Genomic DNA, 72,089 nt, shown 5'->3' on the forward strand with positions numbered 1-72,089 from the left:
TTGCCTAGGCAAGATTTATTTGGCTTAACTGATGCTGCTGAGGAGGAAGGTTCTTTGTTGGCCATGTTGATGCAGGAAATAACTAGGAAGAATTCATTTGCCGATACAAAACAATTTCCTAAGGCTAGAGGAACATAAGAAGAGGACAATGAGGAACATATTTTCTTGCCAAGGCAAGATTTATCTTGCAGATCCGACATGGCTCAACAACTGCTGACATCATTTACCCAAATTTATCCTCACGTGTAATCATAGCCTTTACAAGGAAATTGACCACTTCCATCTGCTATATCATTCATAAAATGGGTAAGTCAACGAGGGTATTTAGGGAATTTCTAAGGACATAAAACCCTAGAAATTCTCACTATAAATACCTCATTATAACTATCCAAAAAGAGAGAGAAATAAAGGAGAGGTCTACCCTAGGCTTGGAGTAAGTGGTTACATCACCTTATTTTCCATCGTTCCCCCACTCGACCATCCTTGGTGCCCTCCATAACTAGGCTTCATCAAAGCAGCGGTCAGGCCCACGAGAGAGGCTGGCCGTTGGAGCAGGCATGGTGGTGGTTAGAATGTCACGGCAGAGCTCTGTTTGGGAGTGATTCTTCCTTTATTATTAATTTCCATTTCACTTAAAGGGCTTGTACTGAATATTTAACTTTGGATGATATTTTTCGCACTGTGAAATGTTTTACTTGGTGATGGTTATTATTTTGGTGAAACGTTATTTGAATGTTAATTAATGATGAAGTTTACTTATGCTTAATGTTGTTTTGTTCATTTTTTTAATATTTTGCCTTGTCACTGTAAGAGCTTTTGAGAGATTGGTTGGTGCCTCGGAAAAACATTCCTAGACTTTGTAAGAGCTTCCAAGAGACTACCATTTTTCTAGGAATAGATGTCTAATATCGAGAGAGTTAGGGTAGTTCTACGTGAACAACATAACTAATCCGGGATAGTGAGGTTCTAATCTATCTTATAGATAAATAGAGGGTTTTATTTGACTAAAAGGGGTAACTACTTAAGTAGGATAGGCAAAGACTGCAATTTGCACTAAGGGGTATTGCCACAACAATAGTTTGACAAACCAAGGGTTGTAGTTCATACAGAGTAGTATTGTCGTAGCAACCATCCTTGAATACTCCAGTAATCCTATCGGGCAACCTAAGCATACCACAGTAAGTCATTCTAGACATAGAATAACTTCTCGCCATAGCAAAAACAACCTAAGTGCTCTATAAAAAGTTTGATTGTGTGAGGGTTTTCCTAACTATATTAAACTCGACGTTTCTATTTGCCTTGACAATTTTTATTTGTTTATTCTTGCAAATTTTCCTTGCCTCGACCAAACTTTTCTACACACCATACTTCACAATATTTCTTGCCTCGACAATATTTTTCCATCTATTTATATCCTCTGATACTAATTGTCTTCTATTTCAACAAGAATTTTAGGACTAGCTCGTGACATCTAGTTCTCGTTGTAGCAAAACATCAAAAATTTGCTTGCCTTATAATATACATTCACAAGCGATCAGGTAGCTTTAGTGGGCATATGTATTCATAGGACCTTACTCATGTATTCAGTTTATTAAATTCAGAGTTTGTATTATTTTATTTTAAATTATGTGTCACGGAGCTATGGTTTTGTAAAATATTTTATATTGGTTATTTGTGTTTTATTTATTATATCATTCAGTGTGTTTTTAAAAAAATGAATAGTTTTGAAAATTAGAGGTTGCCTCAGTAGCCTAGTATGACACTTTATGCCCAAATCAGGTTTAGGGTGTTACAGCTACGAACTCATAATCACCATATCAGGTTCTGAAAGTTGTCTTTAAAACATTTTCCTCTTTAATATTTAATTGATAATACCCGGATCAGAGATCGATATTTAAAAATACTAAAGCGTCTTTAAGCTGGTTAAACAAATTATCAATCCTCAGAAGAGGATATTTATTCTTTATCGTCACATTATTCAATTGACGGTAATCTATGCATAGTCGCATAGATCCATCTTCCTTTTTAAAAAAAATTATCGGTTCACCCTACAGAGACACACTCGATCTGATAAAACCCCAATCAAGCTCCTGTAATTGTGCCTTTAACTTTCTGGGTTCAGTTAGAACCATTTGGTACTGGGCCATTGAGATAGGTGTAGTTCCCAGCAAAACATCAATCTTGAATTATTATTCTTTCTCTGGAGGTAATCCGGGTAACTCATCAAGGAATACATCCAAAAATTCTGGAACTGTAAGAATATCCTCTAATTTTACCTCAGATGCTTTATTGCCTATCACATTTGTCGATTACTATTATTTCAAAACCCTTTACAGTTTTCAGAAATATTCATTTCATGAGACAATCTACCTAAACAGAATGCGGAGATAACCAATCCATGCCCAAAATCATCTCAAATTCATCAAACGACAATTCTATAAGATTCATCGGGAATACAACCCCTTGAATTTTTATCAGACAATTTCTACTTATCTGATTTACTTTGGCACTATGACCCAACAGATTCTTAACTATCTTATCATTATCAATGGGTTCCAAGGGAATATCTTTTTCTTTGAGTAATTTCGTACTAACATCGAAAATGTAGAACCATATGAAATAATCTTTCTTTAAACTTTTAGCGGATAACTTGCTTATTGTTTACTCTTACCCTCTGGCCTTATGGATTTATTCTTTATCCTATTACTCAAGATTAAATCAAATAAAAAAATTCTCTAATCAACTTAATACTTAACTTATATACATTCATTGAAAATTTAAAACATACATGTGGAAACCCAGAATCATCAATAAATTCAATGATTTCAGGTACTATTCCGTCTCAAATTTTCTTGCATATTCTTTAAACATATCAGAAGATTGTTCTAAATCATTAACAACATTCTTCAGACGATGTATCCGCATCTCAACTTATTCCTTATTAAGAGGTGGGGCATTTCTTCCACAAAATAGAGGATAATCTCTTACAGCTGCAACCCTTCTAGAGCGAAATACTAAAGTTTTTCTGGTCTATTTGGATAGATTACAATCTCAATCTTCTTTTTATCATTATCAGATTTCTTACCCTCACGTTTAGCTTCATCCTAAACCTCAAAATTGATCATTCGAAATGATCATTCTTCTTCCGACATCTAACACAACCAATTTCAAAATTACGTTAGCAATGAGCAACATCAACAATTAAATCTACTAACTATATTAGATCAGTAATATTGACATCCTAGTGGCATATACACCTTTTTAACATAAAACATACTCGGTTTAGGTTGAGAATATGCTAAACCTGTAGCTCTGATACTAATAAATGTAACACCCATAACTCGTATGTGTCTCAAATACGAGTAAAGATGTCACATTAAACATTCAACCATTCTTTGCATAAACCTTTAAAGATTTTGAACCATTTTAAAATCTCAAATTAACAATTTAAATCCATTTAATTAAATCAGATAAAATTTATCATAATAATTTATCATTCAAAACAAAACTGATTTTAGGCAGCAATTAGATAGTTTAGTGTTGTTTCAAAAACTATATAAAATTTCCTAAACACTACTTAATTTAAAAATTGTTTAAAACGTAATATTATATATATATATATATATATATAATATTCATTCATAGTTTCAGATATAATTAAGGCTAGCCAAAAATAGAATAGTCATAATTTACTGTTACAGATCATTCTAAATAAATCTGATAAATATAATATACATGAAACTAAAGTCAAAGGAACATCAGAGATGTCCCACTCATATTGATAGTAGGTACAATTTTCTGAAAAGATGCTTGAGAGGCTCCTCATTTCATGTTCTTTTCTTTATCTGAACCTAAGCATGAAAATCATCACGTGCTAAGTAAAACTTAATGAGACAATAATAACTTAAGGTGTGATATATCATAAAAATATCATAAATATATCAAAACATTAAAATGTAAATCAATTAAAAACATTAAATTTTCAAACTGCTTATTCAAACCATTTTCTTTATCAGAACAAAAAAATCATCATCTCATGATTTTATCAAAATCATGATAATCAATATCAGAAAAAATAATCATTTCATATTCTTTTCCATTCTGACACATTTCAGAACTTTCATATTACAATTTTATAGCCCAAAGTATATTTAAGAGAATGTAAGGTAGTGAGTAAGCATTAATGGTGCCATCATAATCAGAATATGCACTACATGTGCAATCATGTCCTTTTTATCAACTGTGCAATACATAATGTACACAAATGTACCAGATCAGAATCAAAATTACTCAACTTAATAGCATGCCAAGTGTACCTACGACTCTGAATGCAACATACAATGAGCTTTCAGATTATATCATATTAATTTAAATCAAACATTTCCATACCAGAATCACTTACAACTCATCATTATAAAAATCATTACTTGGGCAGTTCATACCCTAAATCATTCATAAAACCTTCATATGAGCATCTTGAAAATATCCATCATTAAAAATTTCGATCATTCTTTAAAACAATTTTAGAAAATTCATTCAAATATCTTTTCAGAGAATATCATATAAAAATATATTGGGTAACTTATACCCAAAATAAATCATAAATCATTTTTCTAACCATTATGGAAATATTCCATAATCGGATTCAAACTTTACTTTATAAATCATATGATGTTGACTTATCGCAAGTCTTTCTCAATCAATATAATTAAATAAATAAATGCACTCACTTTTGCCTCACTACAGAATCTTTTCTATGATATCCTTTACTCAGGTTCTTTACCTTTCACTTTCAAATCACTGGGATCACAAGATTTGTCGTAATCTGTACGACATCACATACATAAAACATTTTCAAACTATATGTTTTTATTATACTAACATAATCTAATTCCGATAAAATAAATTATATAAAACATAATCAATACTAAATCACAAATCAATCATAACTTCAAACTTTCCAACATAGCTATTCAATTCCAAAAATGTTCACTTTCATCATTGATCCTGTAACTTTTACAAACCTTGCATTTAAATCACTATTTATGAATTCTGTTTAGAATTCACATAAACTTTTCCGTTTAATTCACAATGTTCCTTCTCCATTATGCTTACTTTAAATCAAATACAAAAATTTCCATCACAATAATATTATATCCAATCTAATACTTCAACTCTCGAACACTTACAATTTCATCCTAAATTTTTCTTATCCTTTTTGAATTCAACCACCAATTTTACCAATATTGCAAATTGGGTCCCAAATAAATACTTAACTTGAAATTCAACATTCAAATAATAATTTCCAGTGTTATAGTATTATACTCAATTAACATTTTCACATTTTATAGAATTGCAATAAAGTACCCAAATTTCATGACCATTTGAATTCATTTACACACCTTTGCCAAATTTACATCCCCAAATCAAAATTCTTACTTAAAATTCAGTATTCCATAATTAAATTTTGACATTGGCTACACTTAATTACACAATTATACATCAGTGTCTCACAATTCTCAAAACATGCAAAATAGTACTTTCACTATCTCAAGGTCCCAAATTGATTCAATTCAATCACCAAAGCATGTAGAATCAATTCTAGACCATAGGAAAATTTTCAACATTTTTCCCATAATTTATTCCTGTGGCCGAATATCCTTAGTACATTAGGTTAATTATTTCATCCAAATTCATGCATGAATTCAACCTCCTAAATCAAGTTCATGCTATTTCAATCATCTTAACATCAAATTCAATTAAAATTTAACCAAGCTTTATAAACCCTACCATGGGCAAAACTTATATGTACCCTTATGCTTTATTTTAATCATCATCAAGACTTGAAAATTAATTTATAACACCACTAACATAAAAATCATCATTTAAATCATCATAATCAAACTTGTTCTTCATCCATGAAATTCATGAAATTCATCCTCCAAACATGTTTCCATGAACTATTTATACCAATTGATAGAGAATTTCAAGAAGATTAATTCTTTATCTAATATCTTAATCCATAAATCACCCATGAAAGCTTTGAAATCAAATTTAAAACCACCCTTACCTAGATATGGAGAATTCGGCCAGCTTGAGGAACATAAGCTGAATTTTTTCTTGATATTTCTAGTAATTATGATCTATTACACATGGTTTTAAACTAATAAATTGAATATAAATTTCAATTAATGAGAAATCCCTCTTTTGTCATTAATGAATCATGATCATTACTAATTTCCATTGAAATAACTTCCATTAAAATATCCCATAGTCAAAGATGAACCAAATTCGAGTTGACTCTCTACTTTAGTCACTAAATTTTCCTAATTTCGGCTAAATAGGGAAAATTAACTTAAATTCCACTTATCCATGCTAAATTTACTTTTCTAAAATATGGGAATAATATTTCCAACCTTTATCTAGCATCCTTAAAATTTTCGTGAAATTCTGGTTCGATCTTATTATTCGATTTCTTATCAGAATTTACTATTTTATAACTTTTAATACAAATCCCAAATCAAAGTTCTGATTTCCATAAAAACTTTTATTTCGAGATAAAATATTCATTTACATGCCAAAATATATAACTTTTGAAAATTACATTTTTATCCTTAAACTTTTATAAAGTTTATACTTTAACGACTAAACTTTCAAAACTTACATTTTGGCCACTAACCAAAACCTGGGGTATTACAATCTATCGTGGTCGTCTTTCGGTGAGCCTGAAATTGGGCTTTGACTTAAATAAGAACATTAGACTCGCCACCGATCATTTATTTTTCGTAAAAAATTTGGTTGATCGGATATATCTTACCTGATTTGCGTTTTACCAGAAATATGTCGGATTCGGGAGTAGTTACAGTCAAGGAATGATTAGCACCCTTGAACATCCCTTTCGGTACCATTTAATTTGTTGGTTGTCTTAATTGTGAAAATTGAAATTAAAATTAAAATTTAGAGATTCGATTCAAATTACTTACCTTTGATTGATTAAAGTTACCTCTAAAAAGTTGAAAACGTTAAATTATAAAATAAAAGAAATATCAAATAAAAAATAAATTTAAAAAAATAAATCAAAGAATGAAATATTAAAATAAAAAATGTTAAAAGAAAAAAAATATTAAATTTCAGAAAAGAAAAATAATAAAATATAAAAAATGTTAAAAAAGAAAATAAAAATAAAATAAAATAAAATAAAAAAGTGGGAAAATAAAGATAAACAAAATAAGATAAAAAGGAAATATAATAAAAAATAATAGTAGTAAAGATAAAAAACGGTTTTTAAAATTGTTTTTTAAAATAAAAGATAATAATTAAATAAAAGAAAATAATTAAATAAATAATCTAAAAAGATTGAGATAAAGAGAAACTTATAGTGAAAGCAACCTCAGACTTCAGCTTTGCCTCAAATTCCTTAGATCATCGAAACATATCTTTACTTCAAAATTCATGTCGGCTTACAAGGTCAGTTTTTCGCTGCCGACTCAGATTATGTTGTTTCAACAATAATTGGTTCCAATCTCAGTTTCCTCTTAGCAAACAATTTTGCTAAGTGTGTTCTCGGAAAGTCGAATATGCTTAAATAAGCAAATCTTTCTTCAAACGTTAACCATAACAACATCCTAACCAATGTCGTAATCATTTTGGTATGAAAAGTAAGCTCATAACACAGAGAGAAAATTCTGAAGCAGTTTAGGTGCCTTACAATTCTTACGTTTGGGATCATTCGCTTTAGCCTTCGGCTTAAAAGAAAATTAGCTAAGCATGACCACATTCCTGAGAGGGTATTTATAGCCTTCAATTTTCTAAAAACAAGCTAAAGATAATTCCTAAAATATTATATTTTATCCTAATTAAAACACTTAAAACTATTCAAACTAAAATACCTAAAATAAAGATAAAATAAATAATATTTAAAATAATATCATGAATCCTAATTGAAATACTAATATCTATTTAAACTAAAATACAAAGATAAAATATAATATTAATATATATACTAAATAAGTCCCGAACGAAAATAGATATCTACATAATCACTCAAAAAAACAAATTTCAAATTGCCATTGTTTGTTCAACCGATGTCATAAGGAACAAATATATAAATCAATAAACATAATTCAATATGATAAACATCAATTTTTTTAATAATTGAAACTAAAACTAGGGAAATTAACACCCACCAACACCAGAAATTCATTGTTGTCGGCATCAAATTTGACACCCACCGACACCGTGGCACCACCATGATCTACTCCCTCATCCCCTTTCTCTCCGATCATCATTATCTCTGAAGCAATGCGTCATCGTTTCCTTCATTCGCTGTAATATAAGAAAGGAAATGTTTCACTTTTGGTTAGTATATATGCTTTTGCTTGCTTAGCCCTCCTGCATGGTGGCTACAAACCTAGATTAGTTCAGGCTGAGGAGAGAAAGGAAGAGATTGGGCATGAGGAAAAGAGGGGGAAATGAGATGGAAAAAGAAAAAATATTTTTATTAGGATTTAAAACGAGACCGTGTTGGTCTAAATTTATTTTTGAGGACCCAAAACAATGTCGTTTTGGTGTATGTTATTATGTTATAATGTCATTAATTATTTAATAATAGAGTGGGTAAAATAGGAGAAACTCAAAAGTTGAGTGATTAAATTAAAAAAATTAAATCTAAATAATCTAAATAAGAGTGAAAAGAAATTTAAGTGATTGAAAAAGTAATTTACCCAAAGAAAAAGAGTATTTAATTATTATATTAAATAAAAATAAAGTGTTAATAAAAGGCATACGTCATATAAACCAGATTGCCACTAGGCAACGCTGGAATCCCGAACTAAGGGAATTGAAAACACCAAGAAGGACATGTGACCAAACCAATACAAAGCGTAAAGCTAGGATGTAAATGGACATAGCATTCGAATTGATTGTGAACCGTTCGTATAATATATATTTATGTTTATTTATTAAGAGATATAAAAGAGTATGAACATAATTTTTATGTTTAGTTTATAAATGAATGAATACTAATAAAGATGTATTTGGTTCGTCTATGCTTATGAAGAAATTCATTTATTGGCTAGTTTGTCGATTCATTTATAAGCTCGTTTTCTCGGTTCTCTTTTCTATATTTTTTTCACATTTTAAATATTGGTGAATATAGAAATTAAATTGATCAAACTTTGAAATTCAAACTGTGAAGTCAAATGAACTTAATAACTAATTATGTAATTCTAACATTTTTTGTGTTGTTTTACAAATCTAAGGGCAAAGAGAATGTGGTATTTGTCTAACATTAAATGAATGTTAAGTGGATGTTAGTGAACATTAAACGAATATGTTCGCGAATATTAAACGAATAAACATCAGCAATTTAAAAATAAATAAATAAGCACGTAGTAAAAATTTAATAGACTTTCTGGGGGTAATCGAATCCAATATTAGGGGAGTTTTGTAAGCACATAAAACCATTGGGCCAAGCACCTATGATGTTTTTGGGCATATTGGTAGACGAAAAACTCTTCTTCTTGCTCGTATTCGTAGCGTGGAAAAAGCCAATGAAAGTGCTGATGATCCTATTCTTAGAGAGCTTGAAGTGAAGTTAAAAAAAAGAACTCAATTTGATACTCAAACAGGAGGAGAGTCTTTAATTTTGCGTTCTACCAAAAGAATTGGAATACGGTGAATGTCTTCGTCTTTAATTTTGTACGTGCCTTCTTTGAAGAAAGTGTCTTGGAGCCGTGGTGAACAAAACCTTAATGGTGTTTGTAGACACACTTTTCTGTGTATACGCATATATATATTAAACTAATACATTTTATTTTATTTACAGGCTCAAATATAAACCCATTACAAATTGTTACAAGCCCAAAAGACGAACAAGCGGTCCAACAACTGCAGCTCGGATCCATATAGAACCCGACCCGAGACCCAGTTCAAGACCCGAACCGGCCTAAAGCTACCACCCAAAGCAAGTTAGGGTTTTAAACCCTAACTCCCCACCGCCGCACCTTCAACTCTTGGAGATTGAACCAACGGGCATAGGGAGGACTCTTGGAGAGTCCTCACGCCTGTAGCAACCCTCACATCCTGGAATCCTCGGCACCAAGTCAAAAACAAAAAATAATTTAGTAGGACTCTAAAAAATGAAACATTTGAGTCCAAGTGGGACTCTAAATCTATCTAAAAATAGCCAATCTCAGGGTTATAAATCTATGTAAAATCACACAATAACACACACAATAAATTATGGTAGAAATACAAGGTAAATAGAGCACAAGTTGTAAACTTTTCGAAAGCAAAGTTGGAATAAAAAAGGTATCATTTTTTACCTTCGTTTGGTTGGCTTTTGGCTTGCGTATGGTGTCTTGTTTACCTTTTTGACCCGAAAAAGCCCTCAGAAAATGGATACGCCAATGAACGGAGGAGGGCATTTCGAGAGCTTTCTTCTCAGATCTAGCCCTCCCCGAGGCTGTTTTATGAAAATCGATTTGATTTTCGAAATAAGGGGTCGAGAGCTTTCAAAAAAAAATTTTGTTTCGCCACCAATGAACGGCGGCCAGCGAGGCGGCGACCTGTCAGAATCTGGGTTCGTATGAACCCAACAACTGTATTCTTCATCTAAGGAAGAACACTTTGAATGTTTAGAGAGAAAATGAAAAGGGGGATTTTGATTCGGTTTGGGGAGAAATGAAAATATATGAGGTGTTTGTAAAATTTGACATTTATAGCAATCCTCTGACTCGACCTGTGACCCGATCCAACCCAGCAAGATCCGCGTGTTTCTGAGAAAAAAGGGATAATTATGGTTTCAGTCCCCCGTATTTTCTAAATGTGTTTTTGTTGTCCCTTTATTCAATTGTATACCGAATTCTTCTTAAAATTGACCTTTAATTTCGCCTTTCTTTCAATTTAGCCCTTTTTATTATTATTACTATATATTTTTATGTATTTTTTATGATTTTTATTTTTATTTTTTTATTATTTTACTATTTTTTCTTTATGTTTTATTTTTTTATTTTTTTATCTAACATTATATATATATATATATATATATATATATATATATATTATTATTTATTTTTTTCACCTAACATCCTTATGTATATACATTTTTTCATCATTATTGTTTCTTTTTTCCTTTTTTTATTTATTTATTTTATTTATTTTTTTATTGAACACTATATTATATATATATATTTTTTTTTTTTATTATTCTTTTCTTTTTGTTTTATTTTTTTAATTTTTCTGTCTTATTCAATCATATTTTCCCTTTTTTTATTTTTATCTTATTCTATTTTATTTTATTTTATTTATTTACCTTTTCTCTCTTTATTGTGTTTTTCTTTAATTTCTTTATTTTTGAGGTTAGTCTTTTATTATTATTATTATTATTATTATTATTATTATTATTATTATTTAGCTTTTATTTGGGGTTTTATGTTTTTTATTCTACTTCTTTTCTTTATTGTAGTAATTGTTTATATTTAATTTTGCAATTAGTATTTTCATATTTATGCATTTTTTCTTTCTTGTTACTTCAATTCAATCGACCCTTTACTTGCTTTATTTTTGTTTTATTTTTTTAATTCATCAGCATGTATTTTTTTATCTTAATTTGATTATGCATTTTATTTTATCTAACACTTTTCTGGACTTTTTAATGGTACATTTTTAAATCCATTAATGTTAAGTAATTTGGATCATATTTTACCTTTGACTTTAACTTACAATTTTCTTATTTAAAACAACTGGAAATTAATTAGTACCGAAAGGGCAGTTCAAGGGTGTTAATCCTTCCTTGATTGTAACCGACTTCAAAATCCGACACATCTTTGGTAAGATGTAGATCAGGTAAGAAATTGAGGTATCGGATTAGCCCATTTGTTTCTTAAAATAAATGATTGGTGGCGACTCTAACACTTTCATCTCAAGTCGAAGCCCAAATCCGGCCCACCCGAAAGATGGCTGCGACAGCTTGGTGACTCCACTGGGGACAGGTAAGTGAGTCGGGCTAAAGGTTAATTTCCAGTTGTCTTTTTAAGTGAAAATGGTAAGTTTAAATTTTAAAGTAACTTTTTCGATCCTTATTGCTTACTTTTGATTATCTTTTCAAATAAATAGTTGTACTAACGATTTTTTTCAATGGTTTCAGCCTATTAAGCTTTTTCATCTAAGGCTCTATACCCGAGCTCCGAACCCTTTTAAGTGGAGGTGAAAGTGACGCCTTCATGAGAATTTATTCTCCGCGTAGGCCTAGCAAGTAGCTTTCAGGATTCATATACCTTATATCTTCGTGTGAATTTATTCACCATATAGAAACAAGTGAATGTATCCTCTCAAGTTTAACTTAGTCCACACAAGCTTGTAATGGGCTTAGGACTAAGGGTCTGACAAGCCCAAGGGGCACCAACAAAGAGAACTCGGGTACCTTTTTTTAGAACCTAAACCGGGAAACTACAGGGAATTAAAGTCTACCCCAAAACCTCATTTCAAGACATAGGATGTTTTTTCTCATGCAGTTTGTCATTCTTATTTTCACTTTCATCACTTATATTCTTATCTTACTAACCTTTTGCTTTCATGTTTGTATTTTTAGCATTTGCATCATTAAAAATGTCCATTGATCCATAAAAAGGTCTTAGTTATACAAATAATCTTTATTAATGGACAAAGGGGTTGTAATGCAAGAGATAAAAATGTCGAGGTAGACTATGGTTCAAAAAGACTCAGAAAGAGAAGGTAGACAGTCTGTAAGGAAGCTATGTGTCAGAGCTGGTTAGTTATGCTTTTGTCAGCCTAAAGCAGAATGATGTTCAAGAGCTACGAAGCATTTGGGATAGCTGGAAGAGTGACCAAAAGCAGAAGTTCAGCCAGGGATATGGTGATATTTCTCTCATTCTCTATGTCAGGACGGATGAGCCCCTAATTAGAGCCTTGGTACAATTCTGGAACCGGGGTACACTGTTTCACCTTTAACCAGGAGGACATGGTGCCCACAATCAAAGAGTATACTATACTACTACACTGCAAAAGCATCAAACTGGAGCGAACCTACATCAAGAACATCAAAAGTCTGCCTTTCAAGAAAGAACTTACAAAGGTTGCAGGGTAGATGAAAAATGGGTAACTGATCGGGCTCGACACAAAAGCAACAGGGAAGGAATTACTTGGATTCATATCAAGCAACTGATGAAGAACCATCCCTATGAATGGAGCAATAGATCTTTTCGCTTGGGTTTGTATGGTTTGATTATATTCCCAAGGACTTTGGGGTATATTGATGCAGGTGTGGTGGAACTGTTTGAACAACTCCTAAGGCGAGTAAACCCATCACCAACAATTTTAGCTGAGAGCTTTTGCTCTTTCAACCACTGCAGAAAGACTGGTGGAGGAAGATTCATCTTCTCCAAGTTTGGATTCACAGTCATTTATGGAAGACTAACGAGGTTGCTTGCCGCCGATTCAACACCACTTATTTACCTTTGGGAGAATTCATTACTCTGAAATAGCAAGAAGGCGCCTCAAAAGAAAAGTGGATGAAAGCATTCACCCATATTCAGGATAGGGATATTGCATGGAGAGCTCCTCGGTTGACCCATAGTGACATTTTCTTCCGATGTGGGGATTCAGAAACTATGACATTACTTGGACTATGGGAGGAGTCAGATATTCTCCGCTTTTGGCTCTTCGACAATATGGGGCACGCCAGTTTGTCCCAGTAACATACAAAATATCTGGATCAGAATGTGCATACAATGGGGACAACTACAAGAAAATGGTTAAGGAAGTAGATGAGTCATGGAAGAAAGTGTTCCGAATGGATTCGTGGCTGCCAAGGACATGCTTACTCAGGACTATTTGGAGTGGCAAAGGTAAAGAAAAATGACAACATTCATGTGCCAGATTATGAGGACACCTGGACCATGGAAGAACATCTTAAGCATGTTTCTTCTGAGCTGGAAATAGCAAAGGAAGAATTTGAAGCTGTAAAAAACGAGATGAAATAGAGGGTAAGAGAACTGGAGGCCGAAAGATACCAATGGAAATTAGATGCTGATACTCAGAAGGATCGGCAGACAATTTAGAGAAAGAATAAAAGAAAACTTGTTTTGAGCTTGAAGACTTGAGAAAATAATATCGAGAACAAGTCTAGAGTAATTCCAATCTAAAAATGACTTCTGAGTACTGGAAAGGCAAAGCTAGCAGCCTGAAAATAAAGTTTGAAGGGCATGATAAAAGAGAGACTCTGAAAGAATAACTAAAGACTGGTCAGAGGCGTTTGATAGACAGTCAATATCAGAATAATTGTTTGAGGATTAAGGTAGTTGATTTAGAAAAGTCTCTTTAGAAACAACAAGAACGGGATGGCAAAACCATAGTTGAGTTAGAAGCCATCGTGAACGGATTCAAGAAACAAGCAAGTGAGCTTCAGATAGTGCCCTTTGATGGAGGGTTACAATGGCATTTTCGTTGGGAACAAGCTCAGTAAAGGGTGAAGGCTAGAGATGCAGTCATCCGTGATTTCCTTGAGCAAGTACATAAGGTAGCTCGTCATTTGCATGGTTTAGCAAGAGAAGCCGGAGTTGTTCGAAAAGACATTCAACCAGTGACAGATGAATGAAGAAAAATTGTCAACCTATTAGAAGTTGTTCGAAAATACTTGTTTAAATAAGGATTATTTATAATAATAGACACATTTCTAGATCAATGCCTTTAAATCACATACATCATGCATTTCATACTTTGCATTTTATTTTCCCTATTTATTTTTCTATTTTTCCATGTTTTTATATTCAATTAACTAACAGAAAATGTCTCATTAGAAGAAAGAACAAACACCGAGTTTACCTCCACAAGCTCTAGACACGCATAATCCTCACAATACCCGAACAAAGAAAAGACAAATGGAAGCCAAAATCGCTCAACTCGAGGAGAACATGTTGAAGGTACAAAGAGAGCTGGAAGAAAAGATAAATCAGAACAGTCAGAGTACCCTGGCTACGATCACAAAGAGCCAAGAGTCCTTGGTCGATTAGATTGTGGCCAAGTTATCTGATTTACATCAAGCGAGTGCACCAAGGGTAGGTTCGTCTGATGTGGTAACTATACCACTGACCCCACAGTGGTTATTGTTGGGACCGACCCCACGGCGCAACGGAAACAAAACTCGACGGTTTCACAAACGATCCAAGTACGTAAAACTAAAATCGGGAGGAAATGATGCGAATACTTACAATGAGTTCCTTGAAAAACAACAAAGACGGCAACGAGAAGTGGTGATCACGAACATTTTAAATTGTAAGCCTCCACGAAAACACGTCTTGGCCTCTACTTAGTTCACCCGATTGAGAGAAAAAATTTTCTTTTCCCAAAATCAGTTTTGAGAAAAACAACTGAAGTAAAAACGGCTGCTAGACCTTACCTCCTTTAAATATATCAATTACCCTAACATCTTAGGGTTTTTTAAAGTTATTTCGAATTAATAAATAAAATATTATTTAATTAATTCAAATTAAATATACATTAAAGACTTATAATCTGAATTACAATCTTTAATGTTTATTTAAAAAAGTATTTAATTATTCTGAATTATATATCAATTAAAAGAGTTGTAATCTAAATTACATTATTTTAATTTTACTTACTATATTCGGGATAATTAAAATCATATATAATCTAATATACATATCTTAACTCTAGATATATTTTAGTAACATACAACAAATTGTACATTTTTGCTCATTTCAATCATAGGGTGTGACCCTGTAGGTTCTTGTAACGTTAGTAGTAATTATTAGAACAATTCTAATATTACATACAATTAATGACATCTAGCAATATATCATTGTCACCTAAGTTACAAGAAATTATGATTCGACATATCATCTTCGTGATTAACTCTTTTATGTATTACATCCTTTTGTCCTTTATATCTAGAATAGGAACAAGTCTTAGAATAGTCACACTTGTATAGCTCATCTATTGTTTATTAATATCTAGAGTATACTATAATTAACGAATAATTTGTGATATCATATATCAACTTATTTGAGCATGGCCATCATTTCTAGTCTCACTCAATCAAGTGGCATGTGATATATTTCTTATTATGTAGGAATGACAAATCCTATTTTAACCATATACACCCCACTACATATATCGAGATATATTCAATAACAGTCTTTATAATGCAACCAGTTACGGAGCATGTTTTATATACATTCTTATGTATATAAATATTTTCATCATTATTGTTTCTTTTTTCCCTTTTTTATTTATTTATTTTATTTATTAAACACTATATTTCATATATATATTATTTTTATTTTTTATTTTTTTTTTCTATTCTTTATGTTTTCTTTTTTATTTTGTTTCTTTTTTTTAAATCTTATTCAATTCTATTTTTCCATTATTTTTATTTTTATCTTATTCTATTTTGTTTTATTTATTTTATCTTTTTTTCTCTCTCCTTATTGTTTTTTCCTTTTTTTTCTTTCTTTTTTTCTTTTTTCTTTTGAGATTAGTCTTTTACTATTATTATTATTATTATTATTATTATTATTTATTATTATTTAGCTTTTATTTGGGGTTTTTATATTTTTTTATTCTACTTCCTTTCTTTATTGTAGTAATTGTTTATATTTAATTTTGCAATTAGTATTTTCATATTTATGAATTTTTTTTATTTCTTGTTACTTCAATTCATTCGACCCTTTATTTGTTTTGTTTTTGTTTTATTTTTTTAATTCATCAGCATGCATTTTTTATCTTAAATTGATTCTGTATTTTATTTTATCTAACAATTTTCTTGACTTTTTAAGGGTACATTTTTAAATCTATTTATGGTAAGTAATTTGGATCATATTTTACCTTTGACTTTAACTTATAATTTTCTTATTTAAGACAACTGAAATTAATTAGTACCGAAAGGGCAGTTCAAGGGTGTTAATCCTTCATTGACTGTAACCGACTCCCGAATCCGACACATCTTTGGTAAGATGCAGATCAGATAAGAAATCGATGTATCGATCAGCCCATTTGTTCTTAAAATAAATGATCGATGGCGACTCTAACACTTTCATCTCAAGTCAAAGCCCAAATTCGGATCCACCTGAAAGATGACTGCGACAGTGTTGATCCCTAAAGTCAATAATCCAACAAATTTTAGCCAATTTCGACCAATCAGCCTGTGTGATGTCTTGTATAATGTCTTAAGATTATGGTGAACCGGCTAAAACCGTTCCTTCTGAAAGATGAGTACGAGTAATTTCTTATAACCAGATTAGTAAGAATGTGAAATAAATTGTGCTTATGTCTCCGGACTGCTGCAGAGCTTTTACTAAGAGAGAAATTTATTGGTGTTTACAAAACACTCACTACTCACAAAAAACTCTCTAGTATTGGGAGAGAAATGATTTGGGATTTGTGATGATTTTGAAGCTAAATGAGCTAGGGTATTTATAGTTGAAACTTAGGGACTAATCTTTGAAAATATCCTAAAGTGCAATGACTAAAGTGAATTTATCCATTCCTATTTTCAACAAACATCTATCAAACTTTATCAAACTTTGAAAAACATTTTTCAAAGAAACATTTACCAAACTTTAAAAAACATTTTTCAAAGTTGGTTGCCAAACTTTGAACTAACTTTTAACATGGGTTTCTCCTACTCAAGCGAGCTTTGTACCTGGACGACAAATTTCATAATATCATCCTTGCTTAGGAGGTAATCCATTAAATGACAAGGAAATCTGGCGGTATGACAGATTGGAGTAAGATTATATTGAAGATACGCTAGTTGCACAATGTCCTTTGGAATGGGGATCTAACCGAGACATTTATTCCGACGAGATGTATCCGCTAAGGAGATCCGTTGTCGCCATATTTATTTATTCTCTGTTTGGATCGGCTATCCCAAGCGATCGACAACCAAATCATGTTGGGTAACTGGAAACAAATTCATCTCTCAAAGAACGGAGCAGGGCTGTCTCATATCTTCTTTGCGGACGATCTAGTGCTCTTTGCGGAAGCTACGGATGATCAAGTGGAAGTTATTAAAGAGGTGTTGGATTTTTTTTTTGTAGGGAGTCCGGCCATTATATCAGTGTGGCTAAAACAAGAATTTTCTTCTCCACGAACTGTGCAACAAATTTATGCCAACATATTGCAAGGAAATTTGGTTTTGAGATGGTTAATGATTTAGGGAAGTACCTCGGTATCCCTCTTCTCTATAGTAGGGTGACCAAAGCAACTTATAGTTATTTGTTGGATAGAATGAATATACGGTTATCCGGTTAGACGGCAAAAACGTTGTCTCAAGTGGGAAGGTTGGCATTCCTCTTGTAAGATGGGATATAATGCAAAAACCGACTCTTGATTGTGGCTTGGGTGTCCATGAAATGGAGTCACAAAATCGAGCCTTTATGATGAAGATAAGCTTCCAACTTATGTCGCAGCCGCGTAAACTGGGGGTCAAAGTGGTCAGAGCGAAATTTCACTGGAGGAATCATTCCCGTTCTCTCTCAATAACAGGAATAGGTCTCGACTTTGGAAACGTATTACTTTTATTTGAAGCGATTTCCTTGAATGTATTTCTTGGAATATCCGGGAAGGACATGGAACGGACTTTTGGTATGATCACTGGCTAGACGAGGAAGAGCGGCTTGTCGTCTCATTTAAAGGGTCGAGTTCTGCTCCTACTCCGGTTAATGCGATGACAACGGTATCCGGGTCATGGGATTGGACTAAGTTGTCCAATGTTTTTTTTTCTCGGCAAAAATATTTTTATTAATAAAACCTAAATTAACAACCTCGTTAAAAGTCTTCTTAAACCTAAATGGAGGAAAAGAATATTTTTAATTAGGGAAAGGTACACCACGAAATACACTTCAAACCAATAGAACAAGATAACACTGCAGCCATACAAATCACAACCCGGAGAATTAAAGACATCATGCCCAAAGCCAAAGAGCACCCCCTTAAACTAAGCTAACACAGCAACCATACAACTATCAGCAATCCTGAGTTGTCGAATTTTTTTGCCGGATCAGATTCTAAATCGCATAGCGAGAGTTCACCCTCCAAACTCTCAGTTAGGCCAGGATTTGCTGGCTAGGAGATGGGAATCGGATAGAAGATTTTCTGTGAAGTCGGCCTACAGATTTATTACAAATCAGGAGGCGGAAGTTTGCTTAGTTGGCTGGAAGAAGCTATGGAAACTTGAATTTCCTCAGAATATTAAAATTTTCTGTGTTGGAAATTCAAAATCGTTTGCTAACCAACATGGAACGTCATCGCCGTCATCTATCCTCATCTGCTACGTGTGTATTATGCGGGGTAGTTTCGGAAAATTCTGATAACGTCTTGAGGCACTGTGTTTAGTCGAAGGAAGCTTGGACTCGGGTGGTGCATCAGATGGATGTCCATAATCTCTTCAATTCACCTTATGTAGAGTGGCTGCATGCGAATTTGTTCTCAAGCAACCCCTTTTCTACTGATTTGAAATGGAACACTTTATTTGCTGTCATTTGTTGGCAACTTTGGAAACAAAGGTGTAGTCGGATTCTCGATCCTAATTATGTTCAAAGAGAGGATTTCATCAATCTCTGTATCCGAAATGCTGCTGATTGCAATGGGATTATTTCGGTGAGTAATACGGATAATAACCAGCTAAGGAGTTCGTTGCATTGGATTCGACCTAAGGAAGGGTGGATTAAAGCTAATGTCAATGGTGCCGTGAGAAGCAACGATTCTATGGCGGCTGCTGGAGGTTTACTTCGAGATTCGGCTGGTAATTTGATCCACGGCTTCACTCGAAGTCTAGGAAGGTGCTCGGTTCTTACTGCTGAGATATGGGCTGTTCACGATATACTTTCTATTCCTTGGAGGTTGGGCTATCGTCGAATAGAGATAGAGTCGAATAACCTAGAAGTTGTGAGGATTTGGAATAATTCTTCGGATGCGTTGGCTGGAAGTGCCCTTGTTGCTGCTCTACATGAATTAAGGGATAGAGATTGGATTACGGAGATGCACCAAGTCAAGCGCGAACAAAACGCTGCAGCTGACTTCCTAGCTATGTGGAGTCGGGATCAACAAGTTGGAAGAGCTGCTGGAAGCGATGAGAGATTTGCTGCCTGTTCTGCACAAAGATATTGTTGAAGCTTGTTAGCTTTTGTTTTCCACTGTATTAGCAATAATAATAATAATAATAATATAATAATAATAATAATAATAATAATAATAATAATAATAATAATATTATAATAATAATAATAATAATATAATAATAATAATAATAATAATAATAATAATAATAATAACAACAGACTTTACTCAATTTATTGATTTATCTGATTTTTTATTGATAAAGGTTTTTACTTTAGAAATGACTTATTTATTTCATTATTTTATTATGATTTATTTTATATTACATATGTGATCACCTTTGTCTGATTTTACGATTTGCATTCATTTTGAAAATCGGATCGGATCGGTCGGTTTAACCGGTTCAATCGGGAATCGTGTGTTAGTCCGGTTTAATCTAAATCGATTGAACCGCTATTAGTGAATCGGCCAGAACCGTTGAACCATTCGAACCGGATCGGCTAAAAACAAAAAAAAACCGAAAAAAACGGAAATTTTATTTTTTTTAAAAAAAAATTAAACCAAACGTCGTTTGTTAAACGAGCCAAGTCGAACTCGAGTATTACTGAGCTCGACTCGAACTTGAAAACTTTAAAAGTAAGCTCAACTCGACTCAAACTCACAAGCTAAAAATTATCAAGTTCAATTCAAACTCGAAAATATTATTGAAACTTGAACTCAAAAAGGCTTGAACTAAAAAAATTTAGAAGCTCGATTGAAGCCTAAAATTCGAGCTTGATTGAAGTGAAAGAATAGTTCACTCAATGCTCACCAAAAGACTCCATGATTTAAATGCCAAATTACCTCTATTATTTATAGAAGTTAGTTGTGATGCTCTTCTATGTTTCTTAGCAACGTGAGATTGTTTTGTTCTCATATTTTTACTCTTTAGACTTTTGGGATGCTCTTCTATGTTTCTTAGTCATGTGGGATTGTTTAAAAAAAATTAAACCAAGCAATATCATTTTGTTATGATTTTTTTAACACCAAATTTATTTTTTAATTATAGTTATATAATTATATTTATTATTTAATATGTTTTACTTTAAATATTATGTTGTAGTTAATTTAAATCATTTTGTTTCACTTGATTTTATGGTTTTTAACTTATATATGTTATGACTTGCTTTGAATATGACTTGTAATATAAAAAAATATTTTTTATTAAATATTTTTTGTATTTTTATTTAAATTTTTAAATAATTATGACACGTCCGGTTCTTTCGACCGATCAGATCAGTTCAATCGATTAAACCAGTAAACCGATAATATGACCGGTTCACTAACCGATCCGGTTCTGAAAACCATGTTTGCATTGACAAATATTATTCTGTCTGAAAGCTTTCTCGTTTCAACGACGTTATTGTAACCGTAAACCCCCATGGCGCCTGCCCGAGTTCGATCTCAAATGTGTCGTAGCGTGTGAAAAGTTCCACCACCAAGAGCCTGGACACCAGCACCACGAAATCCTTGCTGGCACACTGTTTATCGCCGTCGTTGTATGCTCCGTCTCGAGTCCGTTCGACCAAAGCAGGTACTTTAACAGTTTCTCGCCGTCCTCGCCCTTGAATCTATCGGGGACAAACTCCTCAGGTCTTCAGTCGCAAATGGTTGATACCCAAACAACATCTCTCCTTCTTTCACTTCATAAACGGCGTCGTGGCTCTCGATCAGAAGATCTTTCTTCGCTTTCCCGTACTGATACGGAACCGGAGGTTCGATACGTAGAGCTTCGTACACCCCAGATTTCATTAACGGCATCTGTTCCATGGTGGCCATGCTAATGCTTAGTTTCCCATCGTTAGGTTTAATGACTGATCTTATATCATGTGCTAGTTCAGTGTGTAGTTTCCCTCCACCTCTTCCAATCCATTTAACCAAGACGGAGAAGAAGAGTTTCATGCCGTCAAACGCATTAAAGCACGTGGTGAATAACAGATTATGGCAAGCTTCTTCTCTTGAAATACCCATTTTCTCGGCTTCGTCTTGAACGAATCCACACGATTCGTAGAAGAAATCACAAGTCTTTTGCAATCATTTTTAACGAGAAATGCAGGAAGGGGGAAAGTATGGAGTAAAATATCATCAAGGTATTTTGGGAGACCAAGAGAGAGAATTGGACGGAATTGAAATAGTATTCATTTACTAATCAAACTTGGACCGTCAACTCCTAGTTTAGTATCAGTGGGGTTCGAACCAAAGAAAGCCAGATTCAAGAAGTTAAATGCAGCTTGCTTATTAGGTGGGTCAAAGCTGCTTTTGCCTTTCTCAGCCAGTTCTTTCTCCACCGTTTCGAATAACTCAGTATAACAAGATTCAAACTGGGAAAACACTTTGTCTCTGCTAGATTTTAAGAGGAAAAATATGAGTTTTTCGAGGTTGGCATGTTTGGGCTCGGAGGGGTCGAGGTATGCGAGCATCTGATACCCGCCGGTGAAGTGCGCTGAAGGCATGTAACGATGTAAGTGCCGGTTAAAGCGTCTTTGAGTCTTTTTTTTTTTTAAAAAAAACTTTGGAGACATCGAAAAGAACGGGGAAGCTCTTTCCGTCTAGTAGAGCGGTAACCTTAGGGGTGGATGCGATGAAAGGACCGGGCGGCATATTGGTTCGAATCACGGTTGATTGGCATTTCTTGACTTTGGATTTGAAAAAATCGTCTGGACCTTGGTTGTAGAAATAATCAAGACGGTCTCTGATTGCACCAATGAAAGGAAGCCCATAATCCCCCTGGAATTTTATTCAAAGGAAGCTTGGTTTCTCCGGTCTCGGAAACCGTCACAGATGGGTTCTCCGTTAGCAAGCCTGAAATCAGGAGAGCAGTGGCATGTCGAGAAGACGACGTAGTTGATAAAGGGGAAGCAGTAGATGCCATTACGAGGGTTTAAGAATTAGCGAAAATGTAAATGGTTTCTGAAAGCTCAAATGGATTGCATGGGAAAAGCCAACTGTTTATACACTTCATCTTGAGGTGAAAACTATGTTTTATCCTGTATGCACGTTCAAATGGTTTCTCAAATGCTTAAACTAAAGTTTGTTTGATATACTCGATCAACTTGAATTAATTTACTATTTATTTGCTATCGGAGCTAACATCAGAAATAAATTTACATAGGTAAAATATTTATTTTGGTGGCTTCCGACCGGTGAATACGACTCGATGATTATCACTCATACAACAAATACAGATTGGACGCACTAATTTGTTGTTCGTTTTTCTCATGCATTGAGCAGCTGAGAGTCTTTAACGATTCTTAGAACAAAGAAGCTTCAGAACGTCAAATTCAAGTAATGATAAAAGATAAAAAATGTATAATTTTATGCATATATTTCGTTCAAACATAGCTTCACGACGCTGGAATTTTTTAATCTAAAAATTAAGATGTATTTATCTATGATATGAAAAATCTTATTCTTTTAATACCATATTCATACGTGCAGTATAAACAGTATATCTTTCGTTATTTTCCTGCTCATTAAATTATCTAAGATTGTTTTCTATTACTGTTCGCTCGTTTTACAGTACGTTTACGTTCACGCTTTGATAATCATCCAGTGGATTAATTCAATTAATCATTAAATGCTTAGTGGACGATCTGCTCTATGCATGAGAAATAAGCACAGATTACATGTCTTCTTTTCATTCATGTTATCATCGAGCAGATTAATATGTGTTTATTCACGTTTTTCTCATGCATTGAGCAGATTAATTGGATTTTCTCACCTTAAGCATTGCTCAGACAATTGAATTTTAAGTTATGAATGCTTAGTGGATGATCCAATTATGTGTTTTCTCTCAACAAATAAATGAACGTGAGCACGAGGAGGTACATGATACATCCCACCTTCTTTGCAAAGTTTTTAAAAATATGGATTCTATGTATAAATCGGTCCTTGGATTACGTCCCGATTTTTATATTAACTTTTAAAATAATACGTGGCACTGGCAGACAATAGTATGCGACATGTTACCCAGACAAAACTTCACATACTTGATGCATGTATATTTATTTTTTATAAGTGGAATTATAATAACGAAAAAATGATTGAAAAAAACTTTTTACAGACAATTTTGAAGGTAAAATTTTACCTTATTTTCATTTTTTGCCATGGCCGAAGCTTCAGCTTAGGTAGAAGTATGGATGGGCAAAGGTCGGGTTTCGGCCAACTAGACCGGATTCGAAAATTTTACATTCTAACTAGACTCGAACTCAACACGACTTTTTGAGATAAAATTTGAACCCGACTCGGCCTGACCTGAAATAATTTATTTATTACAAATATTATTTTATTCAATAAAAATAGGAATTTAATTGAAAAAATAATATATAAATGGGTATTTTTGTAATTATTCTAAATATATAAGGTAAAATTATATTTTTTTGGGTCGGGTCGAGTCGGATATTTTTCACCCTAAGCCTGAACCTGACAAGACCTGAACACAACCTCTAAAAATCTTGACCCCAACCCAAATTTTTTTTTTTAAAAAAAATCCGACTCGATCGAGTGGGGGTTGAAACCCATCGAGTTCAGGTCGATGTTCATTCCTAGGTAGAAGCTAAAAACTGAACAATAATCCATCATGGTAAGTTAGTTTGAATTTATCTAACACATTGACCTAACTAGAGTACAAGAGTGGAAAATCATTGAAATAGCATCCAATTATTCCACTATGAGATGTTCATTTCTTCATTTTAGCTTGAATTTGTTGATTTGATTATGAAAATATTAAATGATTGTTAACTCATTAGCAGTACGTCCAATTCGAAATCCAAGAAGATATATATGCAAATATGCTCACTTTAATTATCACATGTATAGAAACATCACTACATGGCCATAACCTTCAAAGCTATATTGTACATATATACTAAATTAATACATAAAAATTGAAAGTATGCTCATAAATAAATTGTAAATATATTTTTATAATGTTAACTTTTAAAATTATTAGAAGACAGTTTAAAATAATGTAGAGCTATAGATATAATGGGCATTCCCTATCCCGTCTCAGCGCCATCTGTTATTAAAACTCTTAAAAATAAATAAAATGAATGAAATATTTTATCAAAGCAACCATAATTAAATTGCCAGTGCATATAAATATAAATTGTGATAATTTACACTAAGGAGGATTGAAGGACTTAGAAACTATGCAGAGGGACAAAACTGTGGTAAATGCTTAAAGATGAAGTTGAAATCCGAAGAAAGATTGGACTTTCTAGCTAATGAGTTGCATTATTCAGCAAACTGCTTGAAGAAGGTGAGCTTTGTTCGCTCAACCAATGATCTTGGACTGATACTGGTGAATTATCCTTCATTTTCTCCATCAAGTTCATAAAACCAGCATTACTCATCTGAAGCATAAACAGACCTCTGTTTTCGACTCCGCCCTTCTTACTAACTGCCTTGCTCAGTGGTTGCTCGCTTAGATTCGACGAGGAGGAGCAAGGGGACACCTCCGATGAAGCTTCACAAGTAGTTTCTTCTCCAGGACCCCATCTACTGAGCATTATTTGTTCCAATTCAGTTGCCACTTCCATCATTGTAGGTCTCATGTCCCTGTGAAATGATAAGCACCTAAAAGCCAGCTCTGCCACCTTATGGATTGAACATAACGTCCAAGAATCACTTTTAGGGACTAAAAATGGGTCTATCATCTCATCTAAACGTCCCTTGCTGATCCTATCAGTAGCAACAGCTGCCAAATTAGCTTCGTTTGGGAGCCTAGAGAAGTCCACCACTTTCAGCGCTGTTATCATCTCAATAAGGACTACCCCAAAGCTATAAACGTCGCTTTTGTCTGAAAGATGGAAGTTTTGATGGTATTGAGGGTCAAGGTATCCTGGTGTTCCTTGAGGCGCTGTTGAGATGTGGGAGATTTCGGTTTTTCCGAGTCTAGAAAGACCGAAATCTGCTACTTTGGACCTGAAATTGTAATCTAAGAGAATGTTGCTGGACTTGATGTCCCTATGATATATAGGAGGATCTGTAGCAGTGTGGAGATGAGTGATGGCTCGTGCGGTTTCAGCAGCAATGGTGAGTCGAACTGGCCAGGCAAGTCCGTCTCCTCTCTCTCGTTGTAAATGCTGGCATAATGTTCCATTGGGCATGAACTCATACACAAGTATTTGTTCACCATTTTCCCATGCAGCAACCCAATAGGCGCACCAGATTTGGGTGGCTGACCGATGAAATTAGCTTGATCTCATTCACCACTTGCTCATTGCAATCAGTGCCTCTATGCTTGATCCTTTTAATAGCAACCCATGAATTGTTGTGAAGTTTGCCTGCATACACTGTTCCAAACGCCCCAGTTCCAAGCCTTTGTTTCTCTGAGAAACCATGTGTAGCTTTCTCTATTTCTTTGTATGTGTAAATCGGAATGTTGATGTCTGAAGCTTCAGATAGGAGACTTTTCGTGCTTCGCATCATTTTCGAATTCAATTGCCTCCGCACGAAGCAACAAATTAGAACTGCACAGATCATTAAAGAAGTTCCAGCTGCAATGCCTGAGAAAAATGAACACCAAATGTAGTGCTGCATACATAGATAATAAACTCATCTTCACTGGTTTGAAGCCACCAGCATTAACTATGTTTACATTAAACTGCAATTACCTCCGAAGAAAATAAAGGCTCGAGTCGTTCCTCTGCATTTGCCGGAAATGTATCTGGCAGGGTTGCAATCTGAAGATGCTGTTTAGTTTTACATGTCAACAAAAATACTAATTGTAAGATTGTGTTTTAAGGTAAACTAAAGCAACTCTGCAATTATATGCTTAGATTCAAACTTAGTTTCTATTACTGCAAATCCATTAATCTTCTGTTTTTCATGTATGGAAATTCAGTAAGTTTATTCTTTTTAACACGTCTAGTTGAACGTAGCTCTAAATTCTCAGTGGCCTAAGAAAATATGAAATGTATCTAATTGAAGATATTTAGTGAACCAGAACTGACCTTTTTGGCATCCATCGCCGGCACGAAAGCCATCGCCAATGAACCCTTTTCGGCATCTACAATAGAATCCCGGCCGTCGATTAAACGGTGAAATAACTTCATCACAAATTGCATTTTCAGAACAAAACTTAGAGCACCGTCCTTCAATCCACCACCTTAGCTCAACCACCTGAACCTCCAGGACGCCTGATTCGTTGAAATATTCTGTCGATATGGAGGACAAAAAGGAAATACAGTGAGTTTTGATCACCTTGTTGTAATCAACGAAGCCATGAGATCTATTCTCCGAGTAGCAACTTATGTTGCTGCCACCATTAGAAGAGCAAGAAAGGGCGTCGAAATGAGTATAAACCATCGTCGATGGTATCATGCATGGCGCTGGCACGCTGCAGTTTTGCAGTAGAATTGCGTTTTGAGACGTCGGGGCGTAGTTGGGGCCGTAGAGACGGCGAAGTGCTCGGAGTGAACGATTGCAAGTGGCTTCAATGCTGATTTTTATGCGATCGTTGCTTATGTTTAGGATTGGGAAACCAGCAAGATTAAGCTGCTGATGGTTATTTGAGCTGCAGTTTAGAGGGATTCGGCAGCCGCTAGAGAATCCAAATGGATATGGAACAAGCTTTTCACCACATGATCGGTTACACTTGGTTGATTGAACTATGATGAACGAAGGTATAAAGACTGCTAAGAACAAAAGGATGGGTTCTTTGAGAATCATGATTAGTAAAAGGAAACTAGTAAAACCGAAATAAAGAATTATGTATGCTTAAGAGTGTTTGATCAAAGAAAATGGGATAATTTTCTTGTTGCTGAGATCATTTCTTAGTTGTTGGCTGCTTTGAACAGCATTTTCTTGAGAAAATAGAAAGGAAAGGAAAATCATTCTTCTTTCTCATGTGTACTGCACTTGTCCAAGAAACAAATGACTTTCTAGAGTAATAATAGGAATTTGAAGCTTGTGAGATTGAAATTTGGTGTGATCTTTGACCAACAGTTAAACATATATATTTTGAAGAAATAATTATACTATTCACTATTGAGTAGAGTGAGAAATAATTGCCAACTCTGGTTTTATTTTTTTTTGGTTTCACATTACTCTTTGTCTTGTTGTTCTAAATCCATGAGATAGACATTAGACACAACTTCGAAAACAACTTTCTTTTTCTTTTCTTTTTTTAATGGGAATGACCAAACCATCGTCTAAAAGTTAACCTGGCATGAAACTTGGGATGAGAGCAAAGATGCTTGCTGGGGAGTTTCCTTCCTAGGCATTCACCACCAATTGGGCTTCGATTTGATGACCTATCGAATCTTACTCGGATGACATTATTGGTAATTTTTACCAAAGGGAAACGTTGTCTGTTACTTAACCTTTTACATTTTGCTTTATATTATAATGTTTCTAATATGAATCTCCTTAAAGAAACTTGGTGTATCTTTCCCGGATGTCTTTTGCAAGTCGCGTTTTTCCAATCACTTTTTTATTTATCGAAGTTTTCAAATGAATTTTTTTACGAGAATTTTTTCATTGATCGAAGCCTTTTGGAGATACATATCCTCATATCAACCTCAATCCTTTGACATGATTTTTGATAAGATCATGTGATCTACTAGAATCAAATCTATTATAAGACGACTCTAGTCATCATAACACTATACCTCACATCAATACTAAAAGTCAATATATAAATCATCATACAAGATTGAGATAGAGAGATCATAAACCTCTTCCCTATCCGTGGACCCTACACAACTCACCACTTTTAGTTCTTCACTAACCTTCAAACTATTGTGTATGATTCTCTACCCAAATTAAAAGAGATTGAACCGTTTGTAGTCATTATAACTCGCATTTTTTCATCAACAAAACTGAAAAGGAAAAAAAAGTTAACTTATATAATAAGGTTTAAGGGATCAATTACGGCTACTTTTAACTTTTAAAAAGTAAAGTGCAATACCAGTGTTGCATGCACACCTTGTTAGAAAGCATGCATACCATGTCTGCCATAGTGTTGATCTAATAATGTCCTAAAATCATCACAATATAGTTGATGCAATAAAAATGAAACCCAGAGTAGATCAACCCATACCATCTAACAAATTGGGCGCTATAGTTTTCCAAATATATAATGCACTCAAATGGAATTTTATGAGTTATGTATGTAGGAGCAATTTAGAATATGCATAATTCTTATTGTATAAAGAAATAATGGTGGAATTATAATGTGAATTCCTCCCAATACATAGTCAATATGGGGCCATCCCCTTATATATTGAAAGACCTAAGACTTATCCCGTGACAATGAGAATTGATTTTGACCCATAATTTGTAGTATCATACACGGCAAGCCAATCCACCTTTTTTTGTGTTTTACTTTACTATCATAGATTTCAACACACACACATATATAGATGAATTTACTAATTTAAACAATAATTTATCAAACATGTTAAAAGATCAAAAACATCAAATAATTTAGTTTTTAATATTTTTATAGGAAAACTAGTGAAAATTAAATTGATAAAGAATTTTTTCCAAATGATTAAAATAAAAAAAAATATAGGTTTGCCTTTGTTAAAACTAAGGAAATCTAAGCAGTATGTGAAGATTTTCTCATATTCATCTTATTAGAAAGATAAGCAAAGATCTAAAAACATAACTAATTTCCCTAACATAATTTAACTACTCATCTCAACACTCCCCATCAAGTTGGTGGGTGAAAAACATTTTTACCCCCAAATTGAAACATTGATTGATTGTGTTGTTGTGTCCCCAAAGCCTTCGTCATTATATATGCCACTTGTTCTGTTGTTTAAATATACCCCATTTGCATCAACCCTTCTTGATTTTTCACAGAAATGAAATGTCAATCGATTTCAATATGTTTAGTGCATTCATGAAAATAAGATTAGCAGTAATCTGAAGCACCATCGTACTATGTAAAGTCATTAGTTTCAAATGATTGACTCTTATTTCTGCCAATAATCCTTTCAATCAGACTAACTCACCAACATTGACAACCATTCCCCTATACTCCACCTCTTTGAAGACCTCGTTATGGTATTCTGCTTCTTAGACTTCTAGGATGTCAATGAATCTCCAAGCTTAATGCAGAAACCAGTAACATACCATCTTGTCATTGGATATAACGCCCAATCTGAGTCACAATAGTCACCAATTGTTCTTCATTCAGGATTTAAACATAGCCTTTGTCGTAATCGGTTTTCGTCTGGTTACAAATTTTTACTTGGCGGGAAAAATAATGTGGATAAAAAATGATTTTGATAAAAAAATCTTTTGGGAGTCGCCATCGACCGTTTTGGGTTAGGTAGTTCGAATACCTAAAAATTATCTTTTAAAAGATTTTTTAAGAAAACATTAGTTAAAAGATAAACTGGTTTGCGTTTTAACCAAAAATTCGTTCTTTTAAATAATAAAAGGGATTCGTGGTCGATTACGTTTGAGAAAGAATTAGCACCCCCACAACGCTCAAAATTAGTACTCATTAATTACAATTTGTCTCTATTATTGGAAATTAAAAATTCAAAAAATATATTTAATTCATAATCCTGTTATTTCAAAATAATTTTAAGAAAATATATTATATATATATATATATATATATTTATTTTTATAAATAAGATATTTATTTATTTAGAAATATCAGAAAATAACTTCTAGGTGCTTTAAGACAACCCATTTCTTAATATTAAAAAATAAATATTAATAAAAAATTTATCTAAAATAATTAAAAATATATATATAATTTATAAAAATAAGATATTTATTTATTTAAAAATATCAGAAAATGGACATCTAGTTGCTTTAAGACTGCCCTTTCTTAATATTGAAAAATAAATATTTATTTAAATAAAATTATTTTTCTTAAAAGTAATTTATAAAATTAAATTTATAAATAGGATTAAAATAAATAAATAAATATTATTTATTATATATATATGTTCATAATAATAATAATAATAATAATTAAATATATTGAAAATAAACATATAAAATTGAAATATAATTAAACAGTGACTAAAATAAATAAAATTAAAACTATATATTTAAAATATAAAATCAATAAAACTTGTAAAAAATAAATGAAAATAAAATTAGTGACTAAATTATAACACATCAAAATTAAATATCTAATTAGTAATTTTTTATTTAAACTTACAAGGATTAAACATACTATTTTACCTATTTATTAATTTAGTGACTATAATAAAATTATGTTAAATTATGACATCAAATTAAATTAGATTAAAACATGTTATTCGGGGTTAAAATATTAATTATTATTAAAATTAGAGGACCAAATCTATTATTTTACCTAAAATATCTATTATTTTATGTAAAGGACTAAAATAAATAAAATTCAAAAAAACCGAATTAAGAGAATCTAAAATTTGATTCAGTGACTAAAATGAAAGGATTACAAAACTAATAGACTGCGGACGGAGTTTGACCTTTAATATATTACACACAGGCCCCTCCCCAAAATGACGTCGTTCGGGGAGGGGAATTTAAACCCTAAACTACACAACTTTAAGGCCATTTTTTTATTTTCTTCTTTCACCTTCTCTCTCTAACTGAGAGAGAATGAAAAATTATCTCGCTTCTCTCTAGCTTCCCTCACTGGAGGGAAGCCAGCAACTACACGCCACTGCCGCTGTGATTCCAAAATTCAGATCCCATCGTCCTAAGGCCGAATATGGCCTTTGTTTTCTTTTTAAAAAAACTCCTAATCGGAGCAAATCTACAAATATACCTTCGGTTTTCGAAGGGTTTTGGTGGAGCGTGGAGGCACGTGTGGACTCCGGTGGCGTCGCAGCTTCCTCGATAATGTCTCTAATTTTTTTTCTTAGTATTTGGTGGTATTTTGTGGTTACTCGCTGTTGGTCTCTCGATTTTCTACGCTGTGATTCTCTATCTGTGCTCTGTTGGTCTCTCGATTGCTGGATGATTTTTTTTGTTTGCTCTCTCCGTCTGTGTCCTTTGCTGGCAGGGCATCGGTGGCTTTTATAGCCACCACTGGTGATGGCTTCGGACCGGATAATAGGGAAAAGTTTGGTGAGTCACCAAACTGTAGTGGTGACTCACCGTAGCCCTCAACGTGGACGATCGGCATTGAAGCTTCTGGAGGCCTTGGAGAACGTCGTGGCAGCAGTTGGATCGATGTAGAGCGGTGGCAACAGAGGAAGCAGCCGCGTGTCCCTGGGGTTATGATACCCTAGGGTTTGTTGGTGGAAGACTCTTGACTGTTGGATCTCATCAGATCCAACTGTGGTTGATGGATGGTGGCTGAGAATGAGATATAAACCCTAAATAGGTTTAGGGTATTATTTGGGCCGGTCTGGGTTTGGTTTATAATTTGGGCCTGTAATATAAATTTATTATATTAATAATAATAATAATAAATAAAATAAAATATTTATAATAATATTTATAATAAATAAAACTAATAATAAAAATATAAATAAAAACAAATGGATAAAAAACGAGTATCTTCAGCTGCCCCTTTTTGCGCATTCTTGTGTTTAACAAGAATAGGGCAAATATGGAAAGATAATAAGTTTTTTATCCATTTGACTTCACTTGATTAGGATGGAAATGTTGAACAAGTTTCTTTTTTGGGATTATTTCTTCTCATTATGAACTTTTCCACTAGGATTACAATTTATTTTCTTCTGTGATGTAATCTAGCAAAAAGTTGAAAAAAATCTTCTCATTATAACTTCTTCTTCTTTTTCAGATGAGTTATTCTCATTATGAACTCTTTCTGGAAATGCTGATCTTCAAAAGAGGGGTTGTTAATTTAGCTTCATATGTGATGAATTAAGGCAAGGTTGAACAAGTTCTTCTCATTATGAACTTCTTCTTCAAATGAGTTCTTCTCATTATGAACACTTCTGGAAATGTTGATCTATCTCCTTCTGTGATAGAGTCATGCAAAAGGTTGAACAAGTTCTTCTCATTATGAACTTCTTCTTATTCTTCTTCAGATAAGTTCTTCTCATTATGAACTCTTTCTGGAAAAGTTGATCCGTCGAGTGATGAATTCAAACAAAAGGTTTGAACAAATTCTTCTCATTATGAATTTTTCTTCCTTCTTCAGATAAGTTCTTCTCATTATGAACTCTACCTGGCAATGCTGATCCATCAAGTGATGAATTCGAGCAAAAGGTTGAACAAATTCTTCTCATTATTAATTTCTTCTTCCTTCTTCAGATGAGTTCTTATTATGAACTCTACCTGGCAATGCTGATCCATCAAGTGATGAATTGAGCAAAAGGTTGAACAAGTTCTTCTCATTATGAACTTCTTCTTCCTTCTTAGATGAGTTATTCTCATTATGAACACTACCTTGCATGTTGATCCATTGAGTGATGAATTCGAATCTTTACTAAAATCTTTGAAATTCCTGTGAAATATTCAAATTGATAAAATGAATGAAATGCCCCTATTTTTGCAAATGTCTAAATATGATGCATGAATGTTGAATGTGTTTTTTTACTTCAAAGTGGCCAACTTGGTCTTCCTCCATTTGGTCAAAATATCATTTAAAGATGTCATTTCTGATTTGGAAGGGCAATCTTTATGTATTCTTTGTTTCATTTGCATTAAAGTCTCAGAAGAAATGTTTCATTCAAAAAACTATTTCTGTTGTAGATGAAATGCACATGATAAATCAAATAGATGAAAACTCTGTTCACCCTGACTGGCAATGATAACCCCAGTAACAACGGGAATAAGAATAACATAAGCTGAGCCTCTTTATTCAATGTCATCGAGTAAACGAAAATTGATGTGAAAAACGACTTCGTAGCCCCAACATATGATTGAAACTAACTGCAATGAATCTTAAATATTTCCAATCATCACCGATACACAAAATACAAAATTCAAAGCCGATATTTTGATGAACTGAACCCTGGATCGAACATTTTTCCTAGGGACCATCTTTACCCATGCAACCGTGATGCATCTTAGTAAAGATCACACTGTCATGTAACACATGATTAAGAAGATTGGGTATTTGAAACCATACTTGTTGAGTAAATATTTGTTCAACATCAGGACCTTAATGCAACTGCCTGATGAACGAAGCAATTATGTATAGTTAGCTCCATTGTCATTGTTTCACCATTTTCATTCTTCATTCCTTTCTGTCTTATTGGAAATATTTGCTCAAGTCAATGATCTTTCCATAATATGATATGGATCTTCAGCATACCTCAACATGGGCTAATATAAACGTTCAAATACATCAATATTCTTGATTCTGATTGAAAGGGTCTTTCAGCATGCCCCATCATTTGCTTCTTGTTAATCTGAGCCTTCAAAATGCCCCACATTGATCTGTTTGAAGTAAAATTTAAAATGCCTCAACATTTGCTGATATAGATGTTAAAAGTGTGTCCAACATTACTTCTTACTGAGATGAGCCTCTAAGAATGCCCAAATATTCATATTACTATGAACCTTCTAAATGCCCTATCATTCTATTTCTGTTGAAATGAGCTTTCAAGATGTCCCACATTGATCTGTCTGAATTGGACCTTCAAAATGCCCCCAACCTTCTAAATTGTAAGGCTTACTTTCAATGTTTGTTTGATTTCAATATCATGATCCCCATGAGGTCCAATTTCGACAATGCACTGTTGTTGGTTCTTGTAACTTTATCAGTGCCTCAAATTTTTTTGTCTTGAATACTCTCATTCTGATGTCACTAAACAGCAGTTGTCAAGTAACTTGAGGAATTCTCTTCATGTTGTCACAAACTTATGAAGTAATCAATCATTTTGACGAAAATGTCTGAGATATGTGCCTCTTTTGAATGAGGTGCCCATTTTTTTGGATCTGGGGGATCTAATCGTACAGAGTGGTATAAATCACTTGGTAATTCATTCCAGGCTGACACAGTGAACCTTGTTTTCAGTGAAAGCTATTTCTGGAATATATTTTTTCTTGTAACATGTTGGTTCTGATAACTACTCATCTGATTATGAAGCGATCTTTCATGATGATTTCACAGATATTGATAGTTCTTTTAATACCGAGGAAATCCTGAATTTTGATTCTGATGAGGAGAATAAATTGTTATACTTGACAAAAATGGGGTACTCAGAGGCTGAGGCCTCAATAGCCATGGAGAGATGTGGTCCGGATTCATCAATTGCAAAGTTGAGAGATTTTATATGTGCTGCTGAAATGGCTAAGGCTACTGACACACTTCTTCCGATAGAAGATAGGAAGCCATTATGCAATGACCCCAATTACAAGAAAAGGCAAAACTCGACTATGATTTTTGGAAAAGGAATAAGAAGAGGAAGCTTGAAAAGGAGCTTCTTAATGAAGAGATCATGTTGATCTTTCAAATCCAATGATTGGTTTTGTGGTTCCTACCAAAACAGATCAGATAACTCAAAGAACACTTCCAGAAGATGCTATTGGGCCTCCTTATTTCTACTACGAAAATGTGGCACTTGCTCCAGTTGGTGTTTGGACTGAAATGTCATGATACTTATACGATGTAGAGCTAGAATTTGTAGATTCGAATATTTTTGTGCTAATGCACGAAAAAGGGGTTATATTCATAATCTGCCAATTGAGAACATATTTCCTCTTATTCCGCTTCCAAATGACTCTATGATGGAAATAACTTGTTTGCTTTTCAACAATGATTGCAAATGTTGATAAGACTTACTTTAGATTCCATGCACTTAAAAGTATTAACATAAAGTAATAGCCAGAAATATTTTGTTTGTTTCAAGATTATATTAATCCATTTACAGGATGTTTATGTGAAAAAATAAATTGAATTTCGAACAAAAGAAATTGAATTTCAAAAAGATAATCTTGGAATAAATAATAAATATATAAAAATGTATTCAAAGTCATGGCAAACATAGGAATGATAAAAATTCAAATGACTCAATAAATTATTAGCATAAGTATTTCTAAACTAATCACCTTGATATAATTTAGAGCACTGAGGTAAGCTTATGTCTGTAAGATCTCAAACGTTGCTAGAATGCTTGTAGATGTAAAGTTTCTCCCAAAATATCAAGCTCTTAAGAGGGTTTGATTACCAGATGCCTAATATCAACATGCATTTGAGCAGCCCTTTCAGGTTTTCAACTCAAATCCTTCATTTGGTTGCAAGACGCCCTTTGTGGGTTTTCATCTTGACCCTCTTTTTCTATATATATTTTTTCATCATTTTTCATTTTTTCTTTTTCATTTTTTTTCTTCAAGCATAATATTTATTGACATAATATGAGTTTATTGGGTTTCTCATAACTTTTCCATCCATTTCTGCCAAGAATAATGCTCCTTCGAAAACGACCTTTTTTACAACATAGGGCCCTTCCCAATTAGGCATCTATTTCCCACGGAAATCTTTATGTATAGGCAAGATCTTTTTCAATACTAGATCACCCTCTTGGAATTCTCTTGGATGTACTTTCTTGTTATGAGACTTCATCATCCGTTTCTAATACATCTGTCCATGGCAAATAACTTTCAATCTCATAAGGTTCAATTGATCAAATCGAGCTTGGATCCATTCAGACTCATCCAATTTTACCTCTTTCAAGATTCGAAGTGATGGGATCTCAACTTCAATTGGTAAGACTGCTTTCATTCCATAGACTAAAGAAAAAGGCGTTGCCCAGTAGATGTTCGCATAGTAGTTCGATATGCATATAAAGCAAAAGGTAACTTCTCATGCCAATCTTTGTAAGTTTCAGTAGTCTTTGTAATGATTCTCTTGATGTTCTTATTTACTGCTTCAACTGCCCCATTCATCTTTGGATGATACGCCACTGAGTTTGCATGCTTGATCTTAAACTGTGCAAAAAGTTCAGTCATCATTTTGTTGTTCAAGTTCAGAGCATTATCTATAATGATTCTCTCTGGTAGCCCATACCGACAGATTATTTCTTTCTTTATAAATTTGCAAATTGTAGACCTCTTAATATTGGCATATGAAGCAACTTCAACCCACTTGGTAAAATAGTTAATTACCACTAGGATGAAACAATGTCCATTTGATGCTTTTGGTATGATTGCCCCAATGACGTCTATTCCTCACATAGAAAATGGCCAAGGTGCTGTCATTACATTTAAAGGCAATGAAGGTACATGAATCTTATCTGCATATACCTGGCATATATGACATCTTCTTGCAAAATCAATGCAATCTATGTGCATGGTAGCCCAATAATATCCATATCTCATTATTTTTTTAGCCATGGAAAGACCATTTGCATGTGTAGCACATATCCCACTATGTACTTCCTCAATGATGCTTCTGGCTTCGTTAGTATTTACACATCTCAATAGTATTTGATCATTGCTTCTTCTATACAAAGTCTCACCATCAAGTAAGCATCCAGCAACCATTCTTCTCAATGTTCTTTTATCAATCTGCAGTTTGCGGATAACTTTGATACTTAATATATTGCAAGATATCATAATACCATGGCTTGCCATTTGCCTCTTCTTCTACACTGTAGCAATGTGCAGGAATTTCATATGCTTGCATTTTAATTGGCATCATATCGACTTTTTTTTGTTGCTTGAAACATAGAAGCTAATGTAGCCAAAGCATCTGCCATCTGATTTTCCTCTCTAGGGAGATAATTGAAGGTGAATTTCTCAAATTCTTTCACTAATTCGAGGGTAAAATTTCGTATTCCAGTAATTTGGGATCTTTTTTTTCCCATTCTCCTCGTAATTGATACACCACTAATGATGAATCTCTGTATATCTTGAGAAATTTAATTTTCCTTTCTATGGCTGCCTTCAATCTCATGACACAAGCTTCATATTCCACCATGTTATTAGTGCAAAAGAACTCCAGTTTGCTTGTAAAAGGATAATAAATATTTTCTGGAGAAATTAACACTGCCCTAATTCCTCGTCCCAAGGCGTTGGATGCTCCATCAAAATAAAGCTTCCAATATTCATCATTTGTTCTGACTTCTTCATTCATGGATATGCACAACAAATCTTCATATGGAAAATTAAAACTCAGAGACTGATAATCATGTGATACACGACTGTCTAGAAAATTAGCTATGACACTTCCTTTTATCGCTTTTTGGTTAACATATACAATATCAAACTCAGATAATAACATCTGCCATCTAGCCATTTTGCCTGTCAAATCTGGTGATTCCATTAAGAACTTTAAAGGATCAAGTCTAGATATCAGCCAAGTGGTATGATATAACATGTATTGTCTGAGTCTTCGAGTAACCTACACCAAGGCACAACATAATTTTTGTATTGATGGGTATCAAATTTCACAATCAGTGAATTTCTTACTTAGATAATAAATGGATTTCTCTTTTCTTCTAGATTCATCATGATGTCCTAGTACACATCCCATCGAATTTTCAAAGACTATCAAGTAGAGAATTAACAGTGTATCAGGCACTGGTGATACTAAAATGAGGGCATTGGATAAATATTTCTTAATAATATCCAAAGTTTCTTGAATTCATTGTTCCAGACTTCAGGATTGTTCTTTGAAGTAACTTGAACATTCGAAGTAACTTGAACACTGGATCACATTTTCTAGTTAATTGAGAAATGAACCGAGATATATAATTTAATCTCCCTAAAAAGCCTCAACTTCTTTTTTTGTGTTAGGTGGTGGAAGATCTTGAATTTCTTTTACTTTGTTTGGATCAATCTCGATTCCTTTTTGACTGATTATAAACCCCAAAAGCTTCCCTGATATTACCCCAAAAGTGCATTTAGCGGGGTTGAGCTTTAATTGATATTTTCTCAACCTTTGGAAAAACTTTCTCAGATTTTGAATATGTTCTTCGGTTCGGGACTTAGCAATCATGTCATCCACATATACTTCAATCTCTTTATGCATCATGTCATGAAACAGAGTTATCGTTGTTCTCTGATATGTTGCCCCTGTATTTTTCAATCCAAATGGCATTACTTTGTAAAAGAAAGTGCCCCATATGGTTACAAATGTTGTTTTTTTCCATGTCCTCAAGGTTCATTTTTATCTGATTATACCCTGAAAAGCCATCCATGAATAAAAACCATGCATGTCCTGCAGTATTGTCCACCAATGTGTCTATGTGAGGTAACAAAAGCTATCTTTCGGACTAGCTTTGTTAAGATCTCTATAATCGACACACATTCAAACTTTCCCATTTTTCTTTTGTACTGGAACTATGTTGGCTACCCATTATGGATATTTGACTGCCTGTAGGAAACTTGCATTGATCTGCTTCATCACTTCTTTTTTAATTTACAACAACATTTCTAGCCCCATTCGTCTGAGCTTTTGTTGAAAAGGTTTATATTCTGGACTGATCGGAAGTTTATGGACCACTATATCTGTATTCAAACCAGGCATATATTGATAAGACCAGGCGAAGATATCTTTGAATTCTTGGAGGAGATCTATCAATTCTAGTTTTATCTGGGCTGACAAAGTAGTGCCAATTTTCACTTCTTTCATTCTTCATTAGTTCCCAGATTTACAGTCTCAATCTCTTCTTTGTGAGGTAATATTTGTTTATCTTCATTTTCTACTAATCTTAACAATTCGATAGGAACATCACATTCTACTTCATCCTCACACTCATTGATTTCCTCCAAACATATGGGCCGCTCTAAATTTATCTCATGATTAGATTTAAGAATAATCATGCTATTAACATTGTGACACCTGCAAATTTAAATCGGACATATTTCCGAAAAGATATAGTAAATTTATGAAATAAATATAAAGAATGAGAAATTTTAAAAAATGTAAGGTATAAAGAATGATTGCCATTTGAGAATTTTAAGAAAACTTCTTATATTTGATATTAAGTGAACTTAACATAATTTCCCTTACAAGATAACAAAAACTTTTTATATTCTTGGGCTAAAGCATAAAAGATTAGTTCTGAGTATTACTATTGGTTAATACTAAAAACTACAGGGAGACCTTCAGCAGTCCAATTGTTTAGCGTTTCACCAGGAAGGTAAGGGCGAATTCCAGTCAAGTATTTGCCAGTCTTGTGGTCATCTGTGATCATGTTGATAAATAATCCTCCCATAGCTTCTTCAATTATGTTTTGATCTTTTGTCAACTTTTCTTCTTTAAGAGCATCAACAAGCTGTTGTTCCACATTAACTACTCCTCCGGATTTGAATGTGGACTTCAGATGAGGGAAAGACATGCGTTCCCAGGGAATTTCTTCGCCCTTCAATCTTTTCCTTCTGTCTTCACCTCTTCTTTTCATCTATTTGTTTCTTTGCTGAAAATTAGGCTTAAATCTGAGCCCAAAACGATCTTTCTTCATCTTTATACTTACAGGAACTGAACTTCCCTAAAGATTCTTTCCTAGACCTTTCCCAGTTTTAGCTCCAATGCCTAAAGTCTGTCGTACAGTCATTTTGGTGCAATCGGACAATCTGGGATGTGGAATTTTTCTTTCTTCAACAATAAAGGTTGCATTGACAAATTCCAAAGCTTAGAAAGTGCACTCGAGAGCATTATCATTGGTTTCAATATACGAAGCATCACTTGTCACAGACACAATGATTTCTTCCTCAGCTCCTACACATATCAGTTGATTATCAACAACGAATTTCAGTTTCTGATACAACGACGAAGGAACAACTCCTGCAGAATGAATCCATGGCCTCCCTAATAAACAATTATATGTAGGGTGGATATCCATTACCACAAAATCAATATTGTACACGACTGGTCCTATCAATAATGGTATTTCCATTCTTCCCATTACTTCCTTTTGAGTGCCATCAAAAGCTCGCACTATATTATGATAGCTCTTCATGTGTGATTTATTTACTGGCATCCTTTGCAATGTAACCAAAGGCATCAAGTTAAGAGCAGATCCATTATCTATCAGTACTCCTGGCAATACATGGCCATGACAATGTGTGGTAATATTCAAAGCTTTCACTGATCCCATTCCACCTTCAGGTATTTCACCATCAGTAAATGTTATATAATTATCAGTAACTATGTGCCCCATAATCCTGTCAAGCTTGTTGAGGGATATATCTTCAGGGATAAACGTTTGATTAAGCATTTTCATCAAGGCATTTTTGTGTGCTTCTAAATTCATCAACAGATCAAGAATTGAAATTCGCGCTTGCTGTTTATGTAGTTGTTCAACCACACTATATTCGTTATGTTTCAGAAATTTCAAGAATTCTTGTGCTTGCTTTTCTGTTACTGCTCATTGACTGTTGGCGGGGATTCATCATCAAATACCTTTTAGGGTATCACTGTAGTTTTTCCCTTTGCCTTTGCTTGTTCTGATGCATTTGATGTCTCGGGAGAATAACACCTCCCACTTCTTGTAAAGAATCCGACTTCACTTACTGTTTCATATATCGAATCCAGTCTCTATACTTTCTCTTCTGTGTTTTCCAGAGAAACAAATCCTCTTACCATTGAAACATTTGTAGTATAATTCCAAGGTACCCTGCGGGTATCCTTATATAGAAATGGTAACGGAGTTGTGATAACCACTTTCGATTTTATTGGTGCAGGATTCACTGTAGATGATTTCACAGTGATGGTTACGGGATCACTTATTCTCTTCTTAGGTTTAGAATCTTCTGATGCGTAAAAGTCATCTTCTCTTTTTCCTGGTTCTTCTTCAAAGAACTCTATCTCTTTGTCATTCATCAATTTTTGCACCAATCCCCTAAATTCTATGCATAGTTGAATTCCATGTCCCTTTTCTTGATGATATTCACAATAATTTTCGCCTTCATTAAGTTTTGGCTTGAACTGTTTTTGAATCATACCAGATAGGGATAGTTGTTGAAATACCCAACCAAAAGGAGATTTAATTTCAGAAACATCGGTTTTGGCTTTCTTCCTATTCTCTTCTTAGATTGCGTTCACACTTTTATCTCCATGATTTGGTAATGGGTGATTTGTCGTAGCTAGTGAATTGAATTCCAGTTTCCCAGTATTAATCAAATTTTAGACCACCATTTTGAATGCCAAACAGTTTTCAATAGAGTGACCCGTAATTCCGTCATGATAAACACAATATGCTTTGACATCATACCATGGAGGGAACGGTTGTTGCATGGGGATCAAAGGATAGGGCCATATGACATATGCCTTTAACAGCGAATCATAGATCTCAGCATATGGTACTGGTAAGGGTGTAAAGGAAATCCTTTCATTTTCCCTGTGAGATCCTCTAGATTCCGTTCGATTAGTGTTTGTTTCCTCCTTCTTAACCCTTAGCTGGGTTAACGTAACACTTTTTGAGGTATCCTTATTGTAGGCGTTCGCATTGTTAACTTCATTCTCCTTTTTTCGGTACATGGGCCTTTTGGAACTAGACTCACTTGATTTCATTTTGCCACTTTTCATGACATTCTCAATGAGTTCTCCAGAAATGACCAGATCTGTAAAATTTCTGGTTGCGTTCCCCATTAAATGGCTTAAGTATGTGGCTTTTAAAGTGTGGACGAACATCACTGTGGCTTCTTTCTCTGATAAAGGTGGTTGGACTTGGGCTACTGTGTCACGCCATCTTTGAGCGTACTGTCTGAATGTTTCGTTGTTCTTTTTCTCCAGATTTTGGAGAGTCCATCTATAGGGACCATATCTGTAACATGGCAGTACTGCTCTAGGAATGCTTTTGCTAGATCTTTCCATGATCTAATGTTGGATTTGTTCAGTTGGGTATACCACTTTAAAGCTGGTCCTGCCAAACTATCTTGAAAGCAATGAATTAACAATTTCTCATCTTTCACATGTCCTGCCATTCTGCGACAAAACATGATTATATGGGATGAAGGGCATGTAGTACCATCATATATTTCAAATTCAGGAACTTTGAACTTGATGGGGAGGATTAGGTCTGGGACCAAACTCAATTCGTTGACGTCAAACCATAGAACGATTCAGTTACTTCTACGATTTTATTCTTTCTTCTAAGCTCTTGATCTGTCTAGTCAATTCTTCATTGGCTTTTTCTTTCTCATTCAACTCATTCAAGTCTGGAATCAGATGCTCAGCATTAAATTCCCCTATCTTCACATCTGATATAAGCGGATTTTTGCTTGAAGAAGCGGGATCCACTTGTTGACTTTCATTAGGTTTGGTCTCTTGAAGTGCCGATGTGAGAGCATGGATTTGAACAGGTGTGATACCAGAATGATAAACTAGTTTCGGTGGGAAACCTAAAGGATACAAAGGTTCCTGGTTGAAAGGTACAGGGTTTTCATGAATTTTCCAATGGTAGCTTGCTTCTTGAGCATATCTTCTATTTTCTGCATCATACTGTCTTGTGAATTTGCAATGCTTGCTTCAATTTTTTCTAACTTCATTCTCATTTCTGCTTGTTCTTTATTATGATGTTCCTCAAGACGTTGTATTTTATCCTCCATTTTCTTAGTTATTTTTCTAGTACCATAGTGATGTTGAATTTCTTGTTTGGCCAGGGTAACTGCGATTGAAAATATTTTTGATATTATTTTTAGAATTTTATTTATTGAATGTTTATCTTAATAAAAATTATACATAAAGAAAATAATGCAATGAATAATGAATGTATGCAAAAGGTATTGATCCCAAAAAGTTAACTGTCATAAATAACTTCCATCGACATACAAAAGTTTCTATAATAGTTCATAACTACAGATACGACATAGCTTTCCTATTAAGCTCTATGATTTCCTTCATCAGCCATGACATCTTATTTTCATACTTAGAAACTGGATCGACGTGATGTTCAATAATCTTTGCTTCAACAGTTAACTCCCCGATATATCTGGCAACTTCGCTCATTTGTACCATGGCCTCGAATACCATACTGCCTCTTTCTTCACTTCTTTCTTCAAAGAAGTCAGTAGATTTTTGCCATTGTTCATTAGTTCCCTCGAGAGTCTGCATTAATTCAGTGATTCTAACTTGACAACTGTGCAGAGTTTTTTCAAGATCTTGGATTCGTCTTCGTAGTGAAGCGTTCTCCTCATAACTCTCTTTATGATCACTAGGTCCTAGACGAACCTTCTCTTGGAATAATGATTCTTCAAGTTGCAAGATATAAGTATTAAACTCTGATTAAGCTTCTGGATTTCCACATTTTGTTTCTACATCGTTACATCCAATTGTTGGCCACCTCTTGCTCCACTTCGAGTATGGTACTGAAGTTCTTTCTCTCCAAATCCCATCTTTCCTTTTCAACATCGAATTCTTCAATCCTTTGGCCCCTAACTTCAAGTTCGGCAATCATATTGTTCATTTCAGCTTCAAATCCTTTGAACATGGTATTTTTCTCATCCTAAAATCTTTCAAGCATGCCATTCTTCATATCTTCTAATTCTTTGGATCGATCCCTTTCTTTATGCATTTCATTCATAATCTCGCGACTTTTAGTTTTTTGTTTTATAATTCGTTCCCTTTTGTAAACCTCAAGATCTTCCATTTTCTATTTTCCTTTCTCAAGGCTTTTGAGTAAACGACTATTTTTTCCTTTCAACTCGGCATTTTTCCATGTTCAATTCTTTGGTCATCTGTGTTGTTGCTCTGCTCGATCCTGATGCTCTCCGAGATTTGGGTAGCTCATGGTAATTATTTTTTAATGTTCTGAACTCACCATCTACTTTTTCTTTGTTTTCCCTCAGCATTGCACATCGTGCTGAGTGAAAGTCAATGTTGACGCCCAGCATAGCTTTATCTCGTCGCATTTGTTCTAACTGTTTCGACCAATCTTCTCTTTCCGCTTCAAAATGCTCTTAGAATTTTAATCTCTGATGGAACTACACGAATGCGATCTTCCATAGAGATATCCTCATTTTGATCTGGTTGAGGAATATTTCATTTTTCCTGACAGATCTCCATTCTTCATAATTAGGAGTTAACATTACTTTTGTTCTTTAGCTCGAATACAGAAAGTTGTTTTCCAAGCTTTAACGGATTCCATGATGTTTTTTTGTAATTTTTGCTATAAAATGCAAACTCATACAAATTTAATCCAGCAGTAACGGGAACAAATTGACGACCCTCGTAATGCCTTATAACCAGAAGTGGTTCATATTCGATTCCTCCCCACAAACCAAGTAGCATCACCCAGTTGTAGTCACCACATTTGTAAAAGAACTCCCTTTGAATTTGCCACAGGGCATGCTAAACGATGTCGTGGCTTTGCAGATTTCGAAAGGCATTTATCCACATATCTTTCGTGACTTCTTTCGACCATTCTTGCTCCAGAAACTCTTTCAAAGGTGAGTAGTCCGTAATAAAGTGACAGTAAGAGACCTTTTTGTCCTCCAAAAATGGCTACGGATCCAGACATATAATAATTGTGCACATCCGAAAAATCGTCCACCTCCCAGCCTTCTACAAGCGCTTAACGATCGAAAAGTCTCTGCTAGAATTGCAGAGGCAAGATTGACCTTTTTTGGTAACTGCTCAAACAAATCTACTATTGCAGCTTCAATGTATCCGAATTCTTTCAGGAAGATGACCATACCATATATACCCAGAGCAAAGAGATCAAATTGTACATTATCATCTTGATGACTCTGAATAATTTCTTTGATGTTGGTCCAGGCAATGCCTTCTCCCTTGCCCTTTTATTTCGTACGGGCCACTACCCATTCCTCTCGTACTCCTGCAATCTTTGCTAATTTAACTCAGAAAGGTTGAGTTTTAACTGACCTTGAATAAATTCGATTCTCCAAAGCCCCTTCTATATGTAGCAAAGTTGTATACTCTTCAATAGTAGGAACCAAATCCTCCTTATTGAAAGTGAAACAATTATAATCGGGATTCCAGAATTGAATCAGGGCTCGAAGTAAGTCATCATCAACTTGGACATAGAGCAAATATGGGATGTCCCCGTAAGACTGGTAGAACTGTAACTTTCTATTTGAATCTCAACTCTCCCAAATGCCTCGCAAATCTTGCATATCATTTCTTTTTAGCGAAACTGGAGCATAATTTGCCAACTCGGGTACATAATCATCCTGCAGACTGTCTCCCCCTTGTCTCTGTAAGTCCTCAGCCCACTGTCTTACTTCTGAGTTTGGAACTATTTGATTTGAACACTTTTTATCCGTAGATGAAGGTTTTCCAATGAGACGATTAACTCAAAGATCAATACCTTTAATCCTTCATGATGATATGCAAACAACAAAAATAAAAGAAAACATAAAAAGAAATAAATTAGTTCAAATAATAAGGAAAAAATTAATTTAATATCTACCCAAATATTTCTATTTAAACATTCTTTCTACATACTTTAAATAATCTAAATTCACATGCAATTTATTCAACAAGAAAATAAATAAATTAATTAATTAAAAGGAAAAAGTTATAAGTCATTTCTCCTTTGTGTACACCTATGTTGGACAAAATTTCGGCATAGCTTCAGATCGGAAGAGTTTCTAGGGTTTACTATATGCAGAGTTTAGTTCTAAGAGTAAAGGTACCCAAATTGTACTTGTTAATGCCCCCTTGGGTTGCCAACCCTCAATCCTAGTCCACTACAGACTTAAGCGGATCGAGTTCAATTCGAGGGGACACACTTCTCTATTCCTGACACGGAGAATAAATTCTCATGAAGACATAGAGCATATGAACCCCGAAAGCTACTTGCTAGGTCTAACACAGAGAATAAATTCTCACGAAGACGTTGCTTTCACTCCCACTTAAAAGGGACAAGCTTGATTATAAAGCTTATGTTATGCAATGCAAGTGATGTGTGAGGAGAAATGTTCAAACCTATGAAAAACAAATAAAAATTTAATAATACTTAAAAAATTAATAAAAAATAATAATATATATATATATATATAAAATATATAATAAGTATATATAAAATTTTGAAAATAAAGAATTATAACTTAAATATATGAATTTTTAATTTCTAATTAATAGAGACAATTTATAATTGATTTTAAAGCTTGACCAGATCCCCAGTGGAGTCGCCAAGATATCGTAACCGGTTTTCACCCAGGTACGAATTTTTACTTGGCGGGAAAAATAATGTGGACAAAAAATGATTTTGATAAAAAATCTTTTGGGAGTCGCCATTGACCGTTTTGGGTTAGGTAGGTCGAATAACTAAAAATTATCTTTAAAAGAGTTTTTAAGAAAACATCATTTAAAGATAAACTGGTCTGTGTTTTAACCAAAAATTTGTTCTTTTTAATAATAAAAGGGATTCGTGGTTGATTACGTTTGAGAAAGGATTAGCACCCCCACAATGCCTAAAATTAGTACTAATTAATTACAATTTGTCTCTATTATTGGAAATTAAAAATTCAAAAATATATTTAATTCATAATCTTGTTATTTCAAAATAATTTTAAGAAAATATATATATATTAATATATATATATATATATATTTATTTATTTTTATAAATAAGATATTTATTTATTTAGAAATATCAGAAAATGACTTCTAGGTGCTTTAAGACAACCCATTTCTTAATATTAAAAAATAAATATTAATAAAACATTTATCTAAAATAATTAAAAAATATATATAATTTATAAAAATAAGATATTTATTTATTTAAAAATATCAGAAAATGAACATCTAGTTGCTTTAAGACTGCACTTTCTTAATATTGAAAAATAAATATTTATTTAAATATAATTATTTTTCTTAAAAGTAATTTATAAAATTAAATTTATAAATAGTATTTAAAATAAATAATTAAATAAACATTATTTATTATATATATATGTTCATAATAATAATAATAATAATTAAATATATTGAAAATAAACATATAAAATTACAATATAACTAAAAAGTGGCTAAATTAAATAAAATTAAAACTATATATTTAAAATATAAAAGCAATAAAACTTGTAAAAAATAAATGAAAATAAAATTAGTGACTAAATTATAATACATTAAAATTAAATATCTAATTAGTAATTAATTATTTAAACTTACAAGGATTAAACATACTATTTTACCTATTTATTAATTTAGTGACTAGAATAAAATTATGTTAAATTTGGACATCAAATTAAATTAGATTAAAACATGTTATTCAGGGTTAAAATATTAATTATTTTTAAAATTAGAGGACCAAATCTATTATTTTACCTAAAATATCTATTATTTTATGTAAAATAAAATAAAATTCGAATACCAAATTAAGAGAATCTAAAATTTGATTCAGTGACTAAAATGAAAGGATTACAAAACTAATGGACTGCGGACGAGGTTTGGCCTTTAATAAATTACACACAAACCCTTCCCCAAAACGACGTCGTTCGGGGAGGGATATTTAAACCCTAAACTACACGGCCTTAAGACCATTTTTTTTCATTTTCTTATTTCACCTTCTCTCTCTAACTGAGAGAGAATGAAAAATTCTCTCTAGCTTCCCACACCAAAGGGAAGCCGGCAGCTACACGCCACCGCCGCCAGCCACCACTATCGGTGGGCAAAAATTACCAAATACCCCCAAAATTCAGATCCCATCGTCATATGGCCGATTATGACCTTTGTTTTCTTTAAAAAGCTCCTAATCGAAGCAAATCTACAAATATACCTTCGATTTTTGAAGGGTTTTGGTGGAGCGTGGAGGCGCGTGTGGACTCCGGTGGCGTCGTAGCTTCCTCGGTAATGTCTCTCATTTTTTTCTCAATATTTTGTGGTTATTCGCTGTTGGTCTCTCGATTTTCTCCGCTGTGATTCTCTGTCCGTGCTCTGTTGGTCTCTCGATTGTTGGATGATTTTTTTTTGTTTGCTCTCTCCGTCTGTGTCCTTTGTTGGCAGGGCATCAGTGGCTTTTATAGCCACCACCAATGATGGCTTCAGACCGGATAATAGGGCAAATTTTGGTGAGTCGCCAAACTGTAGTGGTGACTCACCGTAGTCCTCAACGTGGATGATCGGCATTGAAGCTTCTGGAGGCCTTGGAGAACATCGTGGCAGCAGCTGGGTTGATGTAGAGCGGCGCAACAGAGGCGGCGACTGCGTGTCCCTAAGGTTATGATACCCTAGGGTTTGTTGGTGGAAGGCTCTTGACCGTTAGATCTGATGAGATCCAACGGTGGCTGATGGATGGCGGATGAGAATGAAATATAAACCCTAAATGGGGTTAGGGTATTATTTAGGCCGATCTAGGTTGGGTTTATAATTTGGGCTTGTAATATAAATTTATTATATTATTAATAATAATAATAAAATAAAATAAAATATTTATAATAAATAAAACTAATAATAAAAATATAAATAAAAACAAATGGATAAAAAATGAGTATCTTCAGCCTTTTCCCAGGATTTTGCTTAATATATCTCACAACCCGCAAAGCTACCTCCATGTGTATCTTATTTGGTTGTTGCATAAATTGACTAAGGTGTTGCACTAGAAAAGTAATATCGGGTCTTGTTTGAGTTAAATAAATCAACCTCACAACCAACATCTGAAAAACACCATTATCCTCTAGTAGGTTATCACTATGAGACATGCTCTCATCAAACTCCCTTGAAGTTAACTTCAAATTCTGCTCTAAAAGTGTTGAGGCTATCATTGCTTCTTCTAAACTCGTATATTTGATGAGTTCCAACGTGTAATTCTTTCGGTTCAACAAAATCTCTTCCTTTGATTGCATTTCCCAAGTCCTTCATTTTGAAATTATGGTTCAATATTCCTTTGAGTTCCTCTATTAGTTCCATGTTATTCCCCATTATCATTAAATCATTAACATAGATGAGCATCACCACTATTTGATCATCTTATTGTTTCAAAAAATGAGCATAATCATATCTACTCTAAGTATAACCAACTTTTAACGAAGCAACTATTAACTTGGCATTCCATTGCCTTGAAGTATGTTTTAAGCCATATAACGACTTCTACAACTTGCATACCATTCGCTCTATCTGATTGTAAAAATCTTGGGGCATCTCTATGTAAAGTTCTTCATGCAAGTCCACTAGTAAAAATGCATTGAAGATATTCATCTGAAAAGAAAATCAGTTGAACATATAAGCAATGATAAGAATAGAATGAATATTGACCATTTTAGCAACTGGAGAAAAATCTCAACATAATCAACGGCCTCCTGTTGGTTACCATTTAGCCACCAAACAAGCTTTGTATAGTTGAACCTCACCGAAAGCCTTGTATTTTTCCTTATACAACCAATTGGAACTTTCCCTAGTGGTAAGGGAACAACAGACCATGTATGGTTGGATTTTAGAGAACAAATCTCATCCTTCATGGAACTAATCCAAAGTGAGTTTTTATGGCTTCAAAACAATTTTTGGGTTCAAAAACAGTTGATAAAGAAGCAATAAATTTCAAGTATATAAAGGAAAATGAGAATAATTGGAAGAAGGATAAGAAAGAAAATGACCAGTTAAAGAGGAGGATTGATAATAACAAATAAAGTCTTGTAACCAAGCAGGCCTCTGAACTATACGAGATGACTTTCGAGAAAAAAAAGGTTGTGACGGTAAAGCTGAGAAACAGATTGGTCAAGAAAGTCATATTGGATAGGGTGAGTAGACTGATCAGGAAAAAACATGATTTGTTGAATAAGTGAAACAAAATGGTCGATAAAGGTAGCTTAAGTGAGTTGAATAGGTGAAACAGGTTGAAAAAGTTGTGATGTAGGTTGTAACATATTAGGTGATATAATAAGGAAATTAAAGTCATCAGAAAACATTTAGGGAGAAAAGAAACTTGTAACAAAATCAGAAATAAATTTGAAAGGAAAAAGGTTTCATGAAAATAGACATCTCTATTAACAAAGAAACACTTGGATTCCAAATTAAACAAAACATAGCTCTTTTGTGTACTTATACTCTATGTCATGCCAACTATACCATGTCCCTCAATGACTTACTTGGGCATATAGTCTATTTTATTTGATCCATCCATAGCAAAGTATATTATCATAATTTAACATTGGGTAATTCATACCCAAAAACATTCAATGTAAAATATCATATTATCCATGATCAATGCATTATAATTTCATACTGTGACATATCAATATCTTGTCAATTTAAAAAAATACCATATCATATCATTTTATCACGTGCTATTTAAAACATATATTAATATGGATTTATACTATCCATATTGAAACAGAGTAGAACAGTTTAGTTTAATCATTAGAAACCATTTTTCAAAATAGTTCAAGAACGTAAATAGGACATTAATAAGTACATGCCACTAACAAAGTCAACATTACATCATAGGATGTCTTACTGATAATGAAATATACTCTTTGATGCTTGATGTTGCTTTAAACTCTTTACTCTACCACTGGCTTTTTACCTACGCATGAAAATCATCACACGCTAAGTATATGCTTAGTGAGGTAATTAATAACAATTAAACAGTGCAATACAAATCATGCATGAATTTCAATGTCAAAATCAAAATGCCATAAAATCATGTTACCATCATATCCAATATTTTACCATGATCAAAATATTATAACTGAATATAAAAATTCTTACCAATATACTTGCCATTTATTCCACAAGGTCATAAGATTATTTGCATACTTACCATTTATTAGCCAATAATCTATAAACCATAGACAATAGCCTAGTATAAAACCCTGAGGACCCTGGGTATTCGAGTAATATTTGCACCGTAGTGCTGCACATAAGGTCGTACCCACCATATACACCGAAGTGTATTACACATAAGGTCGTGCCCACCATATAAACCGAAGTGTATTACACATAAGGTCGTGCCCACCATATACACCGAAGTGTATTATAAACCTGCAGCTGCTATACTCTATGTCATGCCAACTATACCATGTCCCTCAATGACTTACTTGGGCATATAGTATATTTTATTTGATCCATCCATGGCAAAGTATATTATCATAATTTAACATTGGGCAGTTCATACCCAAAAACATTCAATGTAAAATATCATATTATCCATGATCAATGCATTATAATTTCATACTGTGACATATCAATATCTTGTCAATTTAAAAAAATGACATAATATCATGTTGATATACACAAGGTCGACTTATCACAAGTCTTCCTGATGATGTATAAAACATCTATGTACAATGTCATGCATGTATTGCACTCACCTTGACACTTTGTATAATCCAAAATATGTGCCCCACTATTGTCCAAATAAACCCTTTTCTATTTGGCTTGCTTCGATCACAAATCAATCACAATTTGTATAAATCACAAATTCATAATGATACATATGTTAGTATTGTACTAACATAAACACATCCCATAACAACTCCATAATATACTTGGAACTCATTTTCTACCAAATATTTAACACTTAATAATTCATTTTAACATTGGCACGAACTTTTCATATTACACAAAATGGTCCTTCACCATTTATCACTTATATTCTTAATATCAAAAATTCCAGCATTGAAATTATTATCATTCAAATGCTTTGAAAAAGGAATAATTACATTTAAGTACCCCAACTATGCAAATATTGTACTTAATTCACCAATCTTTTCAAACTTCCAAAATAGTCATATTTCACATCTAAACACTCACTTCAATTCCAAAACAACATTATCCAATGTAGTACATCAACTATTAAACAATTATACAACCATGCCCAACTTTTTCCAAAATTATAAATTGGTACCTAACTTTTCAAAAATTACAAAATGGTCCCAGAATTTTTTATAAGGCCTTTAGAATACTTTCTACATCATTTTCAAACCTTGTATAATTTTCCATAATTTTTCTCATCCTTTAATACCAAAGTCTAATGGTTTAAAGATCAAAAACTAGGTTTTTCATGATTTTGCTCGATTTTGATTCGATTCAAGCACGAATTCAACTTTCAATCAACCTTATAACATATCTACAATCAAATCCTTAATCAACTCTCATCAGAACAAAAAGTTCTACAATTTCTTCTTTTGACCGAATTTTATAAAATTATTTCTAGGAAGATTGAACATGTTATAACCATCAATCAAGCTTGAAAATGAATCTACAACCTCTAAATCATCAAGATTAATCATCAATTTCATGATCTCTTATATGAACACAAACCCTTAGATTTGGGATCTTTGAAATCCAGTAAGATTAGAAAGCAATATTGGTACCAAATGATAGCGTTTTCGCTTAGATCACTTTCCTATTTCATGACATAACTCTAATTCCAAAGAATTAGTTCAAAAATGAAAATAAAAGATTTTTCCTTACCTTGGAAGAACTCACGTTCTTGCTGCTGGAGAATATGAACATTTAGCATGATATTTTAGATTGATATCATGCTTATCATCTTTTAAAATAATATTTAATTCATTAACTTGGAAAATACCAATTTACCCTTAATAAAACTTCATAATCACCATTAAACCAAGATACCTATCCTTATCATCTTCAAAATCAGATAAATATTAGCCTTATCATCTTTCAATAGTCAAAGATGAACAAATTAGTTTTTCACTTTACCGTTTTGCCCTTGTAATTTCTAAAAATTACAATTCAATCACTTTAATCAAACAGTCCAAATTGAACATGAAATTAAACCATTAAATATTATTTCCAACATTTTAAAAATGTGAAAATAATATTTTTATTTACTTATTTTCGTGACCCATATGTAACTTTTTAAAATTACATTTTAGTCCTTAAACTTTTTAAAGTTTATACTTTATTTACCAAACTTTACTAAATTTATAATTTGGTCACTAAATAAATCCATTTATGGAATAATATTCTTTTTGGGAAAAATTACCACTTAATTCCTTAAACTTTTCCCAATTTTCTACTTTGACCATCAAAATTTCAAAATTTGCATTTTGGTCATTATCTAAATTTTTGGGGTATTACAATTCTCCCCTACTTAAATAAAATCCGTCCTCGAATTTTAAGACGTACCTGATATAAAGATGTGTGGAAACTACTTTCTCATGTCCTCTTCTCTTTCCCAAGTAGCTTCCTCGACTTTATGATTTTGCCAAAGTACTTTGACTAGAGGAATCATCTTGTTACGCAGTTCTTTGATTTCTCTAGCTAAGATCTGAATTGGTTCTTCTTCATAAGTTAAATCTGGTCAGATCTCAATTTCCTTCGATGCAATGACATGTGAAGGATCTGATCGATACTTTCTAAGCATTAACACATGAAAAACATTGTGTACTTTGTCCAACTCTAGAGGTAATGCTAACTGGTAAGCCACTGGTCTGACACGCTTTAAGATCTCATAAGGTCCAATGAATCTTGGACATAGTTTCCCTTTTCGCCCAAAATGCAAAATCTTTTTCCAAGGCGAAACTTTAAGAAAAACTGTCACCTATATGAAATTCAATCTCTTTTCGATTCAAGTCTGCATAAGACTTCTGCCGATCAAATTCCATCTTGAGATTATCTTGAATTATCTTTACTTTATCCTCAACTTCTTTCAATAAATCTGGGCCAACAAGATTTTGATCTTTTAACTCGAACCAATTTAATGGTGTTCGGTATTTTCTCCCATATAAAGCTTCATACGGAGTCATCTTGATGCTCGTTTGATAGCTGTTGTTGTAGGCAAATTCTGCTAAAGTCAAATACTTTTCCCATGATCCCTTGAACTCAATTATACATGCTCTCAGCATAGCTTCCAATATTTGAATAGTACGCTCTGACTGACCATCCGTCTGTGGATGAAATGTCGTACTGAAATTCAATCGAGTACCCAATGCTTTATGTAAAGAATTCCAAAATCTTGAAGTGAACCTGGGATCCCTGTCAGATATGATTGATACTGGCAGTCTATGTAGCCGAACTATCTCCTTAATATATAACTCTGCATATTTATCCAAGGCGTAGTCCATTCGCACCGAAATTAAATGTACCGATTTAGTTAACCGATCAACTATCGCCCAAATGGAATCCTTCTTATTTGATGTAAATGGTAGCCCTGTAACAAAATCCATAGTAACTCTCTCCCACTTCCATTCTGGAATAGAAATTAGTTGTAAAAATTCCGAAGGCACCTGATGTTCAGCTTTCACTTGTTGACACGTCAAACATGTAGCAACAAACTCAGAAATGACTCTTTTCATACCTGGCCACCAAAATCGACCCTTCACATCATGATACATTTTGCTCCCGCCTGGATGCATATGGACTATAATGTGCCTCAAAAAGAATATCTTTCTTCAACTCATCATCATATAGAATACAAATTCTTCCTCGATAATACAGACATCCATTTGACTTGACTTCAAAGTCTTTAGTCTCACATTTTTCCACTAGTGAAATCTTTTCCAAGCATCTGCCATCTTTCCTTTGTAGCTCTATTTTCCGATCTAAAAGCATCGACTTTATTTTTAATTCAACCAATAGGGTGCCATTTTCTTTCAACAATAGTCGCACATCCATAGCTCGCAAAGTTGCAAAATTTTTCTGACTAAGTGCATCTGCAACAACATTTTCTTTACCTGGATGATAATCAATGATCAAATTCCTTTAAAAGTTCTATCCATCTTCTCTGTCTCAAATTGAGCTCTTTTTGAGTCAATGGATATTTCAAACTTTTATGATTCGTGTAGATATGGCATCTCTCACTATACAAATAATGACGCCAAATATTTAGAGCAAAAACTACCGCTGCTAACTCAAGATCATGAGTAGGATAATTTCTCTCGTGTGTCTTTAATTGTCGAGAAGCATAGGCTACCACCTTACCTTCTTGCATAAGTACACAACCCAAACCATTATGAGATTCATCACTATACACCACATACTTTTTGCCTGATTCTGGTTATACCAACACTGGTGCTTCTGTTAAAATCTTCTTTAGATCTTCAAAACTCTCTTGACATTTCTCAGTCCAAGCAAATGAAACATCCTTTCGCAAAAGCTTGGTCAAAGGAGAAGAAATCATCGAAAGTTTTTTCATAAACCTTCGATAATAACCAGCAACTCCCAAAAAACTTCGTACCTCTGTAATATTCTTTGGAGGTTTCCTCTCCAATATTGCTTGAACTTTATTTGGATCAACTCTTATGCCTTCTGCCGAGACAACATGACCAAGAAAAGCAACTTCTGATAGCCAAAACTCACACTTTGACAGTTTGGCATATAACTTTTTATCCTTAAGTATTTCGAGCACAGTACAAAGAAGAACATCATGTTCTATCTTTGTCTTCGAGTACACCAGAATATCATCAATAAAGACCACCACAAATTTATCTAAATAAGGTTGAAATACTCGATTCATCAAATCCATGAATGATGTTGGCGCATTTGTAAACCCAAACGGCATTACTACGAACTCGTAGTGTCCATACCATGATCTGAAAGCTTTCTTTGGAACATCTTCTTCTTTAATCTTCAATTGGTGATATCCCGATCTAAGTTCAATCTTAGAGAAAATAATTTCTCCCTTAAGTTGATCAAAAAAGTTATTAATCCTCGGAAGAGGATACTTATTCTTTATAGTCACCTTATTCAACTGTCGATAATCTATGCACAAACGGTTGATCCATCTTTCTTTTTCACAAACAACTTCGGTGCACCCCAAGGTGAAATACTCGGTCTGATAAATCCTCGATCCAGTAGCTCTTGCAATTGAACCTTTAATTCTCTTAACTCTGTTGGGGCCATTCGATAAGAATCCATCGAAATAGGTTTTATACCTGGAAAGACAACAATCCCAAACTCCACCTCTCTATCTGGAGGTAATATAGGTAGTTCATCCGGAAACACCTATGGATACTCTCGAACAATTGGAATGCTTTCTAACTTAACTTCAACAGTTCTAGTATCCAACACATTTGCTAAAATTGCTTGACATCCCCGTGACAATAATTTCTTAGTAGTAAAAGCTGAAATCAAATTACATAAGGGATTTACCCTTTCTCCAACAAATATTATCTCTAAACCTGTATCTTAAAAAAATTCTCTTCAAACGACAGTCTACCCAACCATAGTAGGAAGATAGCCAATCCATGCCTAAGATTATCCCGAATTCCTCAAAAGGCAATTTTAATATATTTGCAGGAAATTCTACTCCTTGTATCTTTATCGGACATTCGTTACAAACCCGACTAATTTTCGCACTATGGCTCAATGGATTGATTACCACAATATCACTAGAAATAGGTTCTAAAAAGATTCCCCTTTCTCTTATCAGTTTTGTACTAATATATGAGTATGTAGAATCGGGATCAATCAATACGAAAACAGGTTCATCAAAGAGATAAAATGTACCTTCTATAATCTCAGGAGCATCTCTTTCATCATCAGTCTTGATGTGATAAACTCTTGCAGTAGTTCTTCCTTCATGATTAGATGCAGCCTCAGATGTACCAGGTTTACCTATTTTGCCACCTCTACCCCTCTAGGGTCCCGATACTGTCTGATCTGGATTTAACTATGTATAATGCCTTTTATAATGACCGCTTGCCCATAGTTATAACATTTTCCTTTAGCAAACCAACATTGACCAGAATGTCTCATTCCATAAAACTTACTCTGCAACAGGACGAAATCCTGAGCCTTGAGTACCCACCGAAGCTGCTTGTGTATGCTTTGATTTTCTTCCAGAAAATTCCTTCCTAGATGTGGATGCTGAGGAAGCATAACTTTTCTGCTGCTGGACCTTGTTGCGTTTGGAAAAGGGTGCATAGTAAGAGTTTCCAAAACTTTTGTTTGTCTGAGCCTTCTTCGCCTCTATATCTTCAAGATCAACTTTTTCCATAGCTTTAACCTTGTTTACCGCTTCTTGAAAAGTAGTAAAATGATGAGAAACCATAATTCTCTTATACTGAGAATCCAATCTAGAAATAAATCTATCAATTCTAGATTTCTCAGTAGGAAGAAACTCTGAAGAAAATTAACTCAGATTGTAAAACTCGCATTCGTACTCGTAAACTGTTTTGTCGGATTGCTTTAAGTTTAGGAACTGTTGCATCATCTCATTGACAAACACGTCCCCAATATACTTTTCCTTAAATTCCCTCATAAAGAATTCCCAAGTGATATGCTCACTGGAAACTCGTGCGACGATTTTATTCCACCACACACTGGCTGCTCATCAATAGAGATATAACCCCTTCCAACTTTCCTTGATCATCACAAGGAATCCAGTTGAGCATATGATTAGCATCCGAATCACCTTGAAATTCATGTGCTCTCATATTTCTCAGTTCTTTCGGAACTAACACTGGGGTTCTACGATTAATAATGTTGTCTAGGGCTTATAAGAACAACCCCCGATCTTGAACATGCATATCCTGTTGATTCAGATTAGACAACTCTACATTTGACTGAGCATTGGGTGGATTTTGGTTCACCTCATTACTCCCACTCTGTACAGGAGTAACATGCTCACCTGCCCTACTCACTTCCTAATGATCTGATATCTGAACAAAGTCAAAATCATCTTACATTAGTAAAGAGTAACTTTACTCCCAATAAGCATCATCACAATATATATACAACAATCAGTAACTTTTGACATCCTAGTGGCATGTATACACTTTTTAACTCAAAACAAACTCGGTTTAGTCCTAGAATTGGTTAAACCTGTAGCTCTGATGCCAATAAATATAACACCCATAACCCGTATAATTATACCTATACAGATTATAGATGTCACCTGAATTTAAGTAGAATATTTTCCTATTCAAAAGTGATTTAAAATTTCTTTTATTAAAATGGTAAATAATATTATAAAAATATCATAGCATATCATTTTATCACATGCTATTTAAAACAATATTAATATGGATTTATACTATCCATATTGAAACAGAGTAGAACAGTTTAGTTTAATCATTACAAACCATTTTTTTAAATAGTTCAAGAAAGCAAATAGGACATTAATAAGTACATGCCACTAACAAAGTCAACATTACATCATAGGATGTCTTACTGATAATGAAATATATTCCTTGATGCTTGATGTCACTTTAAACTCTTTACTCTACCACTGACTTTTTCTATTTATTCCATAAGGTCATAAGCTTATTTGCATACTTACCATTTATTAACCAATAATCTATAAACCATAGACAATAGCCCAGTATAAAACCGTGAGGACCCTGAGTATTCGAGTATATTTGCACCGTAGTGCTACACATAAGGTTGTGCCCACCATATACACCGAAGTGTATTACACATAAGGTCGTGCCCACCATATACACCAAAGTGTATTATAAACCTGCAGCTGCTATACTCTATGGCATGCCAACTACCTTGTCCCTCAATGACTACTTGGGCATAGTCTATTTATTTGATCTATCCATGGCAAAGTATATTATCATAATTTAACATTGGTCATTTCATACCCGAAACATTCATGGTAAAAATACTTGTCCTGTCCCTCAATGACTTACTTGGGCATAGTCTATTTATTTGATCCATCCATGGCAAAGTTAACATTGGGCATTTCATACCCGAAAACATTCATGGTAAAATATCACATTATCCATGATCAATGCATTATAATTTCATACTGTGACATATCAATGCCTTGTCAATTTAAAAAATGACATAATATCATGCTGATATAAACAAGGTCGACTTATCACAAGTCTTCCCGATGATGTATAAAACATCTATGTACAATGTCATGCATGTATTGCACTCACATTGACACTTTATATAATCCAAAATATGTGTCCCACTATTGTCCAAATAAACCCTTTTCTATTTGACTTGCTTCGATCACAAATCAATAACAATCTGTATAAGTCACAAATTCATAATGATACATATGTTAGTATTGTACTAACATAAACACATCTCATAACAACTCCATAATATACCTGGAACTCATTTTGTACCAAATATTTAACACTTAATAATTCATTTTAACATTGGCACCAACTTTTCCAATTACACAAAATGGTCCTTCACCATTTTATCACTTAGATTCTTAATATCGAAAATTCCAGGATTGAAATTATTATCATTCAAATGCTTTGACAAAGGCATCTTACATTTAAGTACCCCAACTATGTAAATGTTGTACTTAATTCACCAATCTTTTCAAACTTTCAAAATAGTCATATTTCACATCTAAACACTCATTTCAATTCCAAAACAAAATTTTTCTGTGTAGTAAATCAATTATTAAACAATTATACAACCATTCCTAACTTTTTCTAAAATTACAAATTGGTCCCCCAACTTTTTAAAAGTTACAAAATTGTGCCCAAATTTTTTATAAGGCATGTAGAATACTTTCTACATCATTTCCAGATCTTATATAATTTTCCATAATTTTTATCATCCTTTAAGACCAAAGCCTAATGGTGTAAAGATAAAAAAACTAGGTTTTTCATGATTTTGTTCGCTTTTGATTCAATTCAAGCATGAAATCAACTTTCAATCAACCTTATAACATCTCTAGAATCAAATCCTTAATCAACTCTCATCAGAACAAAAAGTTCTACAATTTCCTCTTTTGATCGTGTTGAAAACATTTTGATATTTCGATATAACAAATTAAGTTAAATGAATTTTAAGATTTTCCAAATGATTTTCTAAGTATATTCGATAGAATTATACGAATATCAAAACATTACTCCAAATCTTTCAAAGATCATTTTTAATCCTTACTCAAAGTGTAAAATTAAGTTTTAATCGTAAAACAATTTCAAAATAATTTTACAAAGTATTTCGAACCATTTCAAAGCCAAAAATTCCAGATTGCTCAGAGGGAACCGATTCCCCCCTAAGGGGGTACCGATTCCCCCTGAATGGTTTGGCTCCGAGAATTCCAGTATGCTCGAAGGGAACCGATTCCCCCCAGGGGGTACCGATTCCCCCCTTGTATAACGGTCGAAATATTTGAATTTTACACTTAGGGAGCCGATTCCCCATATGGGGTACCGATTCCCCCCACGCTCCAAGCTGTTTTATTAATTGTTTTCACACTAAAACGGCTATATGATCTTCACTAATCATCCCCAATGTTTAGAGGTGATTCAAGGTGTATTTAAACAAGTTCTAAAGCCCTTGATCAATAAGAAATTATAGAGAAACAAGAGAGAAAGCATCAAACACCAAGTTTGTGCAAATCAAGCCAATTTTCCTTTCAATATTCATTTTGATTTCAAAGAACACCATTTGTGCTCATTTGTAATTATTTGTGAGTGTTCCTTTCTTGTTCTAGAATTGTGCAAACATCTTACCTTGTGAGGTTTTTCTTGTAAGTTTGCAAATTTGTATTTCTCTTTGAGAAAAGAGTGTTCTCAAGAATTGGGGTATATCCTTGAGGGAGTTATAAGGTTATCTCTTTGGCCTCAAAGAAAGAACAAATTAGTGAATTTGTTGGAAAATCCTTAGTGTGGATAGCTAAGGTAGTGGACGTAGACTTTGGTTGATAAAGTCGAACCACTCTAAATCGTTGTGCAATTTCTTTCAATTTTCTGCAAATGCTTCCACCAAAATTTTTATTGCCAATTCACCCCCCTCTTGGCCGATTCAGTCAATCGATTAACTCAATAATTGGCATCAGAGCCTAACTCATTTGAATGTTTAATCGCCTCTTGAGTCGATTCGGGAAGAGTTATATCGATAATCAAAGTCATCAATGGCCTCCGCTTCAAACTTCGACTCCGGTCTCGACTCGATGCCCGTCAACAAGCCTCCTTTCTTCAATGGAGCTAACTATGCCTATTGGAAGAATAGAATGATGTACTTCATTCAAGCAAGTGACATGGGAGGATGGAATGCTGTAGAAGAAGGATACATCAAACCTCTCACTCATCCAAGGTTGTGGAGTGAAGGAGAGACAAGAATGTTCCAGCTCAACTCCAAAGCCATACATATCATTTTTCGTGCTCTTGGACCAGATGAATACGGAAGAGTTTCATCGTGTACAACCGCCAAAGAAATATGGGAAAAACTTCAAGTCACTCATGAAGGTACCGATGAGGTAAAGAAATCTAAAATTAGTATTCTAACGCATAGCTATGAAAATTTCAGGATGAAACCAAATGAAGATATCAAATCTATGACGGATAGATTTTCAACGATTGTCAATGGTCTCAAATCATATGGAGAGATCATTTCAAATGAAAAGCTTGTGAGGAAGTTAGTATACTCCCTCCCAAAATCGTGGCAATCAAAGAAGACGGCAATCATCGAGTCTAAGGAGTTAACATCCTTAACTCTTGAAGAGCTAATTGGGTTACTCCTCACTCATGAAATGATGCTCGAAGATGAGGTGGACCTCGACAAGATTGATGAGACACCAAAGGAGAAGGAGAAGAAGAAAAACATTAGAGTTGCTCTCAAATCCACAAAAGATGAGAGTGATTCGAATAATGATGACGATGACGAGCAAATGGCATTGTTTGCCAAACAGTTCAGAAAAATGATGAGACCTTATCGAGGAAGAAAATTCAAACGAAATGAAGGCCTAAAAAATGAACCGAAAGAGAAGGACCCAATCATTTGCTACGAATGCAAAAAGCCAGGGCATGTCAAATATGATTGCCCACAATTGAAGGAAAAAGGTCAATCAAAGAAAAAAGGTCAATCAAAGAATAAACACAAGGCTCATGTGGCTACATGGAGCGATGAAGAAAGTTCCGATGAAGAGGAACAAGAAGTAGCTAACTTGTGCTTGATGGCATTTGGGGAAGATTCTAAGGTAACCTCTAACTCATCCGATTTTGATGATTTATCCTATGATGAGTTATTACAGGAATATAATGGGTTGGCTTCGGATTATGAGAAATTATTTTTAAAATATAAAAAAGATGTTTCAAAATTGAAAAATGAAAACAAACTCATATCCAAAACCAACAACGATCTTGAAAGTAAAATCAAAGATTTGCAAATCAAACTAGAAGAGTTTAAAAAGAAAAATTTAGATTTGCAAAATTTACTTTCAAAGATCAATAATGATCATCAAAAGAAAATTGACGATCTTAAAACTTCTTTTGATAAAGTTGGAACAAAACATTTTGAAAAAGGTGGAAATTCAAAATCCAACTTTTTAGAAAAAGTTTTAGAAACTACAATCATAGAGGTCCCCAAAGAACCTCTAATGGAAAAATCGTTAGAAGTATGTGGTTCCTAAAGAACTCATTACTACTAAAGATAAAAATATCCTACACAAATGGATACCTAAGGGGACTAGGATTTTGGAAACTAATGAATATGGACCCAAAAGAATTTGGGTACCAAAAATCAAAAATTAATCTATGTTTGTAGGGAAAGGAGCATTGCTACAAGACACGAGAAACAAATTCAAATTCATGGTACCTTGATAGTGGATGCTCAAGACACATGACCGGAGACAAAAGCCGGTTCATTGAGCTTAACACCAAAAATGGAGGAGAAGTGACTTTTGGAGACAATTCAAAAGGTCACATTGAAGGTATTGGTACAATAGGTAATACCTCTTCCATACAAATTAAAAATGTTTTATATGTGAATGGATTAAAGCATAATCTATTGAGTATTAGTCAATTATGCGATAAAGGATTCAATGTCTTATTTGAAATTAATGGTTGTAAAGTCATTGACATTGTATCTAATCGGATTATGCTTGTTGGTCATAGAATAGGAAACATATACATGGTGCATTTAGATTCTTTTGATATGATTAATTTATTCCTAGTTGCTAAGGATGAACATGATAGTTGGTTATGGCATAGGAGACTAGGACATGCTAGTATGAGTGTTTTGCAATGGTTAATTCAAGGAGACCTAGTAAGAGGGTTGCCTAAGCTTAAATTTGATAATGATAAAATCTGTGATGCTTGTGCTAAAGGAAAACAAAAGCGAGTTTCTTTTAAATCCATTAATGATGTATCAACTAGTAGAGTTTTACAATTGATCCATTTAGATCTTTTTGGGCCAACTAGAACTACTAGCTTGGGTGGAAAACAATATGCATTTGTCTTGGAAGATGACTATTCTAGATATACTTGGGTTCTATTTTTAAATACTAAAGATGAAGCATTAGAACAATTCATCACATTTTCAAAAGTAATCCAAAATGAAAAAGGTTACTCTATAACTAGTGTTAGGAGTGATCATGGAACTGAATTTGAAAATCTTGGATTTACTGAATTTTGTAACTCTAACGGTATTAGCCATAATTTTTCAGCACCTAGAACCCCTCAACAAAATGGAGTTGTTGAGAGGAAAAATTGAACTTTAGAAGAAATGGCTAGAACCATGCTTTGTGAAAATAATTTGCCAAAATATTTTTGGGCGGAAGCCACAAATACCGCTTATTATGTTGTAAATCGAGTAATGATTAGGCCAATTTTAAAGAAAACTCCATATGAAATTTTCAAAAATAAAAAGCCTAACATTAGTTATTTTCATCCTTTTGGATGTAAATGTTTTGTTTTAAACAACGGTAAAGAAAACCTTGGCAAATTTGATGCTAAAAGTGATAAAGGAATTTTTTTGGGTTATTCCTTAAATTCTAAAGCCTATTGTGTATTTAAATAAAAGAACTTTAGTTGTAGAAGAGTCTATACATGTTGTTTTCGATGATAATCCCCTTCCGAGGAAGGATTCTTGTGTGAATGATGATCTAGGTGTTATAAATACAAATGACGTTAGACATGACGTTGGAGAACCATCATCAAAGGAAGAAATGAAAAATGAGGAAACTCATGATCCCCTTGAGAATCCAACCATTAAAGATAGGGAAGTATCTTATCCAAGAGAGTACAACTATGTCAAGGATTGTGAAATTATAGGTGATCCATCAAAAGGGGTAACAACTCGATCTTCTCTTAGAAATATTTGTAATTATGTTTCATTTATCTCATGCATAGAGCCTAAGAATATTAAAGAAGCATTAAATGATGAACATTGGATTATGGCTATGCAAGAAGAGTTAAATCAATTTGAGAGAAGTAAAGTATGGACATTAGTTGAAAGGCCTAGTAATAAATCTACTGTATGTACTAGATGGGTATTTAGAAATAAGCTTGATGAGAGTGGTAATATAGTGAGAAACAAGGCTAGACTTGTTGCTCAAGGGTATACTCAAGAAGAGGGCATAGACTATGATGAAACATACGGTCCCGTAACTAGGATGGAAGCAATTAGAATGTTATTAGCATTTGCATGTTTCAATGAATTTAAATTATATAAAATGGATGTTAAAAGTTCATTTTTAAATGGTTTTATAAAAGAAGAAGTGTATGTGAAACAACCTCCAGGTTTTGAAGATTCAAATTTTCCGGATCATGTTTTAAAATTGACAAAAGCTCTTTATGGTTTAAAGCAAGCTCCTAGAGCTTGGTATGAAAGATTGTCAAATTTTTTAATTGAAAAAGGTTTTTCAAAAGGGAAGGTTGATTATTAGTAGTTCAAATTTATGTTGATGATATAATATTTGTTTCTACTAATGATGTTCTTTGCCAAGAATTTTCTAAGCTAATGCAAAGTGAGGTTTGAGATGAGCATGATGGGGGAGCTCTCATTTTTCTTGGGACTCCAAATCAAGCAAAGAAAAGATGACATCTTCATCAATCAAGCTAAGTACGTCAAAGATATGCTCAAGAAGTTTGGACTGGAAAATGGGAAACCTCATGACACTCCATTGAGCTCTTCAATAAAGCTGGACATAGATGAAGGAGGTAAATGTGTAGATGTTAAATTATATAGGTCAATGATTGGATCTCTACTTTATCTAACTGCAAGTAGACCGGATATTATGTTTAGTGTTTTCTTATATTCTAGATTTCAATCATGTCCTAAGGAATCACATTTACTAGCTGTTAAGAGAATCTTTAGATACCTTAAAGACACTCCTAGTTTAGGACTTTGGTATCCTAGAGAATCTATCTTTAGCTTGCATGCTTTTTCCGATGCGGATTATGGATGATGCAAATTAGATAGGAAAAGCACCTCCGGTACTTGCCAATTCCTTGGAAATATTCTAATTTCTTGGTTTTCAAAGAAACAAAATTATGTTGCATTATCTACCACTGAAGCCGAATACATTTTAGCTGGTAGTTGCTGTGCACAAGTTTTATGGATGAAACAACAACTTTTTGATTATGGAATTGAAGTAGGTACCATTCCTATCAAGTGTCCCAATACTAGTGCTATTTGTCTCACTAAAAATCCCATCCAACACTCTAGAACTAAGCACATTGAAATAAGACATCACTTCATTAGAGACCATGTCACTAAGGAAGATGTAGTTCTAGAATTTGTTGATACTTTGCACCAATTAGCGGATATCTTTACAAAACCTTTAGACAAGGAATGATTTTGGACACTTAGGAGAGAATTAGGTTTGACCAATCTATCTTCACTGAGTGTTTAAAATAATTTTAGCACTTTTAATAATAAATGAAAAATGCTTATAATAGTAATTTTTTGATTGCATTCATTGCTATTAGTTAGGGGAAGTTTATTATTCTTGATGAAAAATTAATTTTATTTTCAAATATCGTTTAAAGATTAATTGAATTGTTTGAACGTGATTAATTTTTAATATATGAGTTGCCAATACCACTAGAGGAAATTAATTTAGCATTTTGGATGTTTAAAATCGGATTTTAGCATTTTGGTGCAGAGGGAATCGACCCCCCCTTGAGGGAACCGATTCCCCCTTTGAAGGGGAACCGATTCCCCCCACAGGGGAATCGATACCCCCCTAGGGTTCTGGTTTTAACACGGGCATAACCCAAAATTTGCTCAAACCCTATATTATTCCTTCACGCCATTTTCTTCCCTCTACTCTCTCAAATCTTCATTCTTGCCTCAAATCAACGTTTTTAATCGGAATTCACTTCAAATATCATCCTCTAAACCTGTTTGAATCATCAAAAACGTGCAAACGTCATCTAATCTCACTCAAATCCGAAATTATTCAAGGTATTTTTCCAAAACTTCTTTTTATCAATTTATGAACATAGAACTAGTTTTAATTAGTTCTAGGTTGAATTTTTGATCGGGCATTGATTATTTAGTGATTAAAAACTAGATATTACAACTAATTTCATCAAAAACACAAGATTGTTTTCAAAATTTTCTAAATTTTTGAAATAAAAAAATTTAAATTATTGTGTTTTGATTAAATTATATTGTTATTATGAAAACTATACATATATTGTTTCTCAAAACCATATTTTTCAAAAGTTTTTCAAAAACTTTGCCCATTAGGATTGATTTAGAGAACCTTGAAATATTGAGGACTCATTTGAGTTTTGGGATTGATTGAATTGCATACATGTGTTTTCTAAATTGAAGGTTATCAATTCTATTCTGATTTCCTAAACCATGTCCAATCCTAAACATGCTAGGTCTTCATCTAGTCGTTCACACCGTCAACCAAATCCACCTCCAAATCCTCCTTCTATTCCAATTTCTAATCCTAATCCCATTGATCCTAATTTGACTATCAAAAATTCGTGTTTCAATCATCCTGGTCCTAGAAATCATCGTTTTTGGTATTATCAATATTTTGACTCTTACAAAATCCGGGAAGAACGTATTCCTTCTCGTCAAGCTATGTTAGCTATCAATTTTAAATATCTTCTTCTTTTACAAGAGTGAAAATTTGATAAACTCTTTGACCTTGAACCCATCGTTTACCATCAACTTGTTCGTATTTTCTATTCTAATGTCGTTTGTGTTAAAAACCAAACTGAAACTGAAACCATAGGAATTCGTTCCTACCTTCTAGGACAATTCTTATATATTGACTCGTCTTACATAGCCAATATATTCGGATTAGATAATGATGGTATTTCAAATGAAAAACAGGTTTTAGGATCTCGTTATAAAAGAATGGATAGTGCAAGTGTCCTAGACCTTCATGAACATTTTCTTCATCTAATGATTTCTTGGTGGTTTCGACCATCCGGAGGTCGTTATTCTACTCTTAGAGCCTTAGATCTTTGGTGGTTACATTGTTTCGAAAACAATATTAAAATCAACCTACCTCAGATTATTTTTGCTGAAATTGTTGAAACCGTAAATCTTGTTCCTAACAAAAAACTCTGTTCATCTCTTGTTTAAGGTTTCTTTTTGAGTAATCTGTTTTCCAAAGCTAGGCTTAGAGTTGGTCTAGATGTCATTTTTCCCCTTAAGAAACAAATTAACCTTCTTTCCTTAACGAGAGCGGGATGGATTAAGGATAAGGAAACAGGTGAATGGGTTTGATCTTTTGTAAATACTCCGGGAGCTAGTTCTTAACAAGCTCCACCCGAAGCTGACGAAGATTTCGAGCTTGAGCAATTAATGTGAGACATCGATGAAGCCAAAGATGAGCCTGAGCAGCCCGAGGAGCAGCCCGAAGAGCAAGCACAACAAACGCATCCAATGCCTCCATATTTCCAATCCTTTATGGAGACATTCGATTTTCGATACGCTACTATGGATTCACGCTTTACTTCTATAGAGTCCCATTTATCCACAATTGGAGCTCAACAATTAGAAATTCTTCGGGAAATGCGTGCAAATAATGAAGCAACCAACGCACGTATTAATGACCTCACTAACGAAATAGCCGTTCAATGTTTTGCTTTGAACTCCAAACTTATTGTTTTAACATTTTGGAATGTTTGAATTTGTGGATTGATTGACTTTGAATTTGTTTGGATTTATGAATGGTTAGAAATTATCTATTTGGTGTGATTATATTTATTCATTATTGCATCATTTACTTCATGATTAGATATATGACCAATTTTGCCATTTCACATTAATTATGAATATTGATTATGAAACTAATGGCTAACGTTTCTCTTGCTTGTGATCTTAGCAGCTTATTTTATATATAATCAATTGGCTAACTGATTTCAAAACCTTGTTTAAATTCTTTAAAATGTCTTTTTGATTTAACAAAAAGAGGGAGAAGTGTTAAAGTGTTTTTAAATGATAAATGGGAGAAGTGTTAAAGTAAGGGGGAGTAATTTCAAAACTTGATTTCAAAATCTTAAAATTACTAAAATGTTTTGTTATATCAAAAAGGGGGAGATTGTTGAAAACATTTTGATATTTCGATATAACAAATTAAGTTAAATGAATTTTAAGATTTTCCAAATGATTTTCTAAGTATATTCGATAGAATTATTCGAATATCAAAACATTACTCCAAATCTTTCAAAGATCATTTTTAATCCTTACTCAAAGTGTAAAATTAAGTTTTAATCTTAAAACAATTTCAAAAATAATTTTACAAAGTATTTCGAACCATTTCAAAGCCAAAAATTCCAGATTGCTCAAAGGGAACCGATTCCCCCCTAAGGGGGTACCGATTCCCCCTGAATGGTTTGGCTCCGAGAATTCCAGTATGCTCGGAGGGAACCGATTCCCCCCAGGGGGTACCAATTCCCCCCTTGTATAACGGTCGAAATATTTGAATTTTACACTTAGGGAACCGATTCCCCATAGGGGGTACTGATTCCCCCCACGCTCCAAGCTGTTTTATTAATTGTTTTCACACTAAAACGGCTATATGATCTTCACTAATCATCCCCAACGTTTAGAAGTGATTCAAGGTGTATTTAAACAAGTTCTGAAGCCCTTGATCAACAAGAAATTATAGAGAAACAAGAGAGAAAGCATCAAAACACCAAGTTTGTGCAAATCAAGCCAATTTTCCTTTCAATATTCATTTTGCTTTCAAAGAACACCATTTGTGCTCATTTGTAATTATTTGTGAGTGTTCATTTCTTGTTCTAGAATTGTGCAAACATCTTACCTTGTGAGGTTTTTCTTGTAAGTTTGCAAATTTGTATTTCTCTTTGAGAAAAGAGTGTTCTCAAGAATTGGGGTATATTCTTGAGGGAGTTGTAAGGTTATCTCTTTGGCCTCAAAAGAAAGAACAAATTAGTGAATTTGTTGGAAAATCCTTAGTGTGGATAGCTAAGGTAGTGGACGTAGACTTTGGTTAATAAAGTCGAACCACTCTAAATCGCTGTACAATTTCTTTCAATTTTCTGCAAAATCTTCCACCAAAATTTTTATTGCCAATTCACCCCCCTCTTGGCCGATTCAGTCAATCGATTAACTCAATAGATCGAATTTTATAAAATTATTTCTAGGAAGATTGAACTTGTTATAACCATCAATCAAGCTTGAAAATGAATCTACAACCTCTAAATCATCAAGATTAATCATCAATTTCATGATCTCTTATATGAACACAAACCCTTAGATTTGGGATCTTTGAAATCCAGTAAGATTAGAAAGCAATATTGGTACCAAATGATAGCGTTTTTCGCTTAGATCACTTTCCTATTTCACGACATAACTCCAATTCCAAAGAATTAGCTCAAAATGAAAATAAAAGATTTTTCCTTACCTTGGAAGAACTCACGTTCTTGCTGCTGGAGAAGATGAACATTTAGCATGATATTTTAGATTGATATCATGCTTATTATCTTTTAAAATAATATTTAATTCATTAACTTGGAAAATACCAATTTACCCTTAATAAAACTTCATAATCACCATTAAACCAAGATACCTATCCTTATCATCTTCAAAATCAGATAAATATCAACCTTATCATCTTTCAATAGTCAAAGATGATCAAATTAGTTTTCCACTTTACCGTTTCGCTCTTGTAATTTCCAAAACTTACAATTCAGTCACTTTAATCAAACAGTCTAAATTGAACATGAAATTAAACCATTAAATATTATTTCTCAAAATTTTAAAAATGTTAAAATAATATTTTTATTTACTTATTTTCGTAACCCATATGTAACTTTTTAAAATTACATTTTGGTCACTAAACTTTTCAAAGTTTATACTTTGGTCACCAAACTTTACCAAATTTATAATTTGGTCACTAAATAAATCCATTTTTGGAATAAAATTCTTTTTGGGAAAAATACCACTTAATTCCTTAAAGTTTTCATAATTTTCTACTTTGCCATCAAACTTTCAAAATTTACATTTTGGTCATTATCTAAATTTTTAGGGTATTACAGAATAACCCTCGAAGCAAATTTATCCTGAGGTCTAATAATAGTGGCATAGCAAAGACACTCAAACACTCTCAAATTTACAAACATTCAAACGTAGTTTTCCAATTTATCATAGACGAGGGTGGACGATTAATGATATAGTATGCTATCAAAACACAATCGCCCCAAAATTTTATAAGCACTTTGAACTGAAACCTAAGAGTCCTAGCAATCTCTAGCAAATTTTGATGATTTCCTTCAGCTACCCCATTTTATTGTGGACAAAAACTTTGATGTAAATCCCCAAAATAAGCAAAAAGCGAAGAACATTCTAAATTGAAAAATTTTATCCCATTATCACCATGCACAACATTAATAATGGTAGAAAAATTATTCTTAATCAAAGCAAAGAAATTCTTGAGAGAATCGATAACATCAATTTTGAGCCATAACAAAATATTCAAATGAATCTTGTACAATCATCTACCTGTAAGAAAGTATTGATGTCCTGAGTGGGTTGACTTACTCTAAGGGTCCCATAAATCTATTTGAATTAATTGAAAAGGTTTTTTAGACCTAAAAAAACTCACAAAAAAATGACACAACATTGTTTGGCTAAATGACCAACTGAACATTATTGTATACATTATTGATCAAACTTTGTATCACGATTATGTAGTTTGAGTAAGGGGACATGCCCCAAAAGAGCATGCCATAGACGAGTATTATTGAAAACATCAGACTTACAATGAAAAGATTTCAAATGCAAAGATAGAATACAAGAGTTTACTAATGAAGGTAATTCATGAACAAATTGTTTTGGGTAGACTTGAAAAGATAAATGACTCCTACTTGTTTACTAATCCCTCTCATCCTTCCAGTGTGAGAGGTCCTGTATTATGCAAAAATTTGGGTAAAAATGACTAAACAACCATTATCACGAGTTAACTTTAAAATTGAAATAAGATTGTGGTTAAAATTGGAAATATGTAAAATATTTTTTAGGGTTTTGTCTTGGCTTAATTGATAAGTACCAACATGAGTAATAAGGGAAGTATTACTATTGGATAGATGCATAAACTGTAGATAAGTAAAATAATAAGAAGAAGTATTTAGTATATTGTAATCAGATGATATAGTTT

General features: G+C 33.4%; 2 pseudogenes; both read right to left on the minus strand.

Annotated features, from left to right (window-relative positions):
* Positions 1–21,464: 21,464 nt before the first annotated feature.
* Positions 21,465–23,011, minus strand: LOC120205952 (annotated as a pseudogene).
* A 2,304-nt stretch (positions 23,012–25,315) lies between these two features.
* LOC120206083 lies at positions 25,316–28,089 on the minus strand (annotated as a pseudogene).
* Between the last annotated feature and the right edge of the window lie 44,000 nt (positions 28,090–72,089).

Source organism: Hibiscus syriacus, unplaced genomic scaffold (genome assembly GCF_006381635.1).
Source record: "Hibiscus syriacus cultivar Baekdansim isolate YM2019G1 unplaced genomic scaffold, ASM638163v2 tig00000453_pilon, whole genome shotgun sequence".
NCBI lineage: Eukaryota > Viridiplantae > Streptophyta > Magnoliopsida > Malvales > Malvaceae > Hibiscus > Hibiscus syriacus.